At 28.8% G+C, this 72,089-nt stretch overlaps 1 protein-coding gene across 1 annotated transcript; it reads right to left on the minus strand.

Annotated features, from left to right (window-relative positions):
- Window positions 1-16,687: 16,687 nt before the first annotated feature.
- On the minus strand, window positions 16,688-22,003 carry LOC147814193 (uncharacterized). The gene has a single exon (XM_087160256.1). It carries the CDS (start codon window positions 22,001-22,003, stop codon window positions 16,688-16,690), a length of 5,316 nt encoding a protein of 1,771 aa, XP_087016382.1.
- Window positions 22,004-72,089: the final 50,086 nt, after the last annotated feature.

Consider the following 72,089-nt stretch of genomic DNA (forward strand, 5'->3'; position numbering starts at 1 on the left):
CTTTTTGTGGGGACAGCTGAAGGCTCTTACGTATGAGACTACCATTGAATCTGCAGAAGAACTTGTCGCCAAGCTTTCGGCCGCTTCAGGGAAAGTTCACTCTGCCGGCAACTGTTTTGAACACTTATTGGAATCGCAATCCATTAAATTTGTTTTTATAACTTAACTTCATCGTTCTTTGGTTGCTTTTGCCTCATATAGGAACATAACTTTTGGTGCCCTCTAGTGGTTTTGCGTTTTGTTTTCGACCATACATTCTTTGATAAAAATTGTTTGTCTGGGTGTGTACTATCACTGCCTAAAATTTTTCCCATCTTTTTAGAATCACCCTGTATATATATATATATATATATATATATATATATATATATATATATATATATATATATATATATATATATATATATATATATATATATATATATATATATATATATATATATATATATATATATATATATATATATATATATATATTGTTTTTTACTCTTTAAACACCGATATTTTCTACGAAAGATCGAATATATTTTGTTTTCAACATATACAGTCATTTTGTTAACATGTTAATCGTATCAACTAACTTTATTTGAAATGCAATCATATGAATTTGATGAACAAATTTAACCTAATGAACAGAGTGGGATTCAACAAGAAATAAAAGATAGGTAATTTTATTTGTTGACGAAACTTATAACAATTTAAATAGGAAACTAAGTTCGACTGAAATCCGGCAGCCACGCAAAATGCTATGCAAATTTAAAAGTAATAAAAAATTCACGAAATGAGCTTTCAAAGTCTCATAAACTAAATAGTAAGCTAAGTCCTATAATTTTTTGTCTTCTTATTTTTATATTTATTTTCCTCTTTATGCTTAATCTTATAATTTTTTAACAACGTGCAAGGTTAAATTGAACACCCAAAACAAAGTTACAATTTTTAATATAGAAATATCGTATTATAATTTTGCCTAATTGATTTTTATTTCCCATAACAGATGAAAAACGGGACGAAATTCTAAATAACGTAGTAATCCTATTCCCTCATTAATTGTGTTATAAATTTAGTAAATTTAGTAAATTTTTCCAAGCTCTCTTCCAGTTACATTGAATTTGCATTAAAGCTTAGCTAGTTATTTAATTGTTTTGTTTTTGGTTGCATTTATCCAATATAAATATTTTCAAAGCATTCAGAAAATTATTTTTCCATCCGAAGTTAAAAATTTAAGATCTTCGATTATAATTTTTTTTCTTTTAATACTTTGAGTTATTCCATTTTACTACTACATTAATAATATGATTTTGATTTTCAAATAGAAAAATTTTGAAAGAAATTCTACTTCAAATTATAATTAATTTAACTTCAGCATTTCTTAAATTTAAACAAACAAGTTTATTTATATTTTCTTAAGTTTCATAAAAATCAATTTGTGATACGATAAAATCTGTAAATAAAACTAGCCGACATAAAAAATTCAAATTACTAATTGTTTTATTAACATTTATGACAAAAAATTTCTATACCACATTTTGCTTAGAAGAGATGGGGGATATAATTATGTGTAGGGGAGTGTAATAATTTTAGAAAAAGTTTTGTAAATTAATTTTCTTAAAAAATTATTTCCAAATCCTTTTAATTACTTTGATTTTAAAGTGCTTAAGAAGTCAATAGCTAATGCATAAAATAATTATTGCTGATTCGCATTATTTTAATATTAGATCATATTAAACTTTCAAGTTCCATTATTGAATTTTATGTTAATTTAAGAAATTTTTTATTATTGTAAAAATTTTTAAAAATCATCACTTTCAACAAAATAAAAATTAAAATATTTTTTTTCGTATACAATACTCCATTTCAACATTTAGTTGTGTTATTATACAATGCCAAAATATAATTTTGTTCAGAACAATAATGTATTAAAGTATGCAGAAAAATGAAAAATAAACTATTTTTGAAATAGTAAAAGATGCTCGAGCTCATTTCTTGAAACTGCAAGTATTTTTTCTTTTTTTTTGTATTTATTTTAATGCACAAAAATTAAATCAATAAAATTTCGACATATTTTCACACTAAATATCAATGTATTTATTATTTTTATGTTATTATGTTAATATAGACAAAACACTTTCTGTTATTATTGTAAAATATATTATTGTTATCAAAGTAATGTAAACTTTTTGTACTATGTTTCAACTTGCGAATCACGCAATGTTTAAACGTGAAACAAAAAAAAGTTAATAAATAATGCAAAGATTTATTAAAAGAAAAAAAAAGGAAGATCAGAAATAAATATTCGCGATCGCAACTCTCGAGAACGCCCTTTAGCGGGAGACTGAAAATATCGGACATTAATTCCGTCGTAACTCATAACCATTGGCCATGACGGGCGCCATTTTCTTAGCAGCAAATTAGAAGCAAAATTTCCCGAAGAAAAAAGTAGAAGAACTTGAAAAAACCAACCAGAACATGCCAAACACTGAGGCAGAACGCGCCAAGCATTTGAAGAACAATTTCTCAACAAGTTTTACCTTTCTATTACCAACAACACAACTTCGGATTTCATGATCACTTGCTGTTACAGATGTGCATATTAGGGTAAAATAATTTTTTCTGTCTTCAATTCATTACAAGTTAAAGTGAAGTCAACATTGCTTTCGTCATTCCAATGAATAAAGTGAATTCAGAACTTACAGAACTGTAATAGTTATAGAATATTCTTCTTCTTTATAGAATAGTATATATTTCTGTATCTGTATAATTCGGAAAACAACAATAAAGAATCATCCGAACTACTTGAAATAGTTTCATTTATGCTGATTATTAATAATTTTTTATCGTTTTCTTGGTAAGCATTTTTTAGTTTTGAAAGATTAATTTCAACTAGAATTCAGCTATTCTGCTTTTAAGCTCCATATTTAAATCCATATCGAGGTCTTACAATTATAAAATTTTGATGTGGTATGTTATCTGAAAGTAATGATGAAATAATCTATGCATATATTATATGAAAATAAAATTTTCATACGAAGAACATATCATTTGGAAATCTGCGGATTTTATGAAACAGGTGAGTGTTATGATTTTTATAATAAAAAATTCGCTTGTAAATATTTTTTTTTCTTATTTGATGATAGTTTTCTATAGAATGGTTTTTTACGTCTGATTAAGAGCTATAAGAATAAAAAAAGAAGCAATATGAAAGTGTTTATTTCAATATAAAGAATTTTTAAAATTGTTTTTTTTCCTTAGAATTCTTTATTTTACAATTTTAGTGAATAATTTTTTGATAAAATTGTTGTCAAAAAACTTTTTTTGAAAAATTAAATGGTATAACATTATGTGTTTATGTATACTTCTTATATATTCTAATGTTTGAAGTAATATGATTCAGAAGAGTATGGAATAAAAAATCGGTACTTACGTACTAACGCCACCGCCGCTACAGATTTGGCGGTTTTTAAGCGCCGCCAATCTGAAATTACACTTAAAATTTTTGCGACAAATCATAAAATAAAATACTTCATTTAAAATCAAAGTAGTCAATCGGATTTCGGTGGAAAATGGGCCGATATAGTGTTTAGCATGGATTCAAAACAATTGTATCGCCATATGAACTCTGACAAATAAGATTCTAAATGAAATAACATTTCCAAAACGTACGTTTACTAAGATAAAGTCTCATGTCGCGAGAATTGGTACATTTCCGTTTTTTCGGTAAAATATTTCGCTCCTGAAAAAATAAAATTGCATCTTGTTTTGTTTTTGGCAAATCCCAAAGACGAATTTTCGTAGCACTAAATAATGGCGACAAGAAGGAATTGTTTTTTTGTTTCTGCTTCGTCAGCATTCTTTATTTTACGTTTTTTATTTCTAAATAATGATTTTTATTGAAACTTGAAATTTTTTGATAAAAATTGTTTTCAAAAAACTTTTTTTACAAAATTAAATTTCATAAAATTATGAGGCTTATGTATACTTTTTGTTCATTTTAATTTTTGAAGTAATATGATTCTTAAAACTATGGAATGTAAAGTTTAAATAGGCCTTTCATGTTACATCATTAAATTTAGTAAAACTATTTCTCGGGCATTAGGTTTTAACTCTTATAAGAATATACATATTTTTTTCTGTTTATGTACAAATATTTTTCCGATGTGTTTTGGATGTTCCTTCTAAAAAAAAGAGATACATTTTGTCTTCGTTTGCGTAAGGAGGAATATTAAAAGTTTTTCTTTTTTAAATTTAATTAGCAACAATAAGGAAGGAATTTTTCTTTTACAATGCTAATCGCTACATTAAAGACAATTCTAGAGTAACTGAATGACTGTTCATATAGAAATCGCAGGTATTCGTCTCATACAACAACGTCCCCTATAGTTCGTTGCGATCGCGAATTGCGTAAAATAATATTGCTAATTATTTAGCTTTTTCTTCGTTGAACATGTTATGAAACACGTGAAACGGAAAATATATAAATAAGCGGTTCCTCAATTGATGCTGCTTTACATCACATATTTTAGTGTTCCAAAGCAGTTAGAAATTCCTAACCTTATCCTTCCTGTGAAAAAGAAAAATTCTTTTGAATGACTTCTATATAATTCATTTGCATACATTGTGAATCATATGAAAAAATATTCGCCGTCAATCAGAAAAACAATTGAGATTATTTTGTAATTAAAAATTTGTTTAATGAAGACTATTGGCACTGTGTCAATCTATTGCATCGTGTTTAACTACTAACACGAATTTGTAATAAAAAAAAATCATGAATAATCCTTATGGCTAAGCCAACAGCTATGAAATGGTATAACTAAAATATTCTAACAAGGAATTTTTAAATAAAAAATAAATTTGCGATGACTTATCACCTTAGTCATCTGAGCTGGGTTCAATATAAGAGAGTAATACTAAGACCAGAATATGAAAACGGAAGCTTTATCAATGTTTTTGGATTAACATTAAGTTGCTGATAAATTTAGATGCATAATAAAGAAGCGTTTTATATATTTGCTTTTTCTTAATTCTTCTATTCATCTTCTGAATATGCGAAAATTTTCATTCAAATATTTCAAGACAAAAAGATATTGTTAGTCTTATATCAATGCTCGATTATATCATTACTATCATTGCTCGATTCTTTTTCTTTTCTTTTTTAAACTTTTGTAATATTTTAGGAACAAATAAAGATTAATATTAAAAAATTTCTAAAATCACCTTATTTTTAAAACAAACATTGTTAGAAATTATTATAAAGAAAATGCTTGACTAAAGAAATTTTTTCAGTTATTTCTTAAACTGTAGTTTGATATTTGAACTTTTAAAATGATATGATAAATAAATGATAAATTTCAAATTTTAGGGAGGAAAAAAAATTCCGCATATTTTTTTTCTCTCTGATGTAAAATTCTTTTTTAAATATTAGTTAAGTATTTCTAAAGAATTTTGTTATATTCATTGGTTATTATTATACTAGGGCTTATTGATTTTATTAAAATAATACTGTATTATTATTTTAAATTATCCTTATCTGGTGCGATTAATTCTAATTAAATAAGTCTTTTACAAATTTATGCAACACGTGAAAAAAAAAGTTCTTCCAAATGACTTTTTCATAATTTATTTTACATGCACAAGGGTAAATAATAAGATTTTAAAAAAGGAAAAGAAGGAACATGTAAAATATAAAAAAAATTTCGTAATTGAAAATTTGTTTAATTAAAAATATTTGCATTGAGTGAAACTAAAACCACGAATTTTTGATTAAAAAAATCATCAATAACCCTTATGGCTGGAACGACAACTTTGAAATTGTATAACTAAAAATTCTAAAATGAAATCCTTAAATAACAAATAAGGTGCGACTATTTGGTACCCTTCTGAATTGGGTTCAATGAAAGAGAGTAATAAAAGACAAAAATTTTATTGCTGAGAATTTATTACCAAATCTATTTTAATAAAGTACAACGATTAAAAATTCAATTTTCTAAAAAGAGATGAATTATTAAATTTGAAAAAAAAAAACATATTGTATTGTTTTTGCTCGCAAATTGCTATTTATTATAATAAAATTATATAAGAGAGAAGAAAAGGATTGCTTTTTTTTCTTCTTAAAAACTAACTAGTACTTTCGTTTATTTTTTTAATTAAATGAATCTGAAATTGTGAAAAGAATGAAAATCATGAAAATGAAAAATCAAAAAAATAGTTTTTTTTTATTGTTATACAAATTTTTTTATTTATTTGATTCTCAGATTATGTAAAGTAGCAAGCATTTAAAAAATGCTACTACGTAAATTAACAACTACTTAGCAAAATAAAAATCTAAATCAGCAAGTTTAAAGTTTATTTCCTGCATTTTACTTTTTTATTAAAGCTTATTTATTACACATTGTTTAGATAGTACTTTAAATAATTTAAAAATTAAAATTTTTTTAATAAGTTATGCATTTTATCAATTGCAAATATGAAATAAGTAATTATAAATAAGTAATTATAAATAAGTAATTATAAATAATCGACAATAATAAAATAATCCTAAATATTGTGAAATGTTTATAAACAATAAAGTTGTTATAAACAGTAAGTTATAACAAATTAAATATTATTTCATTATCAAATAGTAAGTTACAACGGTAATTTAATTTTTACAAATTAAATGACCCTTATTAACTTCATTAAAGTTAAAAGCACTCATTAATAAGAGCGAGGGCTTAGGGTGCTTGATCCAGGAATACTACACTACAAGGGCTGCTCAACCTACGGCCCGCGGTTACCCATGAGCACATTAAAAAAAAGCAAATTAAAAAAATAAATAAAATAGTATAATTTTTTTCGGAAAGAAAAAATTTAGAAATTTTGAGTTACGCATTTAAGTTTTTGAATTCGCCAACTTTAAATCTATGTAGTTTTCTGATCGCTTTTTTTGATGGTTTTCACTAAGAATTTACTAGATTTTCAAAACCCAGACAATTTTAATACGACTGAATTATGATGCGTGAATTTCGAATTTTAGTATAATAACTTTTGAAGCGCTTTATTTGTGTCTATTTCTCAATTAATCCAAGTGACTTTTAGATCGCTTTTTCGGCTATTGTCGGATTTCCACGTGCTTCTTAAAATCCCAATCTTTTTATTACAATACTAGCTAAATGCCCGTTCTTCGCACGGGGTGAATAAAAAATAAGTAAAGTATCAATAAATCACAGTAGAGAAACACTACGAAATCATGCTCATAACTGAAAAGCACATAGTGACACAATGAAAGAGTTTAATGGAAGAACCAGGTAAGTGACATTTTTAGGGGAATTAATGAATAACTGGTTTTGCCTTTCTTTAAATCATAACACAGTTAATCATATAAATTTTTAGTATGCTGGCATGATTTTTTATTTCAAATTTGGTAATAAGGTTTCATTTTTTAGGTAGTTACGTTTTATTGAAAATTAGGAACAATAAAGTCAAGAATTATTAGTCCCGTCCTCTATTAAATTGGTAATAAAATAGTTCGGATACAACCTTTTTTTTCTTTCCGAAAATGTCACTTACCTGCTTCTTCCACTAAGTTTTTCAATTAATGTTACTAAAATAATTTCATTTTTTTATTTAATATTATTTGTTGCCATTTACGGTGGCTTTACGTTATTGAAGTAAGTGAAACGTGTTTTTTGTAATTTATCCCATTAGAATAAAAAGAAAATGTGTTTAGCCTCCTTTGGCATGATGCTATTACTCGCGGATAAACCAAATAATAGTCAAAATTTACCATTATCAAATAATTTTCTCCGGTACATATCCTTTTCGAGGTGCCGTTCTAAAGTATTGGTCTTTAAACGACTTATTATTGGTTATGTTTTAATCATAACGAAATATATCATTATAATATTTTCCCATCTATATTAGCATATTTGGTACCTATTACACAACCCTTCAACATTTAAGTTTAGTGAGAAATATATTTGTTAGTGACAGCCAACGAAAGCCGAAATTTAAGAGAAAAAAAAATTGAATTCTTATTTGAACTTGATAGGGATTTTGGAGAATGGCCATTTCGCTATCTAACCTTTAATTTACTATTAAAATATTTAGTAATGGAAGAACAAAGCTCTTTTGCTCTCATTCATTGGAATATTATTAAACTGTCTTTCCTACCACAGGAAAAATATTTTCTGATATCACGGAAAACCCGTTGTAGAATTCTTCTTAAAACTGCACCAATTAGTATAATACCAGTAGTACATATTAATATAGTATAATACCAGTAGTACGTATAAATAAAAGCGTAATCTGTGAACGGTGATTTTCCACGATTTTCCTAAGCAAATTTTTTAATCTTTTCTCCTTTGACTTTGCTTTTTAGCGCATAGCTTATGTTATTTTATTTCAATTAATACATATTATCAATATTAATAAAGCATTAGTGTCAGTAATAAGATGTCGATTCAAAATGAATAAGTATCTTTTCTTCAATATTTTTGCTATAATTTTGATCAATTTCTTATGTTACAGTTAATTGACATATTACCAACATTAATTAAGCATCATTGTCGTCATTGATAATATGACGATTTCTTATGCTTCTTTTAGACAAATAAATAGATTAACACCATTACACTCTAAAAACTGTACCTCTTAAATAAAAGGCACAAGCTAAATGTACCCTTTATTTTCTCGCGTTAGAGGCACATAACTAATGTGCCTTTAAAAATGAGAGGCACCACAAGAAATGAAAGGCACCAAAGCAAACGCGAGTCAATGCGCGGTACGAAAGGATTTTACCGGTTCCCTGTGCCTCTCAAATGAGCTTCCCTTTTTTTTCTTCGGTACGATGTAACGGAGAAGAAGCGCATGCGCACATCAATGAAATATTTCATGACGAAATACAAATAATAAAAGCAGACGATAAAATTAGAACACCAGAAAGTTGTTGATTTTTTAGAATTAGTTTTGTGTGGAATTTGAGTTTTCATATTACCCGTTACTGGTTTATCTAGTTTGTTTTATGATATTTTATCTATCCCGTTACGGGTGAGTTTTCATATATCCCGCTACGGGCACTTTTTCTAGTTTCCTTTATAAGATTCAACTATCCCGTTACGGGTACTTTATATTTGTTATTGTATTTGTTGTGGTGTGAAGTAAATGTTTTTATAAAAAAACTGAACAGTTCTTTAATATAGCTTGATACGCTACAGCTATGTATTAATTGGTGGCAGCGGTGGGATCCGTTCCAGAAATGTTTTATTAAGTTTTTGAAAGAATTGGTGACAAATATTATTGTTATGAAGGATTTCCTACTTTAGAAAAAATTAGTGAATGAGATGTTTAAAATTGATGCCAAGAAGTGTGGAATTCGACGGTACTTCGAACTCTTTGAACAGAAAGCGAAGAGATTTAGTGTGAATTTCGATCTTTGGTTTTCGTGTGCTTTACAGCTTATTCCTGCTGAGAGGTCAGAAATTTATGATGATAATTATTATTACTTTAAAGAAAATCTCATTGCCAATTTTCAGTATGATCCACAAGCTATTCCGTGTAATAACGATCGCCAGAAAGAACATTTTAATGAGAAATGGAATTCGCCAAGTATTGTGAAGAAATTTAGATCTGAACGTGAATGCTTCTATTGTGGTGAAATAGGACATTTTAAGAAATACTGTAGACATCGAAATTCGGATTATAGAAAAGAGAATTATATCCGATTGTTGTAATCAAGTTTAAGCATGAAAGTAATTTTTATTTTAATAATATTTATAAAACAAATGCATGTTTTGATTGGGGCAAAAATGCAGAATTTCACGTTTTTTAAAATACAATAAAAAAAAATTCTGAAACAAGCTTTCCAAAAAAATTGCAGAAGGCTTTTCATATATTCTGAGCTCAAATAAAATCATCGATTAAATAATATTAAGTACAGTTAGTTCTAAAAAAATTGAAAGCTAATGTTCCCAAAATGAGAATGATGGCGCCTAACGGGTTAATATGTTTCGCCAAAATCTGGATTTAAAAAAAAATTCATTTCAATGGAAAGAAATCTTATTTTAAACTTGTTAAGTCATTTGTTTAAGCATATTTCATGTTATAAAATATCCAAGTTGTCAAAATCTACATCTATCATTTTAAAATATTCTATGTTTTTCCAAATTTGTGCAACTGTTACTAAATTATGTAAAATTGTTCTTTATGTGTGAAAATAAAAGATATTAGATTTCATGATATTTAGTGTTTAATTTTTGATCCTTATAAAACTATTTTACGAAATCTCTAAATATTTAAAAAATATCTAAATTTATAATAAATTTCCATTTTGAGGATGCTTTTTGGAAAAGAAAAAAAATCCATGAATTATATTGACTTGGCTTAACAGAAATAAATATTATCTTTTTGTACCTATATCTGATTAGAAAAGCATCATTGTAGTTGTTGAAGTATCATTAAACGCTACATAATTAAAGAAATGGTATAAATTTACATATTTTATAATTGTCTATGAAAAAGCCCTAGATGGAATTCCTTGAAATGGTCACTTTCAAGTGGCCAATATTCAAAGAATTGAGAAATATTTTTCATTAAGAATTATTATAATTAATATCTTGGTAATAGTGTAAATCAAACAGAAAGTCCCTTTTTATATAAAGTGCTAGTAAATTACAAATAGGTAAAAAAAAATGTGTTCAAATCTGGTAAATAACAGGTTTTGGTACCACTAAATGCTTGTTTCAATGAGCGGTACATAAAAGCAAAATCTAAGGTACAATGTACCTTCCAAGTTAAGAGGTACATCTGATTTTGCCTCTGAAATCAGAGGTACATTGTGCCTTTCAATTTTAAAGGTACGTTGTGCCCTTAAAATTAAGAGGCACAAACGATCCAAATGTGCCTCTGAAATCAGAGGTACATTGTGCCTTTCATTTTTAAAGGTACGTTGTGCCCTTAAAATTCAGAGGCACAAATGATTCAAATGTACCTCTGAAATCAGAGGTACAGTTTTTAGAGTGTACTTTTGCTTTCTAGTACAAAACTTATTTCTTTTATTTCAATATGCATAAATTATTCAAATTAATTAAGCATTTTTGGCATCAATGATAATGTGGCGATTTTTTACGTTTCACCTAAGCAAATAAATACAACATTCCCATTAATTTTGCCTTTAAATGCATACATATTTTTTTTTCTATTCAATTACCGTTGATTTTAAGTCAAATTTGTTTTGGGGATGTTTTATAAGAAATATTAATAATAAAAAAATTAGTGGTATCAGACAACTTTATATGTATAAAATAAAAGACATAACCTCGCGTATCACCACATCATGTTGCTCATTGAATTTATCTGACAGCGCGAATATAAAATAATTCCATATTTAAATTCCCGCAATAAACTATTTTTTATCAAATAGAGCTAGATATTGTCCCTGGTGTTATTCTTAAAATATGTGACAAAACTGAATCGTTTATAGTTAAATTTAAGACAATGACTAACGTTTAACAAATCAGAAAATTCCATTTCGTTTTTCGCACATCCCGTTCGAACGGTTTGTCGTAGAATGCTCTGATATGACCAGTGACCTTTCTCGTGCTTTAAATTATCTGTATGTTATGTTTCGTTGATTTCATTTGGATGATTTAGGAGTCTGTAAAGGATACACAAACACACAGAGAGACATTCATTTTTATAGATTAGATAGATTCACATAGATTAGGCAGTGGTAAATAAAATAAAGCAAATAATTATTAGTCCCACCTTCTAATAAATTGATAAAAAAATAATTCGGATGCGTGTGTTCTTTTCTCTTTCTGAAAATGGTACATACCAGGCTCTTCCACTAAGTATAGCTAAAATAATTTTTTTTTTACTTAATGTTTCATGTTGTAATCTATGTTGCTTAATGTTTTATGTTGGTGGCCTTACGTCATTGAAGTAAGAAGAGCTTTTTGTTTGTAATTCATACCAATGGAATAAAGATAAAATGTATTTAGCATCGCTTGGCATGATGCTGTTACTCGCGACCGATTCATGATAGTTAAAATTTACCACTGTTAAGTGATTTTCTCAGGTACATATCCCTTTTGGGGGGGGGGGGCGTAAAACACTTATTTCCTAAGTATTGGCATTAAAAATGATTGGTGAAGTTTTAATAATCACCAAATATATTAATATATTTTGTACCTATATAAGCATATTTGGTACTTATTACATAACCTTTCATCATTTGAGATTATACGTATTTGTCAGTGACCGCTAATTAAAGCCGCATTCATTTAAAAAAAAAAAAGAAGAAGAAAGAGAAAATAGAATTTTATAAGGATTTTGGAGCACGATCATTTCTCTATCTGACCTTTAATTTACTGTTAAAATAATTAAAAGTAGTGATGGAAAAAAGTTATTTTAATTCTAATTCATTGAAATATTAATATACTATCTTAGCTGCCACTGGAAAAAACATATTCTGAAATTACGGAAAACTTGTTGTAGAATTCTTATAAAAACTAAATCACCAATTACCATAATACCATTAGTACATATTACCGTCAGGGATACATATGAATTAAGTGTCATCTGTGAATGGTGATATTTTGATGTTTTCTTAAACGAATTTCCCATTAATCTTTCTTCCACGAGCTTGGCTTTTTAGCACATAGCTTATTTTATATTATTTCAATTAGTACACATTATCAATATTAATTGAGCATTAGTGTCAATAATAATATGCTGATTTTTTACGGTAACCCAAAGCGCTTTTCTCTTTATTTTTGCTTTTTAGTACAAATGTTACTTTTCTAAATTCAATTAATATATATTACTAACATTGATTAAGCATCATTGTCGTCAGTGATAACAAGCCGACTTCTTACGGTTCGTCTAGACAAATAAATACCTTTACTCCATTTCTTTTACTTTCTAATTTCTTTTATTTCAATATGCATATATTATCCTAATTAATTAAACATCATTGGCGTGATTAACCCTCATTGGCATCGAGTTTCTATGTTTCTCCTAAAAGAATTAGAACCACTTTCCCATTAATTTTCGCTTTCGAATGCATGAATATTTTTTTCTATTTCATTACCGTCGATTTCAAATAATTATTTTTTTTAGAAACACTTTTAAAATAATTAATATAAATAAAATCAAATTCCGTAGCATCAGACAAAGTATAAATTTGATGACGTAAACCGCGCGTCCTACCACGTAATGTTCATCGAATTCATCTGACATAAGGCTCCTATACCTATACTATCAGAGCTGTTCTGACATAACGAATATAAAATAATTAAATGCGTGCAATTAACTCTTTTTTGTCCAAACAGAGCTATATGCTAGCAATTATGTAATCCTTAAAATAAGGGAAAATTCAATCGTTAAATTTAAAATAATGGCAAACGTTTAACCAATCAGAAAATCCCATTTCGTTTTTCGCCCATCTTGCAAGAACGATTTGTCGCAGAATGTTCTAATGTTGACAGTGGCCTTCCTCGTGCTTGAAACAAACTGTATGGCAAATTTCATCGCTTTCTGTCGGATTGTTTAGGAGTCTATAAAGGACATACATACACACATTCATTTTTATATATATAGAAGATTATAACGACTCGCGTTTTTTAAATCATGCAAATAGGAATCACCCTTAAGGTGCTTATTTGTGTCAATTTTAAACGTAAATTCATGATATTTTTTGATTGTTTATTTTTTGCATAACGCATTTCCACATGGTTTTGAAAATACTGATAATTTCAATATGAATTAATAAAACACTCGAATCATGCATTTAAATATGCCTATTTCCTCAAAAATCAAAAAGATATTTTTATTATTCATTTGACAGTTGTTGCGGTTTTTTCACTGGGTTTCAGAAATGCTGATAATTTTAATCCGATATCAAATGACGTGCGATTTTCGAATCGGGTATTTTAATCATTAATTTTGACATCCTTTATTTCTGCCGATTTCATCGTCCATCCATGTTATTTTATATACTATTATGTTATTTTATGTTATGTTATTTTATATACTATTATTTATTTCAATTTTTTTTTTCAAATCCTGATTTTTTTTAATACAACAATATTATTGCAAAAAGCAGAATTCGACAGTGAGTTTTAAACTATTTATGATTCTAAGTTTTGTTTCTAATCTTTTATCTTTTAACTTTTTTAAGCAAAAAGTAATTAAAAAAAACTATTTTAAGATTTAACATTCACAAAATCTCTTATAATTCACTATAAATATCAATGTCCTAAGGTTAAAAATAGATTGAACTTAATCCCAACTGAATGTTGAATCTTATTTTGAGCTGTAATGCGTTTGTTTTGTCTTAAATCATTTTAGATCCTATAAGATTTCTTTAATTATAATATTTAATTTGTAGTCATGTTGTTCAATAAGTAGTCATGTTGTTCAATATCTCGTAGTCATGTAGTCATGTTGTTCAATATCTCGTTTTTTTTTTCCTTCTTTTTTTTTTATTTTTTTATTCAAGAACATTATAGTTAATATATTTTAAAATATACTTCTGTGGTACGTGATTTGATAAAAAAATCATCCCTTTTTGAGATCTTTATATTTTTTGATAATTATTTTCTTATCATTTATTTATTTATTTTTCAAAAAGGAAATATTTTTATTTTGAAGAACATACCACTTTATTTTTTTTTCAAGTTTAATGTTAATGTTTAAAATAATATAATTTTATGCAATTTTACTCTTATGTTAACTAATAAAAAGACAAAAAAAAAAATGAAATTAGGAATTAAGAGAAGAAAAGGAATTATAATTATTTAAAAGAATTTAATTTAATAATAATACATCATTAAGTTAACTGATGAAAAGAACTAATGTCTAAATCATTAAGTTTACATTAAAATTATCATAATTGCTGTCAACATATCTAAATAACTGGGCACGTAGCGCATCATTCCGAAAGATAGTGCATCCTACTATATGAATTTCAATTAATATATTTTTATATTTTATAAGATATTTATATATTCATATCAAATATTCGTATTACACTCATGGACAAAGAAATAAATTACCGCACCAAGAAGCAGCCGTCAAAATGAAGCGAAATTTTACATACGTAATGACTACTTTGATATAAGTAAATGATTTGAAAATCAAAGAAAAAAATAATCTTTGATTTTCTAATCATTTGCTTATATCAAAGTAGTCTGTACGTATGTGAAATTTCGTTTCATTTCTTTCACTTTATTTGTAAAAATTACCCGTAACTAAACTTAGAATGTCATTATTGTAAGATAGTGAGTTGCTTCCTTGTATTATTTAGATAAATCTTATTTAAATGTTGTTACTCAGTCAGTTGTTATACAGTGTTTCAATTTAGTACCTTATCTAATTCCTCGTTTTCATCGCGACTATTAATTCTTTATTCATTAATATTAAAATAATTTGATTTAAAATAAATTAATATAATTTAATGTAAATTTAAATAAAATGAACGATTATAAATTCCCGAATGTCTCTTCATAGTGCTCTTGTCTCATATTATAATTTTTAAAAAAATGCGTTAATTCTCAGGTAGGGCGCATTTATAATTCTTGCAGGGGTACACACATAATCTGCGCCACTGCCCATAAATGCCAGCCAATTTTCACTCTTTCCAAGAATGGATTTTCCAAGTGGTAGAAAAACAATTACCGACAAACAATCTTACTAAAATATACATTTATGTTTTGACCAGGTTGACATTTTCTCTCGTAATAACTATTACGTTTTTATATATTTATAGTAATGATTTATTTGCAATAGTGGTCAAACTCATTTATAATTATTATTATAACTTAAAAAAGTTTATTGGAATAACATAAATGTCGCTAATACTTTAAATATTAAAATAAAATCTTCCGGTTATGAGTTGGCAACTACGTATATATATATATATATATATATATATATATATATATATATATATATATATATATATATATATATATATATATATATATATATATATATATATATATATATATATATGGGTGAGATTCTCACGAAACATGACAATTCAGACCAAAAAATTTCTCCAAATTTAAAGTCTTCAAAATAATCTAAAATTTTTTTTGTATACTTCTTTATCTACACTTATTAATATCTTATAGACAGCAGTGTAGTTTAATGACATTCGCTCGAGAAAAAAAAATAAAATAGAAATTCACCAAATCTTGAATGCCAGGAAAATGACATGTTACTTCCGAAGTTTAAAAAACAGTCATTTTAAGTTAATAATAAGTGTAAGGTCGTCGATAGCGTGGACTGTATGAAGAAGTTATAAGTAATTCTAGGCGACTGGTTACAAACAAAACAATTTTTATTGAGAGATATGGCGATGGTTCATCGCTGCAGTTACATGCATCTACTACGACTAACACTACAATTTTCTCCCTCGCACATACGCCCTCTGGCGTCACTTAACATTCCCCCCCGATTGAAATTCAATTACATAATTTCAATAAACAATATAACTAACAAACAGAATACATAGAACATATGAATACTATTAGAATCATAAAAAATAATGAACAACTAAATTTTGCTATGATTACACACAATTTGAGAACAAATACAGTAGGATAACATGTGCTGATTAATATACATATATAATTATAAACAATTAATTCACTCAAATAGTTTCTTTTCAAAAACATATGCATAAGAAGAACAATTTTTTTTTTTTTCATTCAAGCGGTAATAAACAAATGTCTCTGACATTTCTCTTGAAAATTTTACCATTAGGCATACGTACATTTACAATTCTTATTTTTCCATCCCTACTTTGAAATATTTCCACTATTCTTCCAACTGACCACTGTGTGGCAGGAAGTTGCTCATTTTTCATTAAAACAAGAGTACCTTGTTTTACATCGTCCTTACTAAATTTCCATTTGGTTCGACCCTGCAAATTATTTAAGTAATCTTTCTTCCACAATTGCCAAATTTGTTGACTAAATTTAGTTACCCTTTGCCATTTGGACAAATGAGTTTCCTTGATATCATTAAGTAGAGGTTCTTGAAGGCCATTTATTGGTCTCCCAATTATGAAGTGACCTGGACTTAATGTCCGAAAATCATCAAAGCTTGCCGACAATGGAATGAGGGGCCGGGAGTTCAATACTCCTTCTATTTCAGCTAAAATAGTTACAAATTCTTCAAGCGTCAATTTTTGGCTACCTATTACTCGTTTGAAATGAAATTTGAAAGCCTTCACCCCAGCTTCCCAAAGGCCCCCAAAATTAGGTGATTTTGGGGGTATAAATTCCCATACAATATTCTCGTTTGAGAGAAAGTTAGACAAGTTTTCATCGCGGGAAGTGACAAGCTTCAAAAGTTTTTTAATCTCAACATTTGCTCCAACAAATGTCTTTCCATTGTCTGACATGATTTTCGAACATTTGCCTCGTCTACCAAAGAAACGTTTCAAACAAGCTATAAATCCTTGAGTGGTTAAGTCTGAAACAAAATCAAGATGTATAGCTTTTGTGCATAAGCAAATAAAAACAGCTACGTAAATCTTATTTAACACTCCTTTACGCTGATTTTTAAATTTTACTAGAAAGGGTCCACAAAAGTCAACCCCTGTCACATTAAAGACAAAATTAGGAGTGACACGTTCCCTTGGTAGATCGGCCATTATTTGTTGAACACTTACAGGCTTATTTTTAAAGCAAATCACACAAGAATGAACAATTTTACGACAATTATTTCTGCCGTTAAGCGGCCAGAATTTCTGTCGCACTTGAAACAAGAGTGCTTGTGCACCTAAATGAAAATACTTCAAATGATAATGATTCAAAATTACATCAGTTAATTTATGCTTGCTAGGCAGCACAATGGGAAATTTACTATTATTCGATAAATCAGAGTTTCTAAGTCTGCCACCAACACGAATTAGAGAATTTTCATCCAAAAATACATTTAAACAAGATAACTTACTCCTAGATGAAACTGGTTCACCTTGTTTGAGCCTTTTAAATTCCTCTTGGAACTCACCTGACTGCAATGAAAGTAGAAGCCAATTTTCTGCATCTTTGTTCTCTCCAATGGTTAAGAACCCCTTATTTCTAGATATTGGATTACGACAATTATGAATAAATCTAAAAATAAAGGATAAAATTCGAATTAGTTTAACAAAACTGTTAGAAAGGTTAAGAATTTGTTCAAAAAAGGATCTATCATTGGTGGTGATTAGAGAAACAGATTGAATGTCATTAGGATCAGGAGCAGAGCACCTTTTCAGTTCTTCACAAGGTAGGTCAGTTTCTGGAATGTTCAGAGTCTCATCACACTTAGGAATTACTAATTCCTTTAAGAAGTCTGGTCCGGTCCACCAGGTGACATTTTCGATGAGAGATTTGCAACTAATGCCTCTAGTTACTAAGTCTGCTGGATTGTCGCATCCAGCACAATGATTCCAAGATTCTCGGTCAGTGAGAGATTGAATTTCCTTAACCCTATTTGCTACAAAGGGTTTCCGCTTAAATACGGAACCTTTTATCCAATACAATGTAATCTGAGAGTCTGTCCAATAATAAATAGAAGATATTCCTTTCCGATCTAATACTTTCTTTACTTCACGTGCAAGTCGTGAAGCAAGCAATGCGGCTATCAATTCTAACCTAGGAAGAGAAATTCTCTTAAGGGGTGCAACACGGCTCTTGGAAGCCACTAAGTTTACAGTTACTTGATTTGCTGTTTTAATTCTTAAGTATATGGCAGCACCGTAAGCCTTTGGACTAGCGTCTGCAAATGCATGCAATTCTAACACAAAGTCTGAGTGATCAGAAATTTGAAATACATTTCTGGGTATTTGCAAATTAGCCAATTCAGTAATTTCGATACACCACTGCTTCCAAGTTTCTTGAATATCTGAAGGAAGCTCGTCGTCCCATGAGATCTTACGCAACCATAATTCTTGGAGAAGAATCTTTAATCTGATGGTGTAAGGTGTTACTAGTCCTACGGGATCGAATATTCTACCTGCTGCTTGCAACACAAATCGTTTTGTATTTTTTCTCAAGTCAAGAAATTCCAATAGTCCCTTAACTTCCATAGTTAAAATGTCCAGTTTTGTGTCCCAGGACATCCCAAGAACTTTGTGTAACTCTTTTGGGCTTTCTGATGAGGATGGAGGAAGAGTACTGAATCCTTGTTCCTCCCACATTTGTTTTAGTGACTCGTCGTTTGAAACCCATTTACGAAGGTGCATGCTAGCATCCTTCATGATAATGTCAGCTTCCCTAGAAATTTTGAAGGCTTCAGACAAGTTATCTGCACCAGCTACAATGTCGTCGACATAAAAGCAAGTATCAAGAATATTCGAAGTTGTTGGATATATTTTCTTGAACTTATCATTATGGTGCTTGATAGTCGCTGAGAGCAAAAAAGGGCTTGCATTGACTCCAAATGGAAGCCTGTTGAATCTGAATACCTGCAATTGAGTATTTTCAGACTTAGTGGGATCGTCTAGAGTGAAAAGGAACCTTAATGCGTCCTTATCATTTTCGTTCAATGCTATTTGCAAAAAGGCACGTTCAATGTCCGCTAAAATAGCAAATTTATTCATTCGGAAAAAGGTTAAAAGATGAAATACATTCGGATTAAGGTTCGTTCCCGTCCAGAGACAATCGTTAAGTGAAAGTTCACCAACATCACAAGAACTAGCATCAAAAACAATGCGACACTTGGTATAAACACTGTCCTTTCGGAAAACTGGGTGATGGGGTAAATAAAACACAGGTTTATCAACATTATCTGAAGCGGTTGGAACCTTCTCAATAATTCCCTTTTCTAAGTAATCTTGCAATATTTCACTATATTGAATATACAATTTTTCATTTGAAGTCATACGATTTAAAAGACCTTTAAATCGCTTAGTTGCGACAGTAAGATTATCGTTCAATTCCCTCCAATCTCTTTTCCAAGGGAGAGTGATTTCATATCTTTTATTTTTATAACTAATTGTTTCATTAAATTTGGATAGTGCTTCATCCCCCTCTAAGCATTTGGGTTCATCCTTTATTCCTAGAGACTCAAGGTCCCAAAATTTTTGCAAATCAGTTAAAGTGTGATCTTGTGATAATAAGTGACATTTGTATTCCTTACAATTATCTTTAGTGCCCAATCTTCCCGTTACAATCCAGCCGAGTACAGAGTTCTGTAAAATGACTGAACTATTTTCCAATTTTATTTGCTCGGTTCGTAATAGTTCGTAAAAAATATCTCCGCCAAGCAAGATTTGAGCACGTTGAGGCTTAAAAAAGTTAGGATTTGCATAAGTCAAATTTTGAGGAAATTTAATTTTAGAAACATCAAGCGGTTTAGCAGGGGTTAATTCAGTAATTTTAGGCACTATCAGCATTTTTATCTCTTTCTTAAAGTCTCTATTTTTATTAGAAACAAGAGCAGAGATCGATTTATTTACATTCAAACTAGCCCCATTAATTCCAGTTATTAATGAGTTTAATGTATTCTCCTTTAAACACAATAATTTTGCTGCATCAGCAGTAATAGCGCTTATTTCTGAACCGCTATCGAGAATACATAAAAAGGGATAAAAACATTCATTTATTCCTCGCACATAAATTAAAGCAGTTGAAAGCAAAACATTTGAGTAAGTATCATAGACATTACAACTGTTTGGCGGCGCCTTCTGCCAGCTGTGAGAAAGGGCGAAGGAGGAAGTGACAGTTTTCGTTTCCCCTCCACTCATATTACTCATCTCAATATTTGCTTGATTTGGAATAATCTCAGTTAAATTAGAGCAATTGGATTCTAATATTTGATTATTTTTATTCTCAACTTCGGGTTTTAAGAAATTAGCCCCATGAAGTGTCGAATGATGATTTCTAGAGCAATGTTTACATTTAAACTCTAATTTTTTACATTGAGATAACATGTGTTTACCCAAACAATTAAAACACAGATGCAATTTTCTTACACTATTCAATCGCTCTTGAGCAGATAAGTCAATGAATTTTTTACACTTATATATTAAATGGTTTTGATGACACATAGAACAAGAGAAATGTTTATCATTTTGCAAAACGAAACTTTTATGTTTGGGGGTTACTTCTTGTTTCGGTTTTGATACGGAAATACATTTTTGAACATTTTCAAGAGCTTGAATACGTTTTAACACAAATTCAGTAAAAAATTCCCAGGTGGGTAATTCGTTACAATTTAAAGACATTTCGAAAGCCTTTCTTGATTCATCGTCAAGGCGTTGCAAAACAATGTTCATTATTAGTGTCTCAGATAATTTATTTTGTTCTAATCCAAGTTGCTTTAATGCTCTTAATTGATTAAGTAAATTATCAATTAAGTTTCTTAAATCCTTACAAGATTCAAATTTAATTTTACTTAAATTTAATAACTCAGTTATATGACTGTTTACTATCAGTCGTTTGTTTTCATATCTGTTTTTTAATGCGTTAAACAAAGAAGAATAAGAGTCATCTACATTCTGTAATTGTTTTGCAGTACCAGTTAATGATGATTGTAAATAATACAGTTTTTGAGAGTCACTTAATTGATTGTTTTCATCAATTAAGGTAGTAAACTGAGCTTTGAAGGTAAGCCAATCAGTGTATTTACCCGAAAATTGGGGTAAAGTAATTTGAGGTAGTTTAATGTTTGCATTAGTATTCGGTTCATTCAAAACAGAATTTGAACTCAAATTTGAAGTTTGTGGAATAATTAAGTCTAAGAAGCTTACCTCAATTGCTTCTACGTTGTCCTCCATTTCCGTTAGGGAAATTTCAAAGTCTGCTAAATCTGTATCGGATAAGATACTGTAGCAATCGTTTCGAAGATCATCGATCTTCGTTTTTAGACCCCTCAATGAATTGAGTTTGATCTCAAGGGATTTTTGATTTGGTGTTTCATCGGTAAGCACGTTCGAAAGCCTAGTTATTTGACCTTTGATGCTTGCTCGTTTCCTTGTTAGAACGACGCTAGACTCGAGCGACGTAGTAGCCTTTGTAGCAGTCGCCATGTTGAATTAATTCACGATTAATTCTGCTAGATTAGCACTCCGGCTGTTACGACCAAACTGTAAGGTCGTCGATAGCGTGGACTGTATGAAGAAGTTATAAGTAATTCTAGGCGACTGGTTACAAACAAAACAATTTTTATTGAGAGATATGGCGATGGTTCATCGCTGCAGTTACATGCATCTACTACGACTAACACTACAATTTTCTCCCTCGCACATACGCCCTCTGGCGTCACTTAACAATAAGTAACTCAACTTAAGCCTTTATGTCAGATGGACCATAAATTGCTTAAATTAATTCTTTTTATGCACTGCAGAAGGAAACAAAAAAAATTTTGTTGCTGATATGCACAGAATAAAGTTGTGAATAATAATCAATCATCAAATAAATAAATAATTTTGATTACATCCAAGCATATTACAATCATACATAAACTTGTTATTAGGTTAATATTTTCTTTCCCTCTTTACAGTATTAGCAGTTAAAAAGATTTTCTGGTAAAACTTCAATGTCCTGGCATTCATAAGCCAGAAAAATGACAGCCAGGATAATGACAAATTCGCCATTTTATAGCATATAGGGTAAACTAACCAGTGAAGGAACACTTAAGCTTCGCTTGCCTTTTAAAAAATCATATTAATTTCAAAATTCGTAATTTCAGTTAAATGACAGTGTCAACATATTTGTTACTAACTGCAAACTATGCAAAAAAAATTTCGAGAGCTTACATAATATTGTTTTAAAGTTTTGGAGGTTCAAATAACAAGTAGTAAGAAGACCCAGTGAAGGAACAGCTCTTACCAGTGAAGGAACACAAAATTGCCCAGTGAAGGAACACTTAATTCTGGTTATTTTTTAATGCTCTTTATGAATTTTTTAGCCATACAAATACAGTCGGACATCCATTTAACGAACTTCCGTTCTACGAATTTCCCTATTTTACGAATTTTTTCGAGGAACCAAGAGCATTTTGGAAATTTTTTTGTAAAATGACTTCCATATAGCGAAGTAAATTTTCTATTTAACGAACTTTTCATTGAGATCCACTTTCCCTATTTTCCAAAATATTTCTTAACATTTTAAACTTGTTAAGGCAATTTATGGGGGAAATGACATTAAATTAATTTTCGAAGTCACTGCTTTATGAAATGTATTACTGTCTTCTCTAAAAATTATCTTAGAGAAAGCAGTAAACTCCCTTTCCCTTTTTGTTTGCACTTCAAACGAAAAACTCACTTCAAATTAACGGATTTCATCCGTAGCAATTTAACTTAACGCAAGTGGTAATGTATGTTCAAAATTACTTTTATAATAAATGCAACTATAATTTTACACATAAATTTAGACTTTTTTTAGTTGAAAATGTATATAGCATGATAGTGTAACACTGGATAATGTTTTGCTCTATTCTTGCTTTCCATGCAGATTTCTTTTATGGTTAAAATTTATATGATAAATAGTAGATACTAGTTTACAAGATAAAAGTGTATCAATTGCTATTTTAATTATGTCTAGTGTTTAAGAATTTAAAACCTGTTTTGTGTTGCTTGAGTATTTTAAAAGGTGATTTTCTATTTAACGAATTTTCCATATAACGAGCTTATTATTGGTTATTTAGTGATTTTGTTAAATAGAGGTCCGACTAAAAACAAGACTATTTGTGAAATTATAAGATACAAGTACTTGTAAAATGCTAACTTTTTTTTTTTAATCATGAACTAGAAATTAAAGTGATGTTAAATACAAAATAAATATAAAAAAATCATTCTTTCTTATAATTTGACAGTCAAATCTAAATCATTGTGTCATCCGATGCTGTTTATTATAATTATTTTTTTATCACCTTTTTGTTTACTCTTTTTCCTCTTATTTCTTGAAGCTTTTTTTCTTTTTTAAGTATTTTTTCTTTCTTTTTCTTTTCCATGTTCTCTTGTTTTAATGTTTTTTAGATCTTTCAGCCTCTTGAAATTTTTGCCGTTACTCTGAAGTTAGTGCAAAAGGTAATTTATTCGCTTTTCTTCTTATTCGACCTTTCTTTTTATCATCAATATTTGGCCAATGTAAATGGCTCTTCCAAATTTCTTCTGATTTTTCAGCAACATTTCTAGAATGCCTTTCTCGAAAATAGACGGGGGAAAAGTGTCTTGAAGTTTGAGGCAAATCCATCTCTTGTTGACTTATATCTAGAGGATCTTTAGAAGTACTGATTTTACTTACAGAATCATTTCTTTTTTCAACTAAGAGAGGATCAGCATAAGGACTCATTTCAAATTCGATATCTAATATGCATTCATTATCAATACTAGCTTCAGTTCCTAAGTTTGACTTAACCAAGTGGTCTTCTTTTAATACGTGCTTCTTCCATATTGAAAAAAGTACAGGCTCTTGGACATTTTTGATATTAGACTCTTCCGTCAATGCTGAGTTAAAAATTTACAATATATCCTGAGGGATTTCCCTCTCAAGCTTCTGAAAAAATTGAGTATCGTTTCTGTTTAGCTCTATTTTTTGTTGAGGAACTTACTTCTAAAATCTAACATTGTAAAGTAGTTTCTATAAATTATATAATCACGTTGCTATCCTATAATGATAGCTTATTAGGAGTTCTTGGTGCAAAAGCCAGCGAAAAAATGTTTTATTAAAATTTTTATGATTATATTTAATTAGTTTTCGATTTGTAAACATAGTTTATTAAGTTGCCTAACATTTGATGTAACTACACACCCCGTTAATAAATATAAATTATAATTTTTTCATAAATTAAGCTATTAAATTAACATTTTGAACTGAAATTATTTCAGGAATTATTCATACAATTTTTAACAAAATTTCGGTTGTCCTCTATATAGCAGAATTACTTATCCTAGAGTCATGTAAAATCATATATCACACATTACTGTTCATTCACTGGAAGTATTCCAAGTGTATGAATATGCCTGTTTCTTCACTGGTTAGAAGCTGTTTTTTGTCTTTTAAACAGAACTTTGATGTATAATATGACTAAAAGTACAAGAAAATTACGAAATTTCTTTTATTTTCATTAACTGAGAAATGAACCCAGTAAAGAAACACTTGTTCCTTCACTGGTTTTTCATAGTTTGGTAATCCAGTGAAGGAACATGCCTGTTCCTTCACTGGTTGGAAGTTGTTTTTTGTCTTTTAAACAGAATTTTGATGTATAATATGACTAAAAGTACAAGAAAATTAAAAAATTTCTTTTATTTTCATTAACTGGGTGAAAAACCCAGTAAAGGAACACTTGTTCCTTCACTGGTTTTTCATCGTTTGGTGATCCAGTGAATAAACACCCCTTATCTCAGTACTTGATTATGCTATGGTGCTTTAAAAAAAATAAAACGTAACTTCAATAACTATATTTTGAATTCGTTTTTTCACAGTGAGAAAAATAAGACTACTACATGCAATTAATTCCACTTCAAACATATAAGTACAAACACTCACCTTATAATTTTTTCAACGAAACAAGTTGTTGCAGAGATAATAACAAATTCAAAAATTTTTTCAGAGAAATCTATTTGACCAGGTAATCCAAAATATTGCTAGATGACTTCCTATTGTTTGGCAGTAAGCTATTGTTACCAATCAATCTAAAGAAAAACTTTCAAATTCTTATTTTTAATCAATATATATGAAATGTTCCTTCACTGGGTAGTGTTCCTTCACGGGTTGGTTTACCCTAACTTTACTTTAATTTAATATTTTGGCCGAAGACGTTTATATTCTGCAGAAAACAACAGTAATTCTTAAAATAACTCAAATAAATCTATTTAGTTTTTGCTATTAATGATTTCAAGAAGCCAGGAAAATGACAGCGTAAAAACCTACTCACCTTGAAAAATTTTTTGAAATAGATTTTGAGCCAGAAAATTGGTTCTTTATTCATGCAACAAGACATGTTCAGATAGGAGGGTATCTAATCAATCTATTAACGTAAGATATTGATTATTGGCGCTACCTATTTTGGTTATAAATCACTAAATAAAAGTAGTCAGGAAAATGACAGATTTTCATGGGACAAACATATTATTGACAGAAAAAATTATTTTAAGCGAAGTTTTTGTAAACAATACGCTCTGTGTATATTCTAGAAATGCTTACATAGGATAAGATAAAAAAAAATATTTTGAAAAGTGTATGGGATGTTTTGAAGCTTTTATGGAAAAATTATTATTGGAAATATCATTTGGGACACGCCAGAAAAATGACATTTTGATATTCAGTTAAATTTTTTAAGTATACAAAACAGTCAATGCTAGTGCAAAGACATTTCGAAATGCTAACAGCAATGCTATTTATTAATTTTCTTTTTAAAAAAAAGTGAAAAAAAAGTTTTTTTTAGTATTATAGTATTAGATCTTGGAGCAAGGGACAGTGAATTGTCATGCTTCGTGAGAATCACCCATATATATATATATATATATATATATATATATATATATATATATATATATATATATATATATATATATATATATATATGTATGTAATTAATATATATGTATCAAAGCAAATCAGCTTCTTTTTTCTTTTTTCCGCACTGTTAATAAGTTATTACCAAACGAAATACATATTATGCATAAAAACGCTTGCAACTTTTAATGTATCTTGACTTGTGTTTATCATTCAGCTTGAAAACAGTACATTGAAAACAATGTTTCAATTCCTAGATACAGAAACGTATAAAAACATAAAAATATATTTTGTGTACATAGAATGCTTATAGTTGAGCTATTTGCACTGTCGTACTAATGTTGTATGTTGTATTCAATAATGTATATATATATATATATATATATATATATATATATATATATATATATATATATATATATATATATATATATATATAGATGTGTGTGTATAATGTGTATGTATTTTTAGTGGCATATCAAAGCAAATATTTCATTTATTTTATGAATATTACTTTCATAATAAAAAAAATTTTTTTTACAAAAAGAGAGAAAAAAATATCTTTCTCAATAGTATTCAAAATTTAAAAAAAAAAAAAAATACCAGTTTTACTTACTTTGTTTATAATACATACTTTGCTTACAAAATATCTGTAAAAAAATGTTTTTTTTTTACTTGTAATGTGCCTTGAATCTTACTTTTTAATAAATACGTCGAGGTATTCCTTATGTTGATTACGAGGTATTCTAAAATAAAGGAAAAGCAGGTACTTATTTTTTAATTACTATAAAAAATATATTATAAGGAATCTATGTCTCTTAAAATATTTACTGAATGCAATACGAAGAAGAGAAGTGTTTTGACACTTTTTTTTTCTGAGAATCGCGAATACACAATTAATTTCGTGTCAAAATTCAAATTAAGATCAAATTTAAAAGAAAAAGTATTAAAAATAAAAAAGGTCAAAATTAGTTCTAACTTTATTTAATGAAGCAATTTAAAAAAATTTAAAATATTAAAGTTTAACGAAGAACCAAAAATATTTTTGCAGAGCGTATATTCACGAGTATTAAAGCATTTTTTCACGAAAGAATTAAAGACTTTCTTTGGAGGCATATCAAAAGCAAAATTTATTTTATTATTTTTTTAAAAACATTTTATATTGAAAACATTTCTGTTGGCAAAAAGAAAGAAAAAACCACTTTTCTCAATAATATTTAAAACTAATGAATAAATAAATAAATGAATCTGCTCAAAAGAAAAGAAAAAATAGAATCTTTTAAAACGAATCTGCTTATATTCTTGTTTTACTTTTTAATAAACTCTTTATTTTACTTTTTATTTATTTATTTACTTATATTTACTTATATTATATTACTTTTACTCTTTATTTATTTACTTATATTTATTTTTTAAAAAATTCTGAAACTGCATTCCTCGAAGTCAGCTTGTAATCTCGTATCATTAATACAGATAAAGTAGCAATCATATTTTAAATAAGGAAAATTTTTATTCACTAGGCGAGAGCGATAACACATCTAACCTAGCGGTTACTCGTAGTTTTCATGCTCACGCCCTGTGCTTGACACCTTGCCCCTCCCACTCGCTCTAAAGGAGTGGCTGGTCAGGGGCTAGTGTAAGATTATGGTTACTTGGCGAGCCAATGACCATGTTTAAAATCCGCCAATGTGGGAATCGCAACTTGGTGGCACATTACGTAAGAATATACCGTTTTTAGGCCTCAACCCGCGCCATCTTGAAAACTCTCTGTAATGTTAAGTCTATGGGGGAATTTTCGCTACCTTTTCCATTAAAACTATTAGGGATATATCATAATTAATTTTTTATACAAGATAATTAAAATATGCTTCGGGGTCTGCAATTACTTCTTGCGATAATAAATAATAAGTGCTAAAGAAAATTCATTTTTTTTAATGAGAAATTTTAAATTACTTTTTGCAGGAAAACTACAAGATTTTTGAAATATTTGACTACGCGTCCATCAAGCAACTACTTTTACAAAGCATTTGAAAATAAATTCATTCGTATAACTATTATAGATATTGATAAAAAAACACATTATTTCATTTAATTTTTTTGAGACCCGCCCAAACGCTTTGACCCCGCCTATCTTGTGAGTAGGGAAGTGGTGTAAGTCCTAATTGACCAGTTAGAAGGAAAATCTTCTGGGGAAACCAATCACTATCTACTAAAGTAGAAAGTGAAAACTGACCACTCATTACGCAAAGATTCTTTTCGTTCTTTCTTTCTTTTCTTTTTTTTTTTAATTCATTCTCGTAGTTTCATTTTGTTAATTTATTTAATGATAAAGGCGCTATAAATTCATAAATACCCGCAAGGGGATCAAAAGGGTGCACTACAACTCTGGATATTCAATTAATTAAAATTCATATTTTATTTTTTATTATGTAAATTTTCTATTTTAAGAAATCTCAAATATTGCTGTTTGCGTATTACATGGAATCTACTTCAATTCGACAGTTGCATTTTCAAATTTAATGCCAAAACTAACACAAATTTTATTTGCTAAATAGAAGAGGCATGAAAAAATATTTTGATAAAAAAATTAAGCTTATGGGAACTCATGTCCTTATTTAATTCTAAGAATTTAAATAGATCTTGATCATTATTAAACATTTTTATTGTTTTAAAATAGAAATGTTTTTTGAAAAGCTAATTTTTTGCCAATCAATAATTGGCTTATTAACACTTAATTAATTTATTAAAATTGTCCTAATGCAAATAAGATTTCTATTATTTTCATGCAAAATAATATAAAAATTGTAGTTTTTTTTTCTTAACTTTTAAAGTTATTTTATTTTTTACATTTATTGTCATAGGATTCGTCAAGTATTGAAATATTTTGAGGTGACCAAAATTCATAATTCTTTTACCCTTTTCTAATTTCTTTCTTATTATTGAATAAATAAAATTATTTTCAATAAACTTAATTTTCTTCTTTTTTAAAAAAAAACTAAACTCCCTCCGAAAATATGTTTTTTTTTTTTATTATTATTACTATTATTATTATTTACTCAATTCTGTGGCATGTCTAACAGCATGACCGCACTTTAAAACTCTTTTTTTCACATATAAAAAATTAGCAGGATTTTTCTTTTGTTTCCGATTGGTTTCATTTGCACGATTCTTATTCATTAGATTTCCTCCAACAAAACATCATCGTAACTGCTCAAATTTTTCTCTACCTTTATCTACTATGCTTGCTTTTCCCTTTGTATCTACTGCACATAAACATTGCTAAAATTATTCAGTTAACTCTGTAGTAGGCAATACTTTAAATTGAAAATTATATTTACTTTAAATTGAATTATTGAACTTTGTTTGTTCACCCCGTCATATCATTCTTAATAAAGTGAGTTTGTTATCTTTATTATAAATGATACTTTCATTCTTTGCATCTAAATAATTTAATTAATAATAAATTTTCGCTAAGTATACCGTAATTTTCTTGTCACCCACTATATTTTCAACATTCAAAAATCATCTTAGCTATTCAAATTTTTTCTTAACTTCTAAACATGCTTTTCTGCTGTAAATACTGCTTATAGCTAATACATTCTTTTTTATTTTGTTTAATATTGTTTTATAATTTAAATTTAATAACCATTCTACATCTTGTTTTAGAATTGCAAAGTATTATTATGTATCTTATGTATTGTTATTTAGATAAATTTTTTGCCATAAAAATTTTATTTGCAATTTTAAAAAACGTTAATTCAATACTATTAAACGAAATGCTATGCGCATACATGCATGAATCTAATTAATTTATGTGTAAATGATTTTTACCAAAGAGTTTAAAATAAACATCAAAATAATACTTAAAAAGAATACTATATGAAATAATGACCTACCATTTCTGAGAACTCTTTTTTACAATTTCATTATTCTTGTATATCATTCTTTAAAACATTACAACTGATTTTCAACGTCTGTAATGCTAAGTAAAATAAAGATATTTTTTTTCGTATATAAAAAAATTATGTGGGATTTATCTCTTGCCTCCCTTTGCATTCATGTGCATGTTTTTTATTAATTATATTTCTTCCTACAAAACGTCCGTTAAAATTTTTATTTATAGTTATCTAAAGCTTGTTTTGTTTTGGCCATTGTATATACTGCACATAAACATAGCTAATAAATACATTTTTACATAATGTAAGCAGAATACTTCATTATACATCCTGTTTTGAAAATGCAATTAATAAAAGTTTACCTGCAGATTTTTATTAATTTGTCCCTTTATAAAAATAAGAAGTAACTGGCAATATTTATTCATCATCACTTCTGAATATTATTCTCTGCTTTTATTATGTTTTCGCTTTTTATTATTATTCAAAATTAGAGGATGAAAAATAAAATTGTTCTTTATTTAATATAAAAGGCATTATAATACATTATTTCATGATAACACCGTTTAATAATCTTAAATAGTAACATATTTGAAATTAGTTAAGAAAATGTATACACTTATTATAATGAACACGAAAAAACGAAATTCCAAAGGAAGAATTTTCTTTCAGTTCTTATCACGTTCGGGGAAAATATTGAATGAGTTTTTGTGTCAACCAAAAGTTAACTATGAATTTCAAGAACGGATTTGTGGAAGTACGGCACAACAGTGAAGTAGCAAATGTATACAATTTTGAACTTAATTCCAATAAAATCTGAAATTAAATTATCAATAAAATTTGAACATTTTTGGGATTTAGACTAATATTGATACTTAAATCTGTAAAAAAAATTTTAATGATAGCAAATCTCAGGGAAAAGATCATTTTGTTTAATAAAAAATACATTTGTTTCATTTTCCCTACCACCGGCGTATATATACGCCTTTCCGAGTACTATCCTTTGCATTGCGCTGCTATAAAGAAAACTGCTCCAACGATTTGAATTGATTTTTTTTTTCATTTTCTTTTTTTCTGACGGAATATTAATACGGAATATCAAACGGAATATTTCGTATTCATTATTATAATTGTATACATTTTCAGAACTGATTCTAAATTTTAAAAGTAAAAGATAACATATTACTTTTAAAATTCAGAATTAGTTCAGAAAATGTATACAAACATAATAATGAATACGAAAAGTAACTACCTGAATTTTCTTTCAGCACTTATAAATTATCACTTTCGGGGAAAATATTAAAAAAGTTTTCATATCAACCAAAATTTAATTATGAATTTCAAAAATGAATTTGTTTTTGTATTCCACAACAATGACAGAGCTAATTTATAAAGCTTCTAATTTAATTTCAATTAAATAGGATATAAAAATATCAATAATAACACCATAAAAAATTAATTTCTGGAATAATTCATATTATATTGATGTTACAATCAGTAAGAAAAAATTTACATGATCGCAAAGCAATCATATGAGTGTCAAGATCATTTAGTATAAATTTGAAAAACTGTTTATTACAACAAAATAAATCAATCAGTGTGCACTTTTCAACTCTTGTTAGAGAGAGATATGAATTACCTAGTGAGAAGTTCTAGTCAAGCAAATGTCTTATTTGAGGAAGGAAGAAAGTTTTCAATCGAAGCTATCCTATATCCTAAAATTCTAAGCAAAACAGGTTTGTCCAGAAAATAAAATAAGAAGAAAACCACGTTATTTGAGAAGGTTTGAGGCAAAGAGGGGTTTAGGAAATGGGTTCTTGGTTCCCCCTTATATTTGATTGACAGGCCGGTCAGCTTGGAAGGGTCCTCCTTTTCCCACCCTTTTTCCTTTGCACCCATTCTCACACCCCCTCGACAAAAAGTTTTCACTTCCAAGTAATGTGCTCTTAAGTAATCTGTATGACGAAAACATCTAGCAAGTTTTTTAGTAACCAAATATTGAATAAGAAATTAAAAAAATATTTACAGGATAGAATTTGAAATTCAGCTGAGCTAAAGGGTTAGGTTCAAATATTAGTAAAAAAGTTGTACGGAATTTCTTCATTTTAGATACGATTATGCCCTCTTACAAAGAAGGAACTTCTTTCCAATAAAAGTTTTTCATTCTGACGTGTGTAAAATACAGAAGATGGTCTTATTCTAAAATTTCTCTGGAAACGGAGAATCATAGCCAAAGAATACATAGGGGATATTCCTTATACAGGGTGTCCCAAAAGGTCGTTTACAAACTTAACATGCTGGTATGTCATATCATGATGAACAAGATTTATATAGGAACTTGTGTCCGAAAATTAAAACTGAGACCGCTAGAGAGGATAAGTGCAGGTTTGGAGGAGGAGAAAAAAAATTATATCGATAGCGGTGTTAATATGATTTCTATTATAAAACATCATTACATCACAGCAAATGCTCAAAATTCCTTCCATTCGCCACAATGCACGTTTCACAACGTCGGCGCATGGATTGGCCAGGAGTGTCACGGACGCGTGCTGCCGCTTCCGCGATCCTGGCGATAAGATCCATATCCGATGTTACAGGTGTCTCGTACCATGTCTGTGCTCGATCGTCACAGATATTTTCCCCCTCTTCAGTGGGCGTAATCAGTAATCAATCTTCAATTGTCAAAATCGGAGAAGGAAAATCGGAGGGGTGAAGGACTAAGATGAATCTAGGAGAGGGGTGCTAGAGGATTATCCTTTATCGCCTCTTATTTGCAAATTATTTATAACAAGCTGATTATAATGCTGATTAGTAGAGGAAAGCACGTGCTTTTTTGAAAGTTATTATCTTAAAATTTCAAAAGTTTATTCCTGATTTAAGTTTAAGTCATTTAATTTCAGACAATTTATCAAAAAGGAAGTAAAATAATTCTATATTTATCACTTAATATAAATGGTGTTTTAAAAATCATACATTTCCATGAATTATAACTTAATGTTAGTTAATAATTTTAGTTTGCAGTTATTTAATTAAATTTATGTTATGCTATTAATGTTCAGTTATTAATGTTCAGTTATTAATTATTATTAATTTCTTATAAACATTGCGTTCAAAGGTTTTAATGTTGGTTCCAATTTTTCCTTGGTTTACATTTATGCGCGTTTTAATTTTTCTTAGTTATGATACTCAATTTATACCAGTTTTTTCATTATTTCGATTGTAACTTAATGATGTTAATGCTAAGTTCTCCTAATTGTAGTTATTTAGTTTAATTTACCTACAGTGCAAATTTTTATTAATTATAATTATTTTTTATTAACATTTTGTAAAAAAGTTTTAGGAAAATTTTCAATTTTTTAAATGTCAAAAGTTTTCATTATTTTGATGTCATGTCATTTAAACTTATTTTTTATCTCTATCATCTATATTTATTTATTCGCTAATTTACAATTATACTACTGTTTTATTAAAAAAATATTTTGTGAATATTTGGATTATATTTGATTTTTTGTTATTTTTCAATTATGGCTGTGCGTGAAAATTTAACTGTAGCATAACTCTTATACGAATAATTTCGTAATCTCTTCTTAAAGAAGTAAATGTTAGGGAAATCTGTTTTTAACGGTTAACAATATGTGTTAATAATTATAGGAAATACACGTGGAAATCGAGAAAAAAAGTTATATATTCTTTTATGTAAATCGAAAGTCTTATCTCTTTACAGGAAGGGTTTATAAAATGAAAAATTATGCTCGGGCTTTCAATAAATGCACAATATATACATCACAGTATATGTCATGCCCTGCGAAAGATTTTATTCATTGCAAATTTTTCTTGCTGAAAAGCAGAAAATTTTGTATTTGCTGTTATTGTATTTGTTTATTATGCTACATACATACATACATACCTTACCTTTGAAAAAATTTATTCAATAAATAATTGTGTCAGTAAGTATTACAAGTAAGTACAGTCAGTATTATTACAATATAAGGCATATTTTAACGAACTCTCAATCTTTAAAAATGACTTTTCATTTCAAATCTTAAAGATAATAATTAATGTATTATAAAAACTAATAGAACCTTGCTCCTTTGTTATTAATAATTTTTTTCGTCGCCATTAGGGTATAATATAATCTTTTACTAACAAAAACCTACTTTTTGTATTAATTAAATTTTCTTTCCTATTGCTATAAATGCTATAATTATATATTAATAAATATATATTAATGTTATAATTTAAAATAATATTTTAATGTTATAATTTAAAACTGAAAAATAAATCTTTATTATTTTCTAAAAAAAACCATCACTGCTTTTGTCCAGTAAGTGCCAATGCAATAGCCAAGGTGTATACAATCGCCGATGTCGACAGAATAATTTCGTCAACAAAACTTTATGTTAATAAAATATACAAAATAGAATATTGCTTAAAATTAAATTTCTTTATTCTTAGTTTGCATATATTTCTGGTTTTACATACTAAAGTTAATTATAATTTTGAAAATTTCAATTTTTTACATAATAGATTTATCAATAGGGTGAGATGAACACGTGCGAATATATATATATAATATATTATCAAAATAAAGGAAGAAAAAAATATATAAAGAAATTTTGATTATAGATATTTCTAATTTCCGTTAAAAAGGCTTCAGATATTTTATTTCGATTTTTTTGATTGCCATTATTGATAGTAAAGTCGTACCTCAATTTTCACTGGCATACTACTAGCATTGCAATTTTTAGCTATACACAGGGCTGACGATTCTAAGGTTGCTCAGTAATCTCTTAATTTATTCCTTTCCTTGTGCGTCAGACATAGTTTAATGCATTTTTTGTCAGTATACCTGGTGTAGTAATTGTTTTTGTCTGACTTTATTACTTTCTACATTTAGTCATGTAAATTTGAAATGCATTTTCCTCACATTTTAATTTTCTAACTTCGTAGTTTACTTTGATTTTTTGTTAGTTAATGAAAATCCGAAGAAAATGATATTTTTTGAAAATTTCTCTATAATAATTTTGATTCCACGGTCTTTGTTATTTTTCAAACATTTTTAAACTAAATGGTACTTTTTGCACATTTTTGGGATTAATTTTGTAACCCGTAATTCTTAATTCTTATTAATAAAATAAGTCTTTGTGAAAACTCTGTAATAGTTTTAAGGAGTACAAAAAATTTTTCAGATTTATTTCTTGTTTAATTGTAAATATTTTTTTAAAACTTCATTTTCATAGGATTTTAACTTCTACATTGTTTATGTTAATGATATTTTTGTAAATTGTTTTCTCTATATTTTTTTAGAATAATTTAAAGTCATTAAATATATTTCATTCAATTTATACTTGAAATTTTTTAAATATTTTAAAAGTATATAACATAATTTCCCAATATCATTAGGTTTTTCAAAAAAAATTTTAAAATTTTCATTAGTCTTTTTCGCTATCTAGCTATCCAATTTTGTTTCGAATAGCAAAAATTCGAAAAATAATATTACATTGTTAAGTTAAAAAAAAATTATAATAACCATGTATAACATACAATATACTCTAATATACAATACACTCTAATATACAATAAATGTTAGGTTATAATTTTAGAATTAACAATGTGTTTAGATTATACTTCGTTAAATAACAAACATATTTAAATATGGCACGCTGGAAGATATATATACATATATTTTAATTTGTGTGAATATATATATATTTCCTTTTATGTAAACTTAATTTTTATCTTAGACTAAATCAGTTGACTTGTTAAAATTAAAAGTCATTTTAAAATGAAAATTAATTCCTTCATTTGTTTTAATTTTTTTCATCCCTTGTCCTCTGTCATGAAAATTGAATTAATTTTACTCCTTGGAATAAAGCAGAAAAATCTGAAGACTTGTTAAAATTCAAAGTCATTTTAAAATAAAATTCAGTTCGAGAAATCAATCTCTTTTACGTCCTTCCTTTGTTTTATTTTTTTTATACCTTGTGCTTTATCTTTAAAATTAAATTAATATCATAAAGTTAATTTTAGTTTTTTGTATACTGAAAATTTATATTCATGATTAAATTCAAATCTATGTCAGAATCAATATGTAAATCACAAATTATTCCTGATTCAATATGTTTTTGCGGAGCGAAAAACCATTTCATGCCATTATGATTAGAATGCATCTACAAAATGTCTTGCTCAACATTAACAAATTTAAAGGAGTAAAATTACAAAATTAATTAAATGTTAATGCACTTTTTTTCTTTTTAATTTGTTTTCGATTGATAAATCATTTTTTGTTAACTAATTTGTTGCTGTGAATGTAATAGTTAAATCATAGTCATAAACAACGGAAATAATTTTAATTACAATATAAATAATGCAACTAATTTTAAAATATTAGATCGGACGAAGTTTATGACTTTACATTCAGAACATACCCTAAAGTATAACCCTATAGCCTCTGTAACTCTGTGGGGGAAACATTTTGAGCGTGTTAGATGGGTCATCTTGACCATCATTTACTAGCAGGTGTTCCTTTGTAACACTCCTTACAATGCCCTTTGTTCATTTTGGGGGGAATAAGTTTGTGACGAACCTTGCATGTCATCGTCTCGTACACTATGGACTTCATGTGTCCCCACAGGTAGAAATCCAGGAGAGTCAGGTCGGGGGATCGCGGCGGCCATGGGACTGGTCCGCCTCTACCGATCCAGCGATTAGGATAAATCCTATCGAGGTATTCTCGAACAGCGTAGCTAAAGTGCGCAGGCGCTCCATCATGCTGAAACCAGATGTTTCGGCGTGTAGCAGCTGGAACGTCACCCATCAGATCCGGCAAAACTCTTTCTAAAAAAATGCGATAGGTATTTCTGTCGAGGCGTTCAGGTTGAAGGTAAAGGCCATAGAGTTGAAATACTGGGTAGAGAGAGTAGAATAACCCCCGACCCGTGGACAAGATAAAGTCACGTGACTGTAGCCCAAACTTGCCGTTTACTGAGACCGCTTCGATTCCCGTCCATTCGTTTAGCATTGCGATCGTCTGATGCAATTAACTGTCTTGTCTTTTTAATTCAGAAATAAGAATGGTACAAAAGTCCTGAGCATTTTGCTGCACGGAGAAGTTTTCTAGGGACTGTCCGATAACTTTTTACAAGAAAGGGCGACATTTTTTTTCACTTTTTCTATTTTAAAATTGATTTTAAAATTTTTCCGATACTCAGTCATGCTCTGATAATCATGTTTTATTTGCTTTAATAATCAATTACGCTCGTTTTTGCTCACTTTTTTTGCATTTAGCATAAGTTTTTATTGTTTCTTAAACTTTAAACTCATAATGCTTAAGTATATTTCAATATATACTCTATTTTTAGCTGAAATAGCTGCAAAGCTTTGTTGGCTTCCTTGGCGAGATACTTTAGCGCCAAGGTACAGTTGAGTAAACTTTCGGTTTTGTTTTAGTTCTTTTTAAATGTCGATATCATTTCTGTATATTCTGAAGATTTTGTATATCTTTACCTCTTGATTACTAAAACCCAATATTTATCTTGTTCTAAAATGTTTCCTTTAAATATATATATTTAAATAAAAAATATGGTACATAAGAAGTTATGCTTTTTAAATTACATAGGAATGCTTAAAAAACAAATTATTTGTATATTCTTTTATGTTTGATGAATAATTAAATTCTATGAAATATTTTTAGTATTTAAATATAAAATAGTGTATAGTAGTTTTAGTGTTAATTTTTAATAAAATTGTATAATTCTGTTACTATACATAAAATGAATACAAATTATGTACTATTTAGAAAATAAATTAAGGTATATTTAATATAATCATTAAGTACTTGTTTATCTTCTTTTTATTTAAAAATAATTGCTATATTGGAAATACTTTATTTTACTAGTATATTAAAGCGTAAAATTAGTTTCATTTAGTGCAACAAATTTAGAAAATATAACATAGAAGTGGCTAAGTTGTATAGGAGTAAATTAGTGCAGTAATTTAGCGCATGTGATGCATTGGTATGGAATGAACTGCTCAGACGGCCAAGGCTAACAGCTGGCTGTGGTACAAAGATTTAACATCGTGAACCTTTCTTGTAAAATTTCAACTATTTTTACCTTTGTATAGATTGTATATATTTAATTTGCAGCTGGCTAAAAGATATAGTTTTAAATGCGCTTGCTATTTAAGGAAATTACATTTTTTATGGAGGGGCATTGTAATTTTCTTAATGTCCATAAAATGACTATGGGTTTTTTTATTTGTAAAATAAAATATTTTTAACTGTTACTTTTTAAGTTACTGGTTTTCTGTATAAAAATTCTTAAATATACATTGACCTATAATAGTTGCATAAATTTACCTCATAAAAAGTTGCATAAATTGCAATTTCTATCACAAATAAAAGTAAGATATTTTAATTATAAGTTCGTTATTAGTTTCAATCTACATTTAGTACAAAGTAAAAATTCTAATTGCTTTCTCTTTTATTTAAGTATTTTTTGTTTAAATTTCGAAAGCTTTTCTACTAGTCACTTTGTGTGTACAATTCAATTTTCCTTGTAATTTATGGAATTAGATTGTACATGAAATACAAAGTAAAATTTCCAATTAAACTCTTTTATTATTATTTTTAATTAGTTTAATGCTTTTAATCTTATATTTTTCTCTATTCGGAGCTGAAAACTTTTATATTAGAATAAATATTTTATTTCATATTTAGACAAATTGTGGAGTATTAAGTTAAAATGCAACAGCAGTTTATTTTTGAAAATATCTATTTTAAGTGTCAGGAAAAAAGAAGTCAAAATTCTAAATTAATAATGTAAATAATCTTTATTGTATAAATAATTTAATGTATTCAATATATAAATAAAATTCTAAACGTAATTAAATTTAATCAAAAATATGTTTTCTAACTAATCTATTCTACTAAAAACGGGTTTTATTTTCCTCGAAGCTATTTTTCCCGAAATTTAATATTACCTCTCGAGCAGTCTCTTGGTGAGCATAAATAAAAATGATAAAAGTGTTGCAACATTAACGTTATTTCTAAGCATCGAACTTTTTTCAGACAATCTGTTTAATTTTACAGTTTGTTTTATCTAACAGTAATAAAATTTTTAAAACGTAAAGATTAAATTTATTTTTTAAACGAACTTATGTTTCATTAAAAAAAGAAAGGCAACATTTTCAAATTCACATTTTAAGCCCTGGTAGATTTATAAAAAATCCTGATTTTTGTATCGAAGTTATTATTTTTTTTTAAAAAATTAACAATAGTTAAATGTAATAATAGTTATTACAATATATATTGTTAATTTCTTTTTTAAAAATAGGTCTTTGCAATAAAAACATTAAAAAAAATTTTCTTCTGAATATAGTAATAAATATAAGTGATGCAGAATATCGTTTTTTATTTTTATATAATGAATAAATTTTAAGGAATAGTGTTAAGGGTAAAGACGAGAACTACTGAAATTTTTTTAATAAAGGCAGTACTTTAATAAAAAATTATTTGTTAAGAAAAAAAAACTCCTCATGTTTTAAAAACCCATTTAATAATATTAAAGAAATGTGATTAACGAAAATATTTTTTCTCTCTCTTTCATATGCTCCGATTATTTGCGCATCGGTAATATCCAAATAAAGCTGTTCAGAAACTTAGTGCGCCAACATTTGTGATACTGCGCCAAGTATTGCACTCTTTCCATCACGTGATTGTAACTCTTTGCTTGCTATCTGTGGCGTGTCTTTTCGGAAGGAATAAAGCGAACTTGGTTCCTCTACCTACTATTTCAACTCTATGGTAAAGGCCAATCAACATGTCACCGATAGTACCACACCAAACGTTTACGCTGAAACGTTGATGTGCATGGGCACGTGTACATCTTGGGTTTTCATGCGCCCATACGTGCATATTGTGCAGGTTCACGACACCATCCCCTGTAAAGCAGGATTCATCAGAAAACAAAATCCATGATGGAAAATCTGGCTGTGCGACCCGCTGTTGCAAATACCAGCGTGAGAATGCAATGCGTTTGGGATAATCATCAGCGCACAATGCCTGTACTTTTTGGAAGTGGTAAGGGTGTTGCATGTCTTCGTGCAGTATGCGCATTATGGTGGAACGAGCTACACCCAAGACACGTTCGCCTTCTTTGCGGGTTGATGGCATACTCCTGTAGCACGGTTTCCTCTACGACAGGTGTGCGTGTAGCACGTTCTTGACCGATGTGGCTACGTGCTACGAAAGCACCTGATTCACAAAATTTGTGGTGCAATCGTCCAAACAAAACATGACTTGGCTGACGTTTGTATGGGAAGCGCTCAAGGTACGTCCGTGCCGCGGCTCGTCCATTTCCATCAGCAGCTCCGTATACGTAATGCATGTCGGCCATTTCTGCGTTCCTAAACTCATTCATCCTTCTCCTTCAACGTCCACGCCTGAAATGATTGTTTTTCCCACTCTCCCGTTTTCGTGCAATTATAGCCCTCTAGCGGTCGCAGTTTTAATTTTCGGACACAAGTTCCTATGCAAATCTTGTTCATCATGATAAGACAGACCAGCATGTTAAGTTTGTAAACGACCTTTTGGGACACCCTGTATATTCTTTGTCATAGCGTCGATTCCGCGGTTTTCTTTAAAGTTCTTGAACTCCACAAAGACTTTGAATCAAATAAAATTAAGTATAAGTGTAGTAATATTTATATGAAAATTGTTTTTATTTTCTCGACTTATGCATGCAGTAAGTTCTATGAGCTGTGATGACAGCTCTGCTAATAATTCTGATCCTTAATTTAATAGTCCTTATCCTGGCATTAAAAACTTTAAAAAACGTCTTTTTTGAATATTTCTTGTGCAAATATCTGCAAAATACACTGCACTATATATGGAATTAATTAGAGTTACTTATACTTTGTTTTAATTAAACTATTCTGAAGATTTTAAATTTATTTATTTATTTGTAAAAGTATCGAACTTTCTGAGAATTATTCATATATATTATTCATGTTGCTTTAATTATTTTAGTTAATGTATTTTGAATTACAATAAACTAAGAAAACAAATACAGTGTGAGAAATTGAGGGACTCTGGAAATTCGCGGTTATGAATTATTGAAATAAGTTTCACGGAAGGTCGTAATCCCACCTTGGATAATCTGTATCGTATTCCCATAGCTTTTCATACAAACTAGAGTGCAAACACGAGGCACTTCAACACGAATCCCCAGTTTGATCTCCCCTCTTTTTTCTCCACATAAAAAGAATGTTTTTTTTTTTCTTTTTGAACTCCGCTTATTGAAATTGAGAGAGCAGAGAGACCACTTCTATTTGGGGGAAATGTAATGCGAAAACTTTTTTGTGTATTCTATACATATTTTGTGTCGAACTTTCAACCGTTTTACACACTTCATTCAAACTTTTTAAAGGGGAAAGAAGAAAAAAAGATACTATTCTTCCCCTTTTGAAAGAAAAAGGAAGTACGAAACATTTCCAACAATGTGTAACATGACCAAAACGATTTAAAGAACATTTTATTTGAATAATGTAGCGACACTTCGGAACTCCCATCATTTTTTCTGACAAACCATAGTTGTAAATTAACATTTTGTGAGCAGAAAGAAAAGGATACAAAGGAAAATCTTAAAAATTTGAAAAGGTGAATTTTATAATTACCTAAAACCACAATTTGGGGTCAAATTAACCCTTATATGAAGTTGATGTCATTCAATGGTAAAGGATTTTTTAATTAATGAATATTTCTGAAAATACATTATGCAAGAGATTTCAGAGATTCCCGTATTTTTTCTTTTTTATTACCATTAATGTAATGATCATATAAGTTTGTAAAATTGTATTACAAAATACTCCTTCAAAGGATTGCAATTCATAAGAAATAAACAAAATATATGAATACAAATATTACATATTAGAACAATACTCAACATAAATGAACTGAACTCAATATAAATTAAAAACGTGAAATTCCATCATACGGTAGGCTTGCAGTACATCCACGTGAGATGAAAGTAACAATAAAACATTAACAAATTGGTTTCTATCATCACTCATATCAATCAGAAACTTTATTCCTTCCCCTTACAAAGTCAAAAGTTATGATTATTTTATTTAAGAGACAGGATTCTATCAATTAAGGACTTATGCAGTTCTTCAACATACACAAGAATGAATTCAGACTGCATAATAGAAGTATTTAAGGATTCCTCAAAAACTATTCAAGCATTGTGCCACCTACAAGTTTCAAATCTTGCAGAGTATTTTCTTTACTTCTTGTCTTTTTAGCATTTTGCACTATTGTTATATTGGGACAGTGCTTGGCTCCGACTCTATAACATTGTCTGCAAACACACACACACACACACACACACAAACACACACACACACACACACACACACACATATATATATATATATATATATATATATATATATATATATATATATATATATATATATATATATATATATATATATATATATATATATATATATATATATATATAAATAAATACAAGAAAACACTAAGAAAGTTAAGAAAAACAATAAGTATCATTACAATAAGTTAATTTCAATTTTTAGGATTTGGGTATTATGAAAGTTGAAAATATCTGCTTTGTTGATTTATACGATAAAAGAAATGATTTTAATTTTAATATTAATAAACTAGTTACTTGGAATTCTAATGTTTCTTGGAGCATCTATTTAAATACCACTTTTAATGAAATGAACAGAATTAAAAGAATATGTAGTAATATTTATTTATCCAAAAAACAAATCGATAAACTCTTTCAAAATCTGATAAAAAACAATGGATACCCAACTAATGTAATAAAATTTTATATAAAATCATTGAATTAATCGTATATTTTGGTATATTTTGGTAATCGTATAATCGTAAAGATTATATCTTTTTTTTTCCGGTTTTTTAATTAAAATTTCATATTTTTTTTTTCTTTAAATAATATGTTGTTTGTTATTTTTTTACTTATTATTTCCCACCCCCTTTTTTTCATATGTCTATAATTTTTCTTTGTTTTATTCTTCATTTTGAACTTATATATATATATATATATATATATATATATATATATATATATATATATATATATATATATTCCGCTGCCAAAATTATTTACTAAAAAATTCCTTTCTTAATTTATATAATTTTTCCATGTGCAAATCCATTTAGGGCGAATCCGTGGCTAAAATTATGTACTAAAAATTTTTTTCTATGTTAATTTACAAAATTTTTCCATGTGCAAATCCATTTCGGGTGAATCCGCGGGTAAAATCATTTACCAAAAATTTCTTTATTAATTTATACAATTTTTCCATGTGCAAATCCATTTTGGGCAAATCCGTGGCTAAAATTATCTACTAAAAATTTTTTTCTATGTTAATTTATATAATTTTCACATGTGCAAATGCATTTCTGACAAATCCGGGGCAAAGATTATGTGCAAAACAGGCAATTCATGTTTCTCTTTTCTATTTTATATTTTTTTCTTAAATAAATATGTATTTTCTAAAATTATTTATGGTCAACTTCTTTAAATTATCCAGTATAATATTATCCTGCTCACATCCATTTCGGGCCCATCCTTGGTAACTAACTAATCAAACGCACTTCTATGCAGTAAGAACGGCACTGTTACGAAAATATTTTTAAAATCATTCTTGAAAAATTTCCCGTTCATGTAAGTACATTCGAACTCGCTACTCGCTTTATAGATTATGTGTTTCATATTTTCGCTTTATAGATTATGTGTGTAATAAAATTTTTTAATTATATTTTGCTTTTGCTATATTGATACAATATTAGAAAGCACTCCTTTCTGTGGATATAATTGTGTGAGCAGGAGAAAAGATTGAATCTTTGTTTCTTTTTTCGGATTTTTATTATTTTTTTTCTCTTTTTTCATTATTCTGTAATTCTTTTCCATATTTTCTCTACATTTCGAAATTATTTTATGAGTTCTATATACCTGCAGCTTATGCGTAAGAAATAGTACTTACTGTTTTTTTTAAACTTTCTTCGTTTTTCCCTTTTTTCTTTTTGTACTTTTTTATGTTTATTTATTATGCTATATAAATAGAGAGAGACCGTTGTGGCTCAGGGGATAGAGCATTCAACTTCTAATGAGGTGCACCGGGTTCGAGTTCCAACGACGGCTGGTGGATTCAAATTCCGCACGCTGCTCACACCGACCACAGTGCTGACATAAAAAATTCTCAGAAGTAGGTGGTAATGATCATGGGTTTGATTCCCTTTGCCGCCAGGCGTATGAGGTTTTCACGGTTTTCCAATCTATGTAACGCAAATGCGGGTTAGTTCCATCAAAAAGTCCTCCACGAAGGCTAATTTCTCCCAATACTTGAGTCAGTATATCTCTTGTCTTCTGGGTTAGGTTTAAAGTCACAAGGCGACAGAATTGAACATTAGTAGTAGAAAATTGGGTCGGCTGTTCAACGACGGTTAAAAACAAATAAAATAAAACATAAAATGCCCGAAAGCAAAGTAAGGATAATCTTGTCATCAGATCAGAAAATAAGTTTTTTTCTTCGATCATCCCCAATCAATATAATAAGAAACTTTGCACTAAGTTCTACCAATATTGTAGTACTGTAAGATCCACTACTTTTGTAGCTAAACATTTAATTAAATCCAAGGTTTTTCTTTATTTTGATTTTTCAGTGAGACGTCGAATCAAGTTCAAGGTTTCACTTTTAACGAAATTTTAAGTGAAAGATTGAACCAAGATTAAATTTTTTTCTTGACCTATTTTACGGTGAAAGGTTGAACCACATTTCAAATTATAATGTAAACCAGTTTTAAAGAAATATCGGTCTAAAAGAAAACCAATGACTTAGATCAACGTTAAACACAATACTGCTTTTAGGATTACCACAACAGTTGTATAATTTCTTCGCACCCACTGTTTTATTTCAATTAAGTGTTCAATTGCGGAACCAATATGTCGATCTCTGAGCTAAGATTAAACCTTTTGGTTTTTTGAAATAATCATAAACTTTCGAATTCGATAAATTTAATTTTTCAGCTATATTCTCTGCTTTGCATCAATGAATGCCCATATTGTTTCTTCATCAGCTGAAAAGAGTGTTGCGTATCTTAATTGAAATATTTGACGGACCAACATTTTACAAACCAGTTTTAACACAGGTGTACTGCCAATACTTCTTATCCATACACATCAGATAATTATTATCGTGCTCGAAAAGATTTTTCACTTTTTTGATAGCGAAAAAGCAAAATATGCAAAAAATTCTGCTTTGGACCACGTAGTGTTAATTTTATTTTTTGCGTATTTCTTTATATATCGAGAACTTTTCAAGGGAATTGAAAACTTTTAGCTCACATTTTTACTTTTTTCTTTTTTATAAAAAAGGTAATTCTGCCTGAAAAATAATTTTTAATAATTATTTATTATCTTTCATTACTTTATTAAGGCCGATAGATTTTTGAATTGTAAAATATACAAATTTTTAAATCAAATTAAAGTACGTAATTTTATGTATCAAAACACAACATTTGATCGAAATCAGTCAAATTATTTAGCAGAAAACAAATTTTTTGAAAGTCAGATATTAAAAATACAATTTCTCAGGAACTGTTCGACCAATTCTTATAACTGTTGCATTATTTTTGTGATAAATAAAAAACGTGTGTTGAACTGATCGATTATACTAAACATTTGAGAGCAATAAATTAAAGCTAGTACATGTTTCTCGTCGATCAAGTTAGTTCTGCTAATTGCTTATGCTCTTTTGACCCTAATATACAAGCTTACCACATTATCTAAATGAATTGTCATTCAAAATTAATGATGTTATTTAATTCTATATTCGACATGTGCTTCCTGTGTCACTCATACAAGATTCCAAAAATGAAACCGCAATTTTTCCGTTTTTCAATTCAATGTATTAAATGTTCTAAACGGCTGCACCCTCAATTTAAAATCTGTAAAGTGGTCTTATAAAAAACACATAAAAAGGTTTTACGCACAAGCACAATAGATTCGCCCAACTCAGTAAATGGGAGTTGAAGGGGCTTTTTTTTTCTCCCCTCAGTCACGATATAACAGCTTTATAAAAAAGGGAGGGTTTGGATGTTTGGAAAGGATTCTTTGTTGTGGGAATATTACAAAACATGTATTCCTAATATTCTTTCCCTTTATTACGTGTTCAAGTTCTATTTTAGTTTATAAAATCTCTTTATGATAAAAAATAATAAGAGTCGCCGCTGTTTTGGGACTTGACGATACGTTTTGTCTGACTGCGCAAAAACTTAGAAACCTGAAATTATAAAGATACGCAGAAAAATATACATAAATTAATATGGAACAAAAATAACATTCGGTAATTAGTTCGAGAGTTATAGACTTTTAAAGAGACTTCTTTTGCAGTACCACACTGAATTCATATCTCTCCGCAGATACTAAACACTAGAAATAACATTTCGAAAGAGTTAGCAAAAAACTTGGCAATTATTTATTCGAAATTTCAATTTTTTCGAAAGTTATTTCATTTTAAGTGCTTATTTCACAATATTTTTCGCACTTTTTTCTTTAAGCAATGATCATATATCTTCTTTTGCAAAGATAAGTAGGAAAATTTAATTCTCTCTGAATTTTTTTATTTTATGAGCTCTCATATTGTTAAAGCTCGAGGTAACTAAAAAAAGAAGGTTAACGGGCATTGCAAAAGTTTATTAAAAATTTTAATTTTGATATATTGAACAAGAAAGGGGGATTAATAGTAATTACATAGTTATACTAAACAAATCGCATTGACAAACGAAATAAATGAAATATTTGTTTTCAGAGCAATTGTACCGAAAATAAAACTGATTAAATATTTTAAATAAATGGTCAAAACTGTACATTAAGTTTAATTTAAAATTTTTTATGCATATATTACTGTTTTCAAGGATTAGTTAAACATATTGATACTTTAGGAAAGTTTATTGGGGCAGTAAAACTATCAGATAAAATATATTAGCTACCAATATCAATCGCTTAGCTAATAATAGCGGATATCATTTCTAGACTGACTTAAAAGTTGTAAAATTGTTTAAAAAAAATCTTTCTCTTTTTCGCAAAATGAATAAAGTATGTATAAAAAAAGTAAGTTAAAATTTAAGTTAAGTATGAAAAAGCATAAGTGTGAAAAAAGGATTCATGCAATAAGTCCTTTTGATTTAAATAGCCTGATGAAAATTGATTAATATTGCAAATAGTTTAATTTAAGCCCGCTATTGTGCATTTTCTAAATGACATTAATATTTTTCAATTATATTTATTTTTTGAAGTTAATGAAACTCAGCCGCATTGAGAAATGCAAAATAAATGGTTATAAGAAACTCTATGAAGTTTGCTATTATTTTGAAATAAAACAATCAAATATATATATATATATATATATATATATATATATATATATATATATATATATATATATATATATGATAAAATAATAAATAGAAAGAATTAAAAAAATAGTGAAAATAGGGGAAAAAATATGAGATATAATCACGTCATCAGCTCTCGCGATTATATCCCAAAAAAGGAGTGCTTTCTAATATTGTGACAATATAGCCAAAAAAAAAATCAATAAAATAGTATGAGGAGCACTCAGAAATTTTTTAAACAAAGCAGAACACATTAAGTGATAAGTATCACGTAAAAACAGAAAATAAAATGCAAAGAGAAAACAGTATAAAACGCATAACGAAATCTATAAAGCGAATAGCGAATTCAAATAAGCTTGCATGTACTTGAAAATTTTCAAGAATGATTTAAAATATTTTCGTAACAAGATTGCGAAATTACAAAACATGAAAACAGAAGTGCAAATTGAGCTAAAAGCGTAAATGGAAAGATTTTAATCTATAGCGTATGTTTATTGCAGTACTGAAGCACGTTTGATTTGTTAGTTACCAAAGATTGGCCCGGAAATGGATGTGCGCAAGGTAATATTACACCGGATACTTTAAAGAAGTATATAATTAATAAGGTTGATATTCAATTATACAATTTTAATGATTTTACTTTCAGCTTATGCGCAGTAAATAAAACTTATTAATTTTCTTAATTTTCTTTACTTTCCTATTTCTTCATTTTATCCTTCTTGTATTGATTTATTGTGCTATGTTTTAGTGATTATATTTAATGCAGCTTTTTCCTTGCGCGCATCTACTTTTGGGCAAGTCCTTAGTATCTAACAAATTAAACACTCTTAGGTACTGTAATAAGAACGCTCTATAAAACAAAATCCCTCCACTTAAGCTTTTAGCTGAATTTACGCTTCTGTTTTCGTATTTTGTAATCTTGCTATCTTATTTTATTTTTCATGTTATTTTATTTTATTTTAATAGTTTTCTTCTTCTATTTTCACTATTCTGCAATTTTTTCTATGTTTTCTCTCTCCCTCTCTCTGTATAATATATATATATATATATATATATATATATATATATATATGCTATATATATATATATATATATATATATATATATATATATATATATATATATATATATATATATATATATATATATATCCGTTTAAACGGGGAAGTTTTACATTAGTTCAATTATGTTCCCTATATAGGCCATTCTAGGACCAATATTAAAAATATAGGCATCCATCCCAATATCTAGACATCCCAATATTGGTCCTTTTTTTTCATGTTCTTATCGGACCTATGTTGAGTCAAATTTTAACCCAACTGGGCCCAACGTAAAATTGTTGCTAGCGTAATAGCACGCCGGAAGGGTACCACCTTTTTCACATGATGAGTGAGTGAAGTAAGTTAAGGAGGGGTAAAATCCCTTTCGCTTATTCCAATATATAACTGGGAGCAAGATTTGATAAATTTTTCTACTTTACCCTTGACACCTGTTTGGACTAAGTAATGATGAGAGTGTCCCTATAGAAGTGATCACCTATTCTATCCTTATATTAACTGAAAAACGGAAATTCCATTTTAACTGGTGAAACATTTCTCAAAAAAAATAATTACTTTTTTTTCAATTCAGTACCTCTTTTTTTGCAGGAACATTAAAACTGCAAATATCCGATTAAACGGGGAAGTTTAACATTAGTTTCATATAAAGTGATTTCGTTACATTAAATTTTATTCGTATAAGCGGGTTCATATAAAAGAATATATTCGTATAATCGTATGAAAGAAAATGTTTGAAGATCGACAAATTATCGCTTACAGCAAATGTAGTATATAAATTATCAAAATAAATTCCCCTTTAAGAAAATTGAAAAGTGTTTGCTTTTCGCTTGAGATCCTTTTTTACTTTCTTACAATATGGAAATTGTATTTTAATTACTTAATTGTGGTGTGATGAATAAGGATAATCATTTATCAAATTTTAGTCATCTTTCTTTTATCTCACTTAAATACTCAACTTTAAACAAAAATTCTAAATTAATTAATAGCGGTTTTCTCAGAACACCAAGTATTGGATGTATCTAAAATGTCATTTGAACTGGTGTATTAATCGAAGCCCTAAATTATTCTCTAAAAAATGAACATTTATGAAATAAAACTGAACATTTATAAAATAAATATACTCTACCGTAAAATAATTCAAGACATGCTTTCGGTTTTTGACATTTGTTTCTAATTTCTCAAAAAAACTAACTGGATTATTTTATAAGTTTAAAGATCTTTAGATCATACGATTTCTCATACTTAACAGAAAATTTCAAAACCTTTATAGGTTTGAACTACCGGAAATAAATTACCAAGCAAACAAATATTTTTGAACATCCTCCGCCAATAGTATTACAATACACTTTGGAAACAATAAACTCGATTGATACTTCGGCTATTATTTGCAATATTTGCATAAAATTACGTAAACTTAGCTAAATATTTATGGGGAAGCAGACATTTTTATAAAAGTATAACTGATCTTTCGTCGAACGTTTTTTCTTCCTATAAAATCAAAAATATTCGACAAAATTAAAAAGTTTTAGAAGTACATTTTGATTGATATGAAACTTATCATTTTGAAATTTAAAGAAAAAAAATCTTAAAAATTGCAAGAGATCTGTGTATTTCAAATAGTTCTTTTCTACTTCACCTGTGCTGAAGAAGAAAAAAAATTTTCATAATATTTTCAAGATATTAAAATCGAATTTTTTTCAATAGTTTCCAAATATATACCGCCACAATATTATAAAAAAATGAACCTTTTTCCGCGCATGTATGAAAGAAATTATTTTAATGTTTATGACTTGCGCAATTTCCAACCATTTTTTTTAAAATTATAACATTATAATTAATTAAAAATTTCTCCAAACATTTTGTTTAATTTTATTAAATATTTTTGTGTTATACCAAAAAACATGGGACAACAGATTAGTTCTTTTTCAGAAATATCTTCCATATCCATATCTTCATAACTATTTAATCTAGGTTTAAGAAATTTTTGCAATAATTACAAATAACTATCAAAGTTATCCGTACAAATTACAAGCTTATTATTTTCCAATATATTATGCATAAATGTTGTTGTTGTTCGTAATTTATTGACAGTCTCTTAATTATTGATAACTTCATATTAATTATTAATAACTTTATTTACTTTAGCCAAATTTAATTTTTTAATAATAACTTATTAATTATCAACTATAAATAACTTAACTACTAATAACTTTATTGATAAATACGAGAAATAGCAAGATCTAAACACCTCTAGAGTTAAAAAATATTTCTTAAGAAATTCAAAAAAAAAAATTCAGAAAATTAAATAGTCTCTTCCATTATTGTCGGGGAGTGCATGTTAATCTAATTAAATGAACATAACTGTCTGAGGCTCCATTAAACTTGATCTTGAAATTGTTAAAAATAATTTTTGATTGAGGTATAATCTAATTACGACATATGATACGAAAACTTAGGTTTATATTTAAATCAATTGTTGTTAACATATATTTGCGTTAGACATTTCTTCAGAGGGAAGGCTTTATTTATTATAAGCATTTATTCTGAAAGTTATTTATATAGCAATATACTATTCAATAAATGTATAAGAAAAGAAAAAAAATTTCTGGAGGAAAAAAATTTTGAACTTTGATAATTTTTATATTTTGGTACATGGAAAATTCGAAATTTTTGTTAAAAATTGCATTCCTACATATATACAATTTAGTTACGGAATTTAAATGCAACTTTTATTGAATAATTTCCCTTAAAATTAAGGATTTATTCAATTAAATTATATAAATTAAGAATTAAATTGTTCTCCTTACATGAGAATTTAAATTATATATTTTATATATTATGAACTGAAATAATTGTTTCTAACAATTAAATTGCTTCTATCGATGAATGAAATTTAAAGTACAAAAAATATATTTGTATGTAACGTTAACTAGAAAAGAGTTTTGATATCTTATTTTGCAAAAGTAGTTATTACAACTCTTGTATTTTAAGGAGGTTGAATCCAATTTTATCGAAAAATCATTGCGTTAGACAAATAATCTTACGGAACGGAACTAATCTTATGGAACGAAATGTTAGTAGAGCAATTTTTTTTGCAAGAACCTCTACTCTATTTGACTGAATTAGTATCAATTCTGCCAAATATTTTCCATTTTTTTCTTATTATTCAAAGTCTTTCTTTTTATGAGTTAATTATAAGAAATGAATTGAAGTATCAGATATTAAAACTCTTAATATGAATAAATTTATTAATTTGACCTAAAATGAATGTTTCAAACTGAATTATTTTCAATATAGATTTCTGGGAACGCCGTTTCTTCCCTAATTACTTGTAATTTAATCATATATATTCTCAGATAATGTTATTGCAAGAACATTGATCCTATGGTTCGAAAGATAATGTTAAAAAAAATCACTTTCTTAAAGGGGTAAAAACACAGCAGATGCCCGTATAAAAAAGATATTTTTGATGAAATTTGCTGCTATTGTGAAAAACTTAACTCAGAACATTTGTTTCATCTTATTGTACGCATTTAATCATACTTTTATCATGTTACAAAGACAAAAATTTAAAAATTAGAGCTCATTTTAATAACTTACTTTGCAAATTATCCATAACTCGTAGTACACATAAAGTTAAAAAAATTATTTGAAATTTATTAAATTTTGAATTTTAAATTACATTAATTCAGTTTTTATTGCAAGGAAGATTAGTTTAAAATAAAAATTTTTTCACACAATCGTAGTGTTTTATTTCTTTTAAATTTAGGAAAACACCATGAAGCCAGTTACACTTTCGTAGATTACTCAAATTCCTATCTGCAGCGAAAACTATATTTTTTGCAAATTGTATTTATAAAGAAAAACTTCCTACCAAAAATTAGTTATTATGATAATCTTTTAATTCGCTAATTGCCCTTGATTAGAAGCAAATTATACTTTAAAAGTAATTTTAAACAGAAAGACGCTTACAGAAATATTTTAAGCTTCCTTATGATAAATTCATATTACAAGACATCGAAAAACAATTTGAAAAGAAGGGCCTGTTTAAATTTTAAAAATACCGTTTTAAAACATTTTGAGTCACCCTCCCCGTCAAAAGAAAGTATACTACATTTTCAGGCTCGCAATGTCTTTCCCAAAAAACTTTTTTACTTCCTAAAGCAACCTGGCAGAGCTCATCTTGTAACTGTCTGAGTATAGACCAACAAATACAGGAACGAAAAAATACAATTATTTTAAAATACTCTCCAAAATGAATGCATTTTACTTTTTTCATCTTCCTCTTTTTTAAGTTTTATAATTCGGTTAATCAAGTAGTTTTGAAAATTGTTCACTGAATTTATTTATTTGAAGCAATTTCCATTGAGTTTCCAAAACGAAAGATTTTTTAAACCTATTATGAAAAAACTTAGGAAGTGCTTTTGGATGTTTTTAGTAAAAAAAATAAAATAAATAAATAATAGTTTAAAAGTTATCTTTAAAATTTCCATGTGTAAATATATACTCTCTTCTATTAAAATTCTTCATAAATCCATTCCTTTGAAGAGTAAAATTTACGAATGACTATATTCAGAATTGAAGAATTTATGACTTGAAAAAGTTTATTTTTTATAATATAATGAAGCTTTTACTTAATTTTTTTTCGTTCAAAATACAAGAGAAAATACTCGACATAAAAGTTCTTAAATAGTTTACTTGAAAATGTAACGTAAACAGTTTATTTTTTTTTCGTTTTTCTTTTTTTTTTTATATAATGCAAAAATTGTTCCTTTTTAGATATTTATCCAAAAATAAATTTGTATAATTGCCAAATTTATTTTTCAAAACGAAGTAAAAATACAAACACTAGTTTACTGCACATGGGTGGTTACTTTAACCGGGAATATCTTTAGGTAAAAGTTAGTTAACTCTGTGTTTAACTCGCAGTTACGTACATGGTGAAATGAACTTTTGGAATCTAACCTGGAGTTGCTCTCATTAAACCTGTTTTGAGCTGTGACTGAGGATTAGGGTCAAGGGTGAATGCGGACGTAGAAGTGTGAATTTTAATGGCTCCTTGGGGTGAGCTATATATGCTAATTAATTAGTGCAAACTATTAATCAAGTTACGAAATCAGACTCAAAATCATACTTTTTCTGAACAAACATATATTTTTTTTCATATATACAGTGCACTCCCGATTATCCGGGTTAATCACCGGGACAGGGAGCACGGAGAATCGAAAAACACGGATAATCCGAGAACTCTTTTAATTAGAGAAAAAAATCAATATCAGTACAAAAAATATAAAAATTACTGACATTTGCATGCTGTATAACATCAAACTAGGAATTTTCCTTTTAAAAAATTGTGTAATGCGTCTTCGTCATATGTTTTACACATGTTTTACGAACCGCAGTAATGTCACTTTAATCAAATCCTCCCATATAATCTAATAAAATTTCCACAGAGCAGCAGAAATGGAAATTGTATTTCCCTCATTTACTACATCTTCTGCATCAGTTACTATCATCACTATTTGATTTAACAACATAACGATGTCTTCATCTGGCAAATACTGGAAGTCAGGCTCACATGCATCACTTTGAAACCGATCTTCAAAATATTCTTCGTCAAGAATTTCGAAACCTCAGATTTCTTTCGCTTGTTCGAGAATACTGTTATCATATTTTTCTTGAACATCCGAAGAAGATTGCTCATCAAGCGATATTATCTTCCTCCAAGATCGTGATGAAGTAGACGATTTTACCTTTGACCATGCTGCTGATATTTGATATACTTCAATCCACTAACGAATATTGCTTCCAAAAATTTGGTAGTGTTATAACTTCATGAATAAATTTTTTTTTTAATCTTTAAAATGTTTCTCTTTATATTTTTCGTGTGACTCCGGAATGAGCACGGATAATCCGCAAACTGGATAATCCGCGCACGGCTAATCGAGAGAGTACTGTATTTGGAATCCTGTACCTTGAAATAGGGGAGGGGGTAGACAAAATTGGGAAAAATTGGGTTGTAAATTGAATCCAAATTACCTCGGATAGAAAGTTAAACAATGGAAAACAACCAATGAGAAACTGAAAGAAGGAAAAAACTGCAAAACATCGTGCGTCTCTGTTGCTAAGCAACCAAGAATAGAATTTTCATCTGCTTTCTGAACAAAGAAAGCAGAGTTTTCTTTTTAATCCTTTTAAAACATCTGCAGACCAGTGGAATTTGTGCTTGCGGTGATGCTGAACATATTCTTCTTCATTGTAGTCTGTATGCGAGTGACCGAATGAATTTAAAGACTGATTTGAGACGTCTTTCTATTTGTTGGCCACCTGTCTTATCAGAACTGGTCAAAAGTATTGAAAGTCTTGCGGCCTTGCGGAATTTTGTTTTTAATGTAAATTTGTACATTTTTCTACTTTTTGTTTTCTACTTACAACTGTAAGCCTCATGCTATACTTTGTGGTGCATGAGGAGTTTTAAGTCGTTTAAATAAAAAAATAAAAAAAATTCATTTAAAAGAAAATTTGATTCAATTAATAAATTATTTATCAATTTCCAATATTTTTTAATTTGAACGTTGAACTTATTATCTGACATTTTTTAAATTTTTTAAAGCTGTTTTAACGTTATTTGTGCGAAAATTTTGCACTAAAACCAAATTTACACAAATGACTAATTGCTTTTGCATCTCAGTTCGAGTCTTTTAGGTTAGGGAAAGAAAAAAAAAAAAAAAGATCCTGCAAAAAATTTAGAGCCTGATCATGATAGCGATTCTGATGCACAATCAAAAGGTCTTATAAAATTCACGGTACGTTTGTTGATAATATTGAAAACTCTTAACTGTTAAATTGTTAAGTGGTATTTTAATAGCATTTATATATATATATATATATATATATATATAGTGGAACATCGTTTATACGACGCCGAAGGGACCACCGAAAAACGTCGTATAAACGATTACGTCGTATAATCGATTTTTACTTCTAAAACTGAAACTTACTCTGTTTTCAGTTAATTTTAATGTTTAACATGTTGATTTACATAAATTTCTAAATTAGACAAAGCAAAACAAACAAATAACCAAAGAAGAAAAATTGCAGAGAGCAATTTGAATGTATGTTAGCTTTAATTATATTTTCTTGCTATTAGTCTCTACAATGCTTTGAATAGCGAGTTGAACTTATGGCTTTCTACTTGTATGATGCAATTGTAGATTTCTAATCACGGCCAAATCTAATGGCTGAAGTGCACTTGTGCAATTTGCAGGAAAAAAGAGAGCTTTAACATTTTCCAAAATAATTAGTATCGATGGGTGCGCTGGACATTGGTTGATGAATAGCAAAATTTTTCGTTTTTGCCTCTTCATAACATTGTTTAGTTTTTTCAGTCATCTAGTAAAAATTACGGTCGTCATCCAAGCATTCTTGTTGGCACCCTTTTCTGTATCATTCATGTTGGCAAATTGAATGGCATCCTTTTTTAAAATACACAAGAAAAAAGAAAAAAAATTAAATAAACGTGAACAAAATCAAAAAACCGACGTATAACCGATTCTGTGCGTCGTATAAACGATATATTTTTACATTAAAATGAATAGGAATGATTTGGGACCACACTAAAACGTCGTATAAATGTAAACGTCGTATAAGTGATCGTCGTATAAACGATGCTCCACTGATATATATATATATATATATATATATATATATATATATATATATATATATATATATATATATATATATATATATATATATATATATATATATATATATATATATATATATATATATATATATATATATATATATATATATATATATATATATACATGTAGTAGTTGTAATTGACCATCATCCATCATACTCGAAACCATCAACTTCTCAATTGAAAGGTGCCAGACGGTCTACAAGAGAAAAGTCCCGGAATCCATGGTACCGGAGTGTCTGAACGGGAAAAGTCCTGGAATATTTAATTGTCTCATTCTTTTCTTTAGAACAATCAAATTTTGGTCGTCAGTCTTTGTTCAGTTATGTCAGTAATGAAACAGACGATCAAAAAATAATGAAGAATACACTTTTCGACTCATGGTAAATATTTCCAAACCGGGATCTCGGAACTGAGTGTTTCAAGTTAGGCCAGTGTCTACGTTGAATACGCGAGTTAGATGTGATGTAGTTTGTCTGAAGTAAGATTAGCCATTCGTCTGGACGCTTTACGGTGCCTATGGTAATGAACTATCTCAAATTGGGGTGTGAGGTCACTATTTAGAACTGGTTTTGGCAGTGTCCCCCATCCCCCCAAGCTCTTGGGCGCATTCTTGGGCAAATTCTAAATCCCCCCCCAAACGATTCGTTTTATTTAGTGTAAAAATTCGCCCCCAAGCTTTAAGTGGGCACAGCGTGCGCCCACCTTCCCCCCTGGTGGGGGCCCCTGGGTTTTGCCCCGAGTTAACTTGAAAAAAGGAATTTTTTTCTTCGGTTTATTGTGTTAGCCCTAGAATAAAGAGAAACTGAAATGCTCTATTCTTGTTTGCAGAGCAGTAGATGGCCTCAGACTTCATGGCGGGGGAAGTTCTTACCCTAGACAAACTATATTAGCTTAGAGATAGACAGTCTATTGTGAGATTCTGAAAGCTTGTTCAAAGACGAACTGATTAGGGCAGTGTTTCCCAACCTTTTTTGTTCCATGCCCCACCTAAGCCTTTCTAAAATTCTTATGCCCCCCTATGTAACATATACATAATTTTTAATATTAGAAAATCAAATTGTTCACTTAAAAAACTTAGGAAATTGTTAGCGAAACAAAATAAGTAGATTTTCAGAACATATAATGAAAAATTCAAATTCGAAATAATTTTAATAAAGATTTTTCTATAATAATTTAGTATTTTAATTTAGTGAGATTCTTGCCCTTGATGCTTGCTGCACGTAGATTTTATCTTAGGTTCCAATTTGGTTAGCTTTAGTCTCAAGTCTCCTCGTTGTGTTATATCCCGACGATTTCTTTCTTTTTTTTTTTTTTTACCAATAAAATTATTTACAGCACTAAATCCACATTCAGCTAAGTATGAAGATGGAATCGGTAACAATAGTTTTTTTGCACATTTGATTGAATTTGGGTATTTGTTTTTTGTTTCCTCACGAAGCCATGACATCACTCCTTTCATATTAAACAAAGCTTTAACTGACTAATCATTTTCCATTTCTGCAAGTTCTTGATATATCAGACAAATCCACTAACATGGACCGCAACATCCATGTTGGAAAATAAATTTGTTTTAAATCAGAATATCTTTCTCTTAAATCAGCCGATAGAATTTTCAGATGATAGACAATAACAAGTAAAGCGGTATCATTTACTTCACATTTTTGGAGCCAATGAAACTGTTCAAAGTTTTTGTTGTTAATATATTTCTGACATAACTCAATAAGGGTAATGAAGCCAAATATCTTCGCTTTTGCATCAACAAGAGTTTTATTTGTTCCTTGAAGTTTCTTATTTAATATATTCAGTTTTTCAAAGATATTGGCTAAATAACTCACAAATGCTTTACCGTCGACTGTAAACAGATACTTTATTTCAGGTTTGTCACCTTAAAAATCCCTAAGTCAGATAATATTTATTGACCACAATTAATTAAGAATTTGCTTTTTTCTTTCGATTTTGTCACCGAAATCTCGCATTGCATTTAAATGGCCCAGAGCAAAAGGTTTAAACTCATGTTAAGTTCATTTTTCAATTGCCCCCCTTTACAATCAAATTGCCCCCCGGTGGGGCGTGGGCCCCACATTGGGAAACACGGGGTTAGGGGGTTACCTTTTTGGCGAAAAATTTATAGCTGACGGTCTCATCACCCAAGAATATTTCGTCACTATTAAGGCTGTTGGTCCCGAAATTGTTGCAACTTAACCTCCATGACTCCCTGAACCTCAACGGGCTGCGTATAAGCTGATCCTATCAGGGATAGGACACTTGCAGTTGGAATTGACGATGACAACGCGTAAATGTGGTGGAAGAACGAAATTATATTAACCTAAACCGCAATTCGATATTCTTTTTCTCCTCATCGACTAGCCTTGATGAATAAAATAAAGTAAACAAATAAATAAGATGTTATGTCATATGCTACTCTTACATGAAATAAGGAGAATTATTAGCTTCCGAAATGTTTGACTGAGTCTTTGAAAAAAAAAAGAAGAGGACAATTAAATTTATCTTTCGCAAAGTTTAATTATTCTAAAAAAATGAAGAAAAAAAAACTGCTAAATATTGTTTGCAATAACTTCTTTAATTAACTGGGGACATTAATACTGTCGGAATTTTCTTTAGGAGTAAAGTAAACATAAGCTTTATGTTGAGTTCCTTGATCCTAATCATTCTGTGATAGTTCGTCCTTTAATAATGACAAATTGTCAACTATACGTGTATATTAGAGTTATTGCCTTAGAATATCTTTTGAGAATATTTTTTCTTTTTCCATTTATACTGTATTTATTAAGTTCAATACAAAATTTAAAGAAAAGATTTATAAATTAAAATTTTTAAAAAATGTACACTTTTCTCTTTAACCTGTAGTGCTGCCATCTGTGAGGAAGCAAATTAATTTAACTAGCAGAAGATTTATTGTAAAGGAAAGACTACATATAATTGAAATAAAGTAAAAACAAAAATCTTATGACATATGCTACTTCAATATGAAATAAGGGGTACCATTAGTTTCCGAAATGATCAGAAAAGTTTTTCTGAGTTTTCGAACAAATAAAATGAAGATTAAAAATGTACTTGATTTTTCAGCAAACTTTTAAGTTTTTTAGAAGAAAAAAAACCCAGCCTATTATGGTTTGCAATAAATTCTTTAATTAATAAGGGACATAAATACAATCAGAATTAATTTTATGAGTAAAGCATACACAATATTCTTGCAGAGCTTCCTGGACATAATCAATCAGTGTTATTATGCGCTTTCAAGTATGATAAATTGAACACGATGGGTGTATTTTATCGTTGTAATATCTTAACTTTTTCAAAATAGTTCTTTTAAAGTTTATTAAAATTTATAAAATGATTAGTAAATTAAAATTTAACAAAAAAAAATGTGTAATAGTCTTATTGAAGTTTTAGTGCTGCCATCTATGAGAAAGAAAAGCAAATTATTTTTGCTACCACAAGAACTAATGTAGCAAAAAGTAATATGTAAAATACAAATGAAATAAAAAAGTCGCATGTGGAAAAAATCACGTTCTTTTGTAAAATATTTTTGAAACATATTTTTACACATGTATGCATTATGCATTAAAGGAAATTTTATTTACTTAGCATAATGTCATACAAAATTGCCTTTAACAACTGCAAGTACGATAGAAACAAAAAAATAAAAATGTCTGCAACATGTTTTCCTTTTCTTATCTTTCTTTCTCTTGAAAATATTTAAATTGTTATGACACTTACGCATATAGCCCTGCATCCTAAATAATTTCTTCTCGAAATTTAATTACTCCGATCATATTTTCTCAAAATAATAATAATAATAATAAACGCAATAAAAAAATAAAATAAAAATATTTAATAAATTTTGTCTTATTTTATGCATGATAAGACATTTTAGTTATTCATAACATTACCTTTTTTTAATAAATTTAACTTGAAAATCATTCATTCAAAAACTAGTGAGTAATTTACTTTTTACACATTACCATAATTAAATTTTATTTACACATTACAATAGACATTACAGAGTGCAATAAATAGTAAAAGCATTTAAGAAATGACATTCGATTATAAAATTTAAATCGATAGTAATGGATCACAGATAATGAAATTTTTACATCATTAAGAATTGATAGATTATAAAATTTTTGTAGAAAAACTAGAGTTTTTTATCCTAACGATTAGCAATATTTTAAAATGGTGATGAATAATTTTTGATTATATTATTAAATCTAATAAGTAATTTAAAAAAAAAACTGGAAACCGCAAAATTATTGATTAGTTAAATATATGTATATACATAAATTATATTTTATCAAATTTAAATTTTTCAAATGGTGCAGGAGAAGTAAAGTTTGTAAAACTAACAATTGACAATATCTAAAAAGAAGTTATTACATTATTAAATTTTAGGTATATAAGTATCTTAAAAACTGGAAGCAGTAAAAAATAAGTATAAAGTCTTAATACATTGAAAATTAAAAAAGAAAAAAAATTGTGATCATCTTATTACGATCATTGGTTACCTATAGGTCAAATGCTGTTTCTTTCTGGATTGACTCCGTTAAACGCAACAACATTTCAAATCATGGGTCGCAAAAACTGTCTCAATTGATGTTTGTCTTCGGATAGGTTTTCAAATCCTGCCTAAGTACGTGTTTCAAGACGTCACAAAATACTTTTCCTTATTCAGCATTCATATTTATATTGAAATCACCGTCAAGCCAGTAATTATATTTTAATAATAAAAGGAATATTAAAATACTTTCAATTATTATGTAAATTCATTAAAAATGCCTGTTGGTGGAAATAAGAAGAAAAGCAGCAGCGGTCACCATAGCAACGCATGCAGTGACGACGCATGCACACTGTTTACTATTACTCTTGAACACAGTTGATTTGAAAAGTTTGCGGACGCCATTTAATCCAAGCAAAGATCCATTTTGCCAATGGGTAATAAACGCTTCTGCAGGTGTTTTTAGTTAACATTTCCATGTATATATATATATATATATATATATATATATATATATATATATATATATATATATATATATATATATATATATATATATATATATATATATATATATATATATATATATATATAAAAAGCTTCAATTAATCTTTTTACTTTATTCGCTTTCTGTAAATCCTTTTATTTTATTTCTTTATATTCCAATCGAAGCATTTTCTCACACTTTTAAATTCGCATCCTGTATTTACATCTATTATTTTCGGCTAAAGCATGCATTAATTAAAAGTAAAACATTTCCCCCTTTACTCTTTGTAGGAATCGCGTGACCTATTTAATAAACCAATTATAATTACTAAGATTTCCCTTTTTCCCTGATTCGAAGTATTTTACGGATTTTCTTTGCAAAATTTTCCCTAACATTTAGGCAGAAGTGGTCATTCTCTCTCGTCATACTTCTCAAAATGATTAATTGAAATAAATTCGTTTGCTCTTTTTAAAATCCTGTGCCTGTTTGTTCTGCTCACACGTCCATGACAGCAAAAGTTACAAGTCGATAGGATGTGAATTTAAAAGTATGAGGAAATTTCGATTATAATAATAAAAGAAAAGAAAAAGGAATAACGTAAAAAGATTAATTGAAGCTTTTTATGTTACATAGGATATTAATAAAATACTAAAATTCTTCTTTCAAATAACAAATATACAAATAAAAAATAAAAAGATAAGAAAAAGTAACCGGAGAGCACACTGCTACTATGCTGAAAAATACAGCCTAGATACAAACGGATCGAAATCGGGTTTTCGGCGCTAATGTCAAAAATCATCTGCTGTTCATAAATTTTTATTATTACGGCTACTTCAAACTCTTAGCGGAGAATTGGCAATGCTGTGAAATGGATGAACTGCTGCACCTGACCCTGCACTTCCTCCCCTCCTACTCGACTCGAAAGAATAATCTCCTTCAATTTCTCCTGCACAGTTTTGTCTTCTGCATTAGTCCCCCCCCCCCTATTAACTGTCTTGTATGTTTTTGGAATGGAGCTGCCATAGAAACAGGGGCTAATATAGGACTATTAGTTATTTGTGTGCCTTTATATCTATGCATAGAAAGAACACTCTAATAAGAAGAAAAAAGGAAAGAGGTTTCGTTTGCTCCACTACAGAGATAAACACCTGCTCGATATTGTTGTTTTCCGTGTTTAATTCAGCGTGGCAGCGTTTCTACATTTCCAGAGGCTAATTTTTTTTAAAAGGTTTAACTTTAGCTAAAGCGATCTGTAGTGACAATGATATTGAGTGAAGTTAGGTGGATCAATCTTGTGAACGAAGTTGGATGAGTGTTATGGGGGGGGGGGGGATAAATATTTCGCAAATTTTATTTTAATTAAAAATAATATTGTTTGACAAATCGTGCTCTCATTTTTTAATGGTTTTCTCTATTGAATTTTTCTGCACCTGTTAAAATTTTTAATCGTGAATGCTTTTGAATCATTCACTCTCATATCATGAAATTTAAAAATATAATTATATAGTTATTGATATTTTTATTTTGATAATGTTTCTATTTATTGATATTATTATTCAATGGCTTACCATATTATTTGTTTAAATTAAAATAATATTATTAAAATGCAGCGTTTTGATCTTATTTTTTTTCACTTTTGATTCAGTATGATTATAATTCTAATTAATATTTAAGACTTTTTTTTAAAAATGATTTTATGTTAAACATTTTTATCCCTATTTTAATTTTTTAAAATGTTTTAATACGTCTTTCTATTACAGTTTTTCAATCTTCATTTTTTAATCCTTTTGACACGCATTTTAACTTTGTTATCTCCATACGTAAATGCATACATTTTAGTACACATTCGACAAATTCCTTTACTGGAGTTACATGTTCCAATTTTAAATACTTTAATTTACCGCGATGGGAGGTGTCATACAATATATGATTCTTGTTGAAATCACTGAAGTCTAAAATATAATGAAATTTATGTTTTAGATCATGGTTATACCATCATTGTTTACAATATTTCTATAAAAAGAATCCGCATCCATATACAATATAACTCGATATAATCATTATAAAATTGTTTAAAATGATTGTAATACAATTTGTGCATGTGAAGTTTGGAAAGTTCTAATATGACAAAGCCTGCGTATATCGGCTTGTTCAGAAGGGGATTTGCTTTTTTTAATTTTTGAAGAGTGTGAAATTACAGTTTATTTTTTCAAAATATTCTAACAATGGGCTAGTAAGTTTTTTCTTGCTGTCACTGGAGGTCAACGAACCCACCAGTATCACTTTTTTCCTTCGGTTCAACGTTAATCTACCATTGAACGTATTATTCATGCTCTAATGCAGAGATAGGTAGAAACTAGCTTGCTATCTTTTGCCATTATTGAATTTTATGTAAAGTTTCAACCACGCCGTTTGAGTAAAGGAAAAAATTTTGTGTATTTTACTAACTTGCGCGATATAAAGTTATAAATTAAAAAAGTGTATGACAGAATTTTTTTTTTAGGGAAAAACAATTGGAATCAACTTTTTAGAAGGAAGGCTGTGTTTTAAATTAAATTTGTTGCATTTTTTTTTCATAGTCTTTTTACGAAATGAGTTAAAAACATCGGCCAAGAGAAGCGTGTCAGTGTTTCGGTAAATTTCTAAAAAAATCACATAAATGTTTACATTTCTATCGCTGAAAAACGCATGTAGCACGTGCATATTCTTGATCAGCAATCGGTGTACGATTTAAATTGCTGAAAAATGATTCTTATGGCGGTAAGCTAGTTTCTCCTAGTTTCTCAATATCATTTAAATAGCTAAATGAAAAAATTCCTTTTCTCAATAACAAATCACAATATTTTGAATCTTCAAAAAAATTGACGAAAAGTTTTAAAGTCATCCCGTGCTTTCACTAAATTTTTAACTAAATTATCCGAAGAAGAATTTAAAAATTTAAAAGAGACTTATAATATATTTTAAGAGATTATCAAGACTGAAAGTTGTAAATTTTTCCATGTTTATTGGCTTGATACTAATTGGTTTGGCATAAGTTTCCGGCATATTTTTAAAAATCAAATGATTGTCATAGTTTTTAGAGTTATGAATAATGACGGGTACGAAAAAGAGAGAGCGATAGTTTAAATTGCAGGATTTATGACCGAATCCTCGTATAAAACCCTCGTTGAAATGGCAGTGATCTCTTACTCTGATATCTTTTTTTTAAACGCTTCTTTGCATATATGACATACTTTAGAATCGATGCATTTGCTTGGGTCTTCAACTATGGGTGATATATGTGTCATTTTCTTTAAAAAATTTTGAAGATACCTCTTTAAGCGTATTTAAGAATGTTTCTATTACGTTTTCACCAGCATGGAATTCGTGAAAATTTATATTCGAATCATTGTCTATGACAATTATAGAATAGCCTACGGGTTCATGACGATTTAATGGAGAAGTGTAACTTGCGGAAGGAGGAGGTAGAACTATGTGCACTTTTTTTTGTAAGTGATTCGAAATTGGCATAAATTTCTTCGAGTCTAGCAAAGCTACTGAAAAAAATTTTTACAATGGTAATGAAGTTCTTTTTTTTCACGCATAAATCTATCGACATTTTTAATCGAAAAATAGTGACCTTTGTAAAGAAATAAATCTATTTTAATCCTTTTTTCAGTCAACTCTCTAACACGTACGGGGAAATTATCATTGTCCTCGAAACTGTATACATTGACTTTAACTTTTCAAATTTGCTAATTTTTTTTTACTGTCATCTTGAATTTAATATTACCTATTTAAAAGTCTTTAAGAAAACGTTTGTATTTACACTGTTTATTGCTGTTTTTTCTACAAGGATAAAGACAGGCTGCAATGCAATATATAAAATATTTTTTATCTTTGCACTCTGTGTTAACTACAACTTTTTTTATCTTTTTTGTCAAAATTAAGAATCCGCATCTTTCACTTAAGACTCTGACCCAAATGAAGGCCCACAAAGGTTATCTCCTTTAAAACCCAGCCGTTACCATTTTTCACGAAATTATCGATAGAATTTTGGATTTTAGAAAAAGTCTTGTCGATTGCCGGAAAAATTTGGAAACTAGACAAAATTATCTCTGCGTTTGAACAGAAATAAATGGTTTAAGAAAGTTCATTCTGATCTCCTCATCTTCAATCCTTTTCGAAAAAAGTACATTTAAACAGATAATCAATCGAAGTCTTTGTACTGGGTAACATTGTGAATAATTTTAACCGCGTCATTATAAAGTACATAATTTGTGTCAGCTCTGTATGTTCGAGTTTGTCTTCAGAATGATCATCAATCGAGGTATAATATCATGATTCAAGGAAAATATATGTATACACTCATCAGCATAATATAATGATGAAAATATTAAAAAAATACTCGAAAAAAGGAATATAATGAGCAAAGGAATTAGTTAATACAAAAGATAACTTCAACACAAAATGAAATCCAAATATAAATTATTTAACCACATGTGAAACATTATCTTTAAAATAGTCCTTTTTTATTACTTAAAAATCTATTTGATGAATCTGGGAGATTAGATCCTTTTTTTAATACTCAATTTTTTTTGATCCTCATTTATTTATACTAAAGGTTGAGACATTGAAATTGTAAAATAATATAATTATAAAAAAAATAAATATGCATTTTGTGAAATAATCATTAAAAAAATAAATAAGAAAATAAAAATAATAAAAAAACTTTTAATTGCTCATTAAATATGGTTGTCAAATTACATTGCTCAACGAGGGTTTGCATTGTGTCAATCGCTTCCTTGAGTATTTAAAGCTGATCGATTGGGAAATTTAGTCGATTTTTCATATCGCCTGTTACTACCTACTTTTCCTAATTCCTATGTACTGAACACCTCTGTAGTGTGTGATCTCCAAATATAACCCTCGACCGACGTTTATGGAGTAAGGTGGAACTTTTAATGCATCATCTACCTGCTCTTCCAAATTTAAATAGGATTTCGGAAATTTTGGATGAAGTGCGGGTGCTGGAAGAGATCCCTTTTTAAACGATGTAATAAAATCCTCTTCTAAGTCATCGAAACTGCGTTTCTTTATATCAGAACTCCTTTTAGCTAAAAATACAGACAGTCATAAATGAACAATAAATATAACTATATATTGCATGTTTCTATATTTTAACCTTAAGGTAACATACTTTCTTTTAAAGCGCTTTATTTATTTTTTTAAATTTAATGAAATAATCACACATTAAATATAAAAATTCAATTATAGTGTGAGAGAAGAAAAAAATCCAAAGAAATGTAAATAAATATTGTCTAAATGAAATATAACTGTTCAGCTAAATTTTAAATGATCAATTAAATGACTTGATTCTTTCAACTAAGATAACGAAAATTAAATATATTCTCAAAAAGTAGTATGAAACCAGAAGGAAAAACAAATTAAAATTTTAAGACTCATATTCAAGGATGGTGTAACATTGCTTGAAGAAGTCACTGATTTTTTTTTTATATTCTTGAGATTATATCACGAAATGCCAATCACTTTCTCACAATTGCAAACAAATTATAGTTCCACGAAACAACAAACTACATGGACAAGGAACTCACAACACTACCCAAGACACGACGTAAAAACACACAAATTACACAAAAAGCGTAAAGAGTTTAGCACAGAAGAGTCGAGGATAGTATAGAGCAGTGGTGCGCAAACTAGGGGTCGCCAGATGTTTTTGGGGGGTCGCCAAATTTTTATGAAATACATTATCCCTGGATGCTGCATACCATACAGTGTACATATAAAGATTGAAGCGCCGTCACTCACTGTTTAATTGCAATTTCATGCTGCCCACTCTTTCTTTGACCGTAATGCGTAATGTATGTAAAGTGTGAAGACGCAAGTTTTTCACTCCGGTAGATAGACTCTTCGCAGTAATTCGCCAGTTTTACTGAAAAGCGCCTATTTGACTAGACGTTAACCGCAGGGAAAGGGCAAAAATTCGCTTCCGTGATCAGCCAATCAGATGGCGAGGTACGCGGTGTATCTGATAGTCAGAGTGAAGACGTGAAGTGTTCGCATGAAGTTGTAGCACGTAGCAGTTGCCCTGCAATTGTTTCAGTTTATCCTCGAGTTTTATCATGTGAGGTTGTCAGTGTGGCATCAGCCAGATTATCTGTGACTGTGTATTAACTGTTTAGTTTTAGTTTCAGTTCGCATTTATGTTTAGTTTCAGTTTGTGTATCTCGTTAGGTTGTCATTAAATGTGTTTGCGAGATGCTAGATCTTGCTCATTTATTTAATAAGTATTGAAATAATACTTAACCACACAGTGTAATTTTGATTTTTTATATTTTTATCGGGCTTTGCTACTCTTCGTTATCAGGTATGTACTATCATTTGAGAAAGAACGCTGTTAATTTTATTGAATATCTCGAAAGAAAATGATAAAAGTTTATATATTATTTGTTTTAGTTTAAATAATTTAATCCCTATCTTCATAATGGATAAATGGGTAATACGTACACAAGGTACATCTTCAGCTAACAAACGAACAAATACTAATGAGGAGTCGCAAAATACTGAACTAAATGCCCGATCTAAAAAAATAAGAAAATACAATGAGGAATTTATTAAGTATGGTTCTACATTTTGTGTTATTGATGATGAAGAACGCCCGATATGTGTCATTTGCAACTAAAAATTAGCAAATGAGAGCATGAAACCAGCTAAATTAAAAAGGTACCTGGAAACAAAGCATAAAGAACTTCAAAATAAACATGCCGATTTTTCTCAAAGACGAGCTGAAAATCTGAAAATTCAAAGTGCACATTTAAAGAAATTTACAACAATACCTCAGAAAGCATTACGAGCTTCTTTAGAAGTTTCTTATCTAAGATGACATCAATTATGCATGGCGATAAATATGAAAATGAACTAAAAACAGTACCATTATCAAGAGATACCGTGTCTCGGCGAATTTCCGAAATGTCACGAAATATCGAGTCAGAAGTCATAAAACGCATACAAAATTCATCTGTATTTGCTTTACAACTGGACGAGACTACCGATATTACTAAAATGTCACAACAAATTTTTTAAGTTAGGTTTATTTTTAGTGAAGATTTAACAGAAACGTTTTTATGTTGCAAAAGTTTGGAAGGAAAAACAACTGGAGAAAAATTATTCGAAGTAATAAATGAATATTTCGAAACAAAGTCCCTTACCTGGGCAAACTGTGTTGCGGTCTGCACTAATGGTGCTTCAGCATTAACAGGTTCGAATAAAGGGCTCAGAGGCTTAATTCAGTAGGTGGCGCCTCATATGGTATTTAATCACTGTATGATTCATCGGCAAGCTCTTGTTGCAAAAGATATGGACGAAGAGTTGCACAACGTATTACAAGACGCTGTTAGTTCAATTAACTACATTAAATGCAACAGCCACAACAGCCGTCTCTTTTCAATACTTTGCAATGAGATGGGCTCAACGTATGAGAGATTACTGTTACACACTGAAGTCAGATGGCTTTCACGTGGGAAAATACTACGACGGATATTTGATTTGAGAAATGAAGTGTACATGTTTTTAATCGAAAAGAAACATAGATTGGCAAGTCATTATATCAATGAAGTTTGATTAGGGAAGCTGAGCTATTTAGTTGATATTTTCGAAAAACTTAACGACTTAAATTTGAGCTTGCAGTCTGAGAATTCAACTATCAGAACTGCATCCAGTAAAATTCAAGCTTTTAAGAATAAGCTTAGTCTCTGGCAAGCTGAACTGAATAAAAACATCACCGACATGTTCCCTTGCTTTAACGATTTTATCAAGGAAAATAATATAGATATATTTACATTTAAAAACATCATTTCCAATCACATTGAAAAGTTAAAGGAAATTTTTTCGAGAAGATTCGAGGTTTTTCCTGAAAACGGTCTTGGTTGGATTCGTGATCCATTTTCCTTTGACATATGCAGTTCAACTCATCAAATTAGTGAGAAAGTGTAATTGATAGTTCTAATTAGTGATCTTCGAAATCAATTTAGGACTCAGTCTTGTCAAAAATTTTGGCTATCCGTGGAAAAGCAATATCCCGTTTTATGCAAGAATGCCGTCAGAGTGTTAATACAATTTGCATCAACGTATTTATGTGAAACTGGATTTAGCAAACTAGTTTCAATAAAAACTAAATACCGCTCGCGTTTAAACCCTGAAAATGATATGCGAATTGCAATTAGCAACATACATCCAAACATCAATGAGATAATTAGAAACTTGCAGCCACATACATCTCATTACAGGGCAATTTACTGATTTTTGTGTTATACAAAAATTATTTTCCTAAAATTATAAATGAAATTAATATCAGTCAAATATGATGATGTTTTTATTCGATGAAACGAAAGAAATGCACGAAATATACATCGTATTTGCGAACATTTATCTCTAGGGGTCGCCAAAAAATTTCTCTCTACAAAAGGGGTCGCAGTCGAAAAATGTTTGCGCACCACTGGTATAGAGGAGCGAACACCTGGTACGAAGAGGAGGAAGCTTACCTCACAAGGGCAGCTCATCACACGACTTACCTCTCGCGATTCGTCTCCTGCTGCTTATTTATCACCAGTCCGATCCAAGAAAACTTGCGAGAAGAATTATTAATTTTTATTAAAAATCATTTATAAAACTAACATAAAAATATCAGCAGTTCCACTTTTAAATATTAAGATAAATGACAAGAATAATTAAAGGAAATCTTTATTAGTTTCCATTCAAATAATATTGCTTTACGGGTATACATCTTATCATTAAGAGGAAATAGAAATCAAAGGGGAGCTTAATTAGTTTTATTTGAATAATGTCGAATCTCCAGGTTACAGAAGCCACCAGACCTTTTCTCGTTGCTACCAGAGAAAAACTTGTATACAGAAAACAACGCAAACCCATTCGCAAGACATGCGAACAAAAGGCGATGAACGCGGCGACAAAAATTCCCTCACAGCACGCACCAGTCATGCAGAAGCTAACACATATTACCTCGTTGCCACCGGAGAAAAAAACAGAGTTTGTGCATATAACACAACAATCTAATACTAAAAATATTGTGTTAAAAATTTATCAATTGTCATTTTTTTTCTGCAAATAAATTACAAAGCATGATCAAATCTCTATGTATGACAGTACTATTTTTGTTTAAAGTTGTGGCGGTGCTTTGCTCCTATAATTTCACCTTTACTTGGTGATACACAAGTACTTGGACTCCAGTGACTCATGTTGCAAAAAAGTTTCTACCAGCTACCGAGGTTACAGATCATTCTACCTCGCGCGCTGGTTGATGAAGCATGGCTGTCCCATAATCTATATTTCAATTTTATTTAACTTTCTGTTATTTATAACTTTTAGTTCATTCATTATTTGTAACTTTCAATCATGTTTCAATTAAATGTATTCTTTAAATCTTAATTTGTAATTTTTTTAATGTTTACAAAAACTGAATTGACCAAAAATTTATTATTACTTCATAGTATAGAATGGAACTCTCTCTCTGAATTACTCTGGGAAACAATTTTTTTCTTTTTGCATTTATACAAATACTTGATCATGCCCAATTCGAGCAATTTAAGTCAGAAATTAGTTTTCCTCCTAAGGCTACATTTTTTGTTAAATGAAATTTATTTTTTGTCAAAATGTGTAAGTTAGTAAGCAATAAAGTCTATAAGGGGGTGGCATATATAATGGGACAAATTTCTAGGAAAGTTTGGGCACATCATCAAGATTAAAATTTCATAGGAACTCATGCCCGGAAACATGATCGTACGCCAATAGGGATACTTCTCCTATTATGAACTGTTTCTGAGTGTGCTTCGGAGCTGGCACTTATATTTTACAAAATTACCTTGATCTTTTGTTTTCTTATAGTTATTGGCGAAAATTGCATTCAAATAAGCTCAGTATAACTTGTTTTTACCGTAATTTAATGGTTTGGCGTAATAAAAGTGTTCATGTTCGGAAGTATGCGAAAAAACAGTTCTTAATTGAGAACGCACTCTTAGTGGCGTACGACGACTTCATAGGGATGGGTTTCTGTGCAACTTTTATCTTAGTGATTCTTTCAAATATCCCAACAAGCTTGTCGCAACATTTATGTGACCCCTGTTGCACATTATGCTTTTTATCTTGAACATTGTGACCCAAACTAGACTACTGAAAAAACATAACTTGGCGAGAGATACATTTATCAAAATAGAAATCGACAATGCGAAAGATGTTTTAAAAAATCTCAAGTAATAGAAGAAAAAAAGAATATTCGTCAGTGTGATTCAAAGTTTTCTTTTCAATAAACTCAATTTTTTAGGATATTGCGAGACAGTATGTTTTAAACACCGTCTAATTTGATGGCGCTAGAGAATATGACATACATCGTAAATATTACATCTATACGATAAGTTTTATGCAATAGGAAACCATAGCATAGAAAATAAACGAGCTATGGGTATGGTTCAAAATTCTCGCAAGAGATTGTTCAAATTACTTAATTCAATTTCACTGAAAGGGAGCG

The sequence above is a fragment of the Parasteatoda tepidariorum genome, chromosome 3 (assembly GCF_982258835.1).
Source record: "Parasteatoda tepidariorum strain Cologne lab strain chromosome 3, Ptep-v5.0, whole genome shotgun sequence".
NCBI classification, from domain to species: domain Eukaryota; kingdom Metazoa; phylum Arthropoda; class Arachnida; order Araneae; family Theridiidae; genus Parasteatoda; species Parasteatoda tepidariorum.

Coding starts and splice junctions, on each gene's coding strand:
- LOC147814193 (XM_087160256.1), bottom strand. CDS start 22,003: ATGGCGACTGCTACAAAGGCTACTACGTCGCTCGAGTCTAGCGTCGTT.